General features: G+C 38.5%; 1 protein-coding gene across 8 annotated transcripts; it reads right to left on the bottom strand.

Moving 5' to 3' along the window:
- Positions 1-19,634: 19,634 nt before the first annotated feature.
- LOC149814237 (putative LRR receptor-like serine/threonine-protein kinase At1g07650) lies at positions 19,635-55,738 on the bottom strand. 8 transcript variants are annotated; one of them, XM_089990119.1, is made up of 24 exons: positions 55,495-55,738; positions 51,348-51,519; positions 51,183-51,254; positions 49,955-50,023; positions 43,878-43,949; positions 36,923-36,994; positions 36,216-36,287; positions 36,053-36,124; positions 35,673-35,744; positions 33,686-33,757; positions 33,529-33,600; positions 33,105-33,176; positions 32,919-32,984; positions 32,245-32,304; positions 32,107-32,145; positions 31,907-31,956; positions 31,414-31,784; positions 31,142-31,337; positions 30,636-30,788; positions 30,132-30,250; positions 22,763-22,973; positions 22,369-22,606; positions 21,821-21,971; positions 19,635-20,200 (listed from the first exon to the last, which is right to left on the bottom strand). In XM_089990119.1, the coding sequence occupies exons 1-24, from the start codon at positions 55,622-55,624 to the stop codon at positions 19,913-19,915; spliced, it is 2,961 nt and encodes a 986-aa protein (XP_089846245.1). In that variant the 5' UTR covers positions 55,625-55,738; the 3' UTR covers positions 19,635-19,912. The 8 variants fall into 8 exon arrangements, with proteins under 8 accessions (XP_089846245.1, XP_089846242.1, XP_089846248.1 ...); XM_089990116.1 differs by having other exon boundaries at positions 22,369-22,973; XM_089990122.1 differs by lacking the exon at positions 55,495-55,738 and adding an exon at positions 54,641-55,442 and having other exon boundaries at positions 22,369-22,973; positions 51,348-51,600.
- Between the last annotated feature and the right edge of the window lie 16,351 nt (positions 55,739-72,089).

Raw genomic sequence — 72,089 nt, 5'->3', positions numbered from 1 at the left:
TATACTAAACCTCACTCAATTCCGAGTTCAAAGTGCAAAGTTATGCCTATTTTACCAAAATGAATTTTGGGTACACATAAGGATACTTTGGTCATTTCGATAATTATTCTCAAAATTCAAAAATAAATCACACCCTCAATCAAGATCCATTTCTAATCTGGATCCAAAACTTTCTAACTGGATCTAGACCCATTTCTTATCTAGATCTAGAACTAATTTACCCAACAATGAGTTGGATCTGGACCCAACTTTGATATAGATCCAGAATTGTCGCACTGGATCCATACCAGTTCTGATATGGATTCAGTACTGATCTAAACCAGATCCAGTTCTATTCTGAATCCAAAACACTCAGACAGAATCTACACCCAGATATCTTTGGATCCGATTTTATTTAGATCGGTATAGACTGACTGGATCCAGAATCGGTCTGATCTAGATCAGACTGGATTCGAATTGAAAACTGAGACCCAATCAGACCTGACTCGGTCTGGTTTACACCCAAACCGGTTCGGTCTATTTGAGTTGGTCTGAACTAGTTCGGTTTGGTTAAGATCGGTTCGATTTTGGGCCAGTTCGGACTAAAATAGTTCGACCCAAACTTTTTTTTTCTTTACTGCAACTCGCCGGTATCCATGGTTGTCGACCCTCTTTTTGAATGGAAAAAGAAAGGAGGAAAAGAAGAAGAGACCCCTTACCTGTTGTTGACGACCCCGAAATCCGATAAGTCTCTGAATTTTTTTTCTTCCCTTCCATGCCTTTCTCTCTCCCTCTGTAGCTCACTTGATGCGTGGTAGAGGGGGGCTGCGTGAGGGGGATGAGGATAAACCTCACCCCCTCCCATGGATTGTGGGGGGTGAGGTTTATCCTCATCTCCCCTGGAGGCGGTTCTCTCAATTGGGAATTGTCTTCCCTATTTTTTTTTGTCCTTTCCGGCAATTTTGTTGGGGGGGGGGGTGATTTTATAATTCTACCCCCCTTAAAAAAAAATCATCCTGAATCTTACCTGAAAATAATTGTGAAAATTATGCACGGATTCTAATTCATACTCCCATATGGCCTTATTTTTGTTGTAATGACCCCATCTGACTAATACTAGAGATATCTCTTTATTTTTCAGCTTCTACACTTTCGCATCCAAAATTTCTATGGGTTATCATTCATGCTCAAATCATTTTGTATTTTCAAAACTGACTCAACTACATCCAGTATGTGAGAGGGATCAAACACATATTTCCACAAGATAGAAACATAAAACATGTGAATTCTGGACAAGGAAGGTTGCAAAGCTAACTTGTATGTTGTTTGACCAACCTTCGCAAGTATCTTAAAATGTCCAATATAACTTGGATTTAATTTTTCCTTCTAACCAAAGCGTATTATTCTCTTAAAGGGAGATATCTTTAAAAATACATGATCACCTTGCTCAAATTTCAACTTGTGACGTCTTTAGTTCGTATAACTTTTCTGTCGACTTTAAGCTGTCAGAAGACGCTCTCAAGTAAATCTCACTTGGTTTGTCATACGCTATACCAAATCCGGCCTTAACAATCTTCTTTCTCCGACTTCATTCCAATATAAGGGTATTCGATACTGTCGACTGTACAGTGTCTCAAATGGAGCCATGCACATACTTGCTTGAAAACTATTATTGTAGGCAAATTCTATTAGAGGTAGGATGTCATTCTACAAGTCATTATACTCTAAAGTACATGCCTGTAACATGCCTTCCAGGGTCTGAATGGTTTGGTCTGACTATTTGTCTGACTGTGGTGAAATGTCGTGCTCATATTTAACTGCATCTTCATTTCCTCTTAAAAACTCTGCCAGAATCGTCACATAAACTTGGAGTCTCTATCTGAAACAATCGAATCGGGTACTCTATGAAATCTGACTATCTCTCTGATAAAAAGTTAGACCAACTGGTCACAAGAGTAAGTTGTCTTACTGGTCAAGAAGTGAGCTGACTTAGTTAGCCTGTCTACAATCACACATACTGAATCCATCACATTCTTGGTCTTTAAAAGTCTTGAGATGAAGTCTATAGTGACATCTGCCCATTTTCATTCAGGTATGGGGAGTGATTGTAGTAGTCTACCAGGTCGTTAGTGTTCAATCTTCACTTGCTGGCACATCAGACACTTGCATACAAACTTAGCAATGCCTCTCTTCATTCTGCTCCACCAAAATGTATCTTTTAGATCTCGATATATTTCGGTATTGCCAGGGTGGATAGCATATCTAGAGTGGTGTGCCTCACCCAACAACTGATTTCTGAGCTGGTCATCCTTAGGAATGCACACTCTATGACAAAATATGAGAAGTCCTTTATTATTAACTTTGAAGTCTGACTCCTCACTTTTCGAAATTCTCTCTCACTTGGGCCAACTCTGGATCTAAGGATTGCTTTTTCTTAATTTGCTCCCACAATTTTGACCTTGACGTGGTTTACACAAACAATAACTGACCTAGTAAGCATCGAGATTTTGCTTTTTGATATGCGATCGAAGAAAATAAATCTCAATTTGTGAGTCTGGCCAATACTCCTAATTTTCTGCTAAGAGCGTCAATGAGGACATTCGCCTTTCCAGGATGATATTTCAGCTCAAAACCATAATCTTTTAAAAATTTCAGCCATCTTCTTTATCTCAAGTTCAAGTCTCTTTGTGAAAACAAATATTTAAGGCTTTGATGGTGAGTAAAAACTTTAAAATGTTCGATGTATATGTAGTGTCTTCATATCTTATGGGTGAATACAACCGCTACTAGCTTCAAATCATGCGTTTGATAGTTGACTTCATGTATTTTGAGTTGGCGAGATACATAAGCTATCACCTTACTATGCTGCATCAGAACGCAACCCAATCCCATATGAGAAGCATCACTGTAAATAGTGAAACCTTCGGATCTAAAAAGTATGACCAACACTGGAGCAATGGTCAAATGCTTCTTTATTTCCTGAAAACTCCGCTCACACTTGACATTCCATTTGAACTATATGTCTTTCTTAGTGAGCTTTGTCATTAGAGCCGCCAACATAGAAAATTCTTTCACAAATAATCGGTAGTACCTAGCTAATCCCAAGAAACTATGAATCTCTATAGGATTCTTTGGTCTAGTCCAATTGGTGACTGCTTCAATCTTCGTAGGGTCTACTATAATTTCATCTTTAGATACAATATGACCAAGAAAGGACATATGCTTCAACCAAAATGCACACTTAGAGAATTTGACGTAGAGTTAATGTTCTCTCAGTGTTTGCAGAACTATCCTCAGGCGTTCTTCATGTTGCTCCCTCGTGGTTGAATAAATATGAATGTCATCAACAAATATCACCACGAACATATCCAAATATGGCCTAAAAACCATGTTCATCATATCCATGAAGGTTGTTGCTGCATTAGTCAGACCTAAATGCATGACCGAAAATTCATAATGGTTGTATCTTGATCTTAATGTCGTCTTAGCCACATCTTCTTCCTTAATCTTCAGTTGATGATAACCCAATCTCAGATCCAATTTCGAGAAACATGCAGTGCATTGAAGTTGATCGAACAAATCATCAATTCGCGGCAAAGGATATTTATTCTTGATAATCACTGCATTCAGTTGCCGATAATCTATACACATTCGCAGTGATTTGTCCTTCTTCTTGACAGACAGAATTAGAGAACCCCAAGGAGATACTGACGGTCGGATAAAACCCTTTTCCAATAATTTTTACAGTTGCTCCTTGAGTTCCTTATGTTCTGCAGGTCACATCCGATAAGGAGACTTTTAAATGAGCGTTATTCCCAGAACAAGGTCGATTTGGAATTCAATTTCTCGATAAAGAGAGAGATCTGATAGTTCCTCCAAAAAAACATCAGTATATTCTTGAAATATGTCTACATCTGATATGGTGAGGTTCTCTCTCCCTTCGGTCTTTATATAGGACAGAAATCCAATGCATTCTTTTTTAATGTATTTATTGGGCTTTAGACAAGATATGATTGTTGGCTTTGGTAGTTTTCTAACCCCCTGATATGTGAAAGTTGGAGTCTATGGGGTTTGGAAACAGACACACTTCTTTTTGCAATCAATGGTAGCATAGTGGTCGGACAACCAGTTCATACCAATGACAATGTCTATATCTTTGAAATCGAGTTGTAATAAATTCATAGGCAACTCACGGTTCTCTACTTTTACTATACAGTTGTTATAGACAGTGTCCACTACAGTAGACTCGCCTATAAGTGTTTCTATCAAGTAAGAAGAAACACTCAATCGTAAAGGTGCAACTGGCAACCATTTCTCAAAAGTTGAGGTGGTGAAACTATGTGTAGCTTTAGAGTCAAATAGCACATATGCTAGAATACAAAAAATAGAGAGTCTACCTTGACCCACTTCAGGGCTAGCAATAGCTTCTTAAAGAGCAGTTGCGTAAGTGTGACCTGATACTATGGGCTTTTGCTTCAGAGCTGCACTGTTTCTTCGATTAGGTTGTGGGCAATCATTGGCATAGTGACCCATCTACTGGCAGTTAAAGCACCTTACATTCCTTATGTGGCGCCCCAAACCCCGACCTTGGAAAAATCCTTGAAAATTTTTGAGATTTTTTTTTTTGAAATGGTTTTACGATAAACAATGAAAAGCAAAGAAAAAGGGAGTAACTAAGTAGCAAGGCCGCAAGTCTGAGTGGGTCACAAGTAAGTAAAGCATAACCATCATGTTTCGAAATCCATAAGAGTACAAAATCTAAGTTTTAAGGATTATACAACCCATTAGTTCAAAGATACAAAATGAGACAAAAGTATAACAAATCTGTCAATCTCTCAAAACAGGGAGATCATCCCCTCAAAAACCCAAAACCGTACAGGAGCAGGATCAACAGATAAGTGTGGGTCCCCAAGCCTCCATCGTGTGTCGTTGTACCTATTCATCACCTGCATCCCCATGAAACGGGGTCAACACTCTTGCGAGGTGATGAAGAATCAATAACATTATATCTCATTCTCAAGGAAAAACGGGTAGCATGAACATATAACATGTGAACAATAGATTCATGTGTCTGTGTCAAGTAAGTGCACATGTAACAAGTGCTAACAAGGTAAAGCAGTGAGCAGAAAACTAAGCAATTACAACACAAGTAGCTAAGAAACAGTAAAGAAACGTAAGAGGTATTGAAGCAAGTAAGCAAGTAAGGTAAACTACTACAGTACGTTAGCTGTGATTGGTTAGTCTTTAAGTTCTTCTGATTACTCTTTCGGGTATGCGAAGGAACCTCGCATTTTGTGAGCCATGCACCCGATGTCTGTTATTCAAATTGTAAAGGTGGTAACCGGGAATGCTACAGACCGAGTAAACCTCATGCGATCAACACGCAATTGAGAGAAACTCTTGCATAGGTAAGGATTGCAATCCATACTACTATAGTAGTGAGGTAGCGTAAAAGATCACCTCGACCTCCCTAACTCTGAGTAACTGGAGGTCAAAGGATGCTACAACTCCTGTCAAAACACGTGTCATAGTAACGACTAGTCACTCAGGGTTGTACCATCCACCCTCTCCAAGGTGAACCATTTGTGAATGGGGCACAACAGATTTATCTTGCTTAGGCTCATTCATTTATCATGTCATACCTTCTTTCGAGGTGTTCATGCCTCATGGTCTCCGCGGGGTACGCAAACGAGGACTTAGCCTGCCCATTCACGTGCTCAGCCTCACGCGGCTAACAAGAGCACTTCGCTCGTGAAAGAGATCATAACACCATCTTATTATTTTCATATCTAGGGTATAGACATGCATGAGTTCACTCACGAACAAGGGGCCATCACCCAAAGACTCCAACAGAGTCCAAATCACAACAGTGCTACTCATACCCTATGGTGTTCAAGTTTTTTTGTGTCATTCTTTTTATTACATGTATAATGTGCACTTGATGCACTCATCAATACCTCAAGCACGAGACTCACAATGTACCCTTTTGAGGTACGTACTAAGTAGTACGAGTGTCAAGATGTGCTACGTGCAAGTGCGAACTAAGAACCACATGATCTTAAGTTAATCGCATAATATAAGAAACAGATGCATGATACATATGCATAATTGAGTGACATAACACAATTACATGATAATGTGCATGTGAGTGTACAACTCCATAATTTCCAGAGATATGCACAATCAAGAGTGTAAGGTAAACACATTTGCAAGTACATTAAGCTGAAATAAGTATTGCAAGCTTCTGATTCCACTCTTCAAGTAGTTAGAACTTCAATGTCATAATTTGTCAAATTCTCGCATAGCGATGCCACTTTCTTGAAAAGGTTCATGATTTCGGTACATTCAAGTGTTGAGATTGAAATCTAAGAGATTCCCATACGTATGGGAATCACATTATCGTTTCCACGGTGTGTCACTGCACTTGCAGGAGAAACGATGCAATTACATCGCGAAGGACACTTGTATGCTTATACATTACTAGATTACTTAATTCGATGCACTTACATGTCGAAATTGAAATCTAAAATAACTCCAAACGTATTGGAATTACATTATCATTACCACGGTTTTGGGCACCGCTCCTGCGAAACCCGATAATGATATGACGAGAAATTCTAAGTCTTACATCAGATGGAGGACTTTATGTACGTGTGGTTGGCAATAGTGCTTACCCGATTACTCATACCAAACTATTGAAATGAAGACTAAGGAGGGTACAAAGTTTGCTATGGGTTCATATTCAAATTCGGCTATCCGACTGGACCAACACAAAGTACAAAACACCTATATGGCAAAACTCTAATTTGAGTCTAGGGGTTACAGTGAAAACATTTGGACAAGGCACAAGAGTGCTATGTGTCCGACTAGGTTCCATTAGGCAGCAGACACACATTGTCTAACAAATACACACACACACACACACACACACACACACACACACACACATATATATATATATATATATCCAGTTACTCAATCTCCATCTATTACATTCATGGTGCCCTAATCCACACGAGATCCAAACAATGCACAATAGCAATTATGGGGAAAAAGGAGTTTGAGTCTAGTCCTTCGGACCAGGCCATGGTATTGGTCCAGCCCTGCCCCGAATGCCCCGATTCGGATCAGGTGGCTATGGGTGGTAGCAGTCCTAACAACGATGAAAGGGCACCCGACCAGCAGGGCACCCGGGTGGGATTAGCACCCGACAGCCCACTGCTGCTCCGGGGTTAACCCAATAGGGCTCGGGTGCGGGTCTGGTCCACTGGACCAGACCAAGAGGTCTATCAAGGGTTCTGGTCTGAACCCATGGTTCAGGCCAGACGTCTAGGTTAGGGCAATGGAGGCCCGGATCCGAACCACAAAGGCGGCTAGCACCCGGGATGCACCACAGAGCCAAGGCAGGAAGGAAAGGGGACCCCGAAAGGGGAAAGGTCATGGGTCTGGTACTCTGGACCAGACCATTCCGTCTAACCACCACATGGGTCTGAACCGTAGGTTCTGACCATGCCAACAGAAAAATATCAAGGCTAACTCGAGTGCGCCTAGCACACGGCAGCTACCATGGCGCCAAGGCCAGAAAAAAAAAACGGGTCTGGTCCCCTGGCCCAGACCATGCATGTCCAAGGAGGCTCTGAATTGAGCCCTTGGTTCAGACCAGACATGCAAGACAAAAAGAGGGCAGGGGTGTAACGACCCCAATCCATACCCTTTAAAAATGCAGATTTTTTTTTTTGATGTGAAAATATTTCCAGAGATCTGGGGTCCTCACAGTTCCACTTTCCATTGGATAGCCCATCCACCACAAACGAAGTTGCAATTATCATCCATATCAACCAACTAAAACTCTTTTATTAATGAGTAAGAAAATTTCAAAGACAGGGTTTTCTTCAACTGAAGGTAAAGTAACAATTGCATAAATTAAAAGAACTAAAAGACAAAAGAAAGAGTTATTATGTCCTCTACTGAAGCTGACAAGCTCAAGTATAACTCATCCATCCTCAGATGCATGTCCAACTTCACTGTTCACCAATTCCTGTGAAAAACCAACAAAGTAGGGTGTCAGAACCAAAATTCTGAGCACAACTACTTCTAAAGAAAACATGTGAGAGAAGGAACATGGATAAGATTTCATGCAGTGATTGAGTGAGTGCAGATATAAAATCTTCAACATTCAAATTATCCATAACTACCAATAATTGCATATACTCATCAGCCAAGAACAGTAAAGCAGTGTCATGTATCTATAACTAAAATAATCAAACCTTTCAGCATGATTTCACAAAGTAAAGCATATGCTACCACCAAATGATGTCATGATATCAAGAATGATTCAAACATGTATGATCTAATGCATAACAGAAAAATGCATGATTATGTGCAATGCATGATTTCTTCTGTTATCTTTCATTTAAGTTTCATCTTTCCATGTGCATGCCTATTAAATGCACACATCCTTAAGTTCCTCTTTTTAATTACAGTTGCCCGTGGATACACCAAACGGGTACAAACCCCGAGGTCAAGTAGGTTCCCAGGGTAGCTTAACACACAATTTGTATTTTATTACTGGGTTCCAACTTAGCCCTCGACTGATATCAGGAAACAACATCATCCATCAGAACATTAGACCTCCACATCTAATGTCGGGGATACAAGGGACACCCACGCCCACAAGTGCCACTTCCTTGGTACCATAAACTCACAGCTGTGACTAACACACCACTCCCGAGTAAAGTGGCGGACTCTCCCTAAAACCGTGGCCAGGAGAAGAACCTCACTATCGGGTTCAGGGGCAACAACGCACACAAAGTTTTTGTATCCTCACAGTCTCCCCAAGACCGGATATCTAAGATTCTCATACTCCAGATGAGATATCCCAGAAAGTATATTAGACTGTTCTTATTAATTATATTTTTATTTAAGTTAATTTCTTTAGGTTTGCAACACATATGCAAAAGTAAAGTGAAAACCCGCATCCTCCCTTGCGGGGACCCATTCGGGACTCCAGCCCGTGTAAACACATAGAACAGTGTAGTAAAGTGCCAAACCATCTTATGTGGTTTAAGTGATGCTTTTAAGCACATATATAAAAGAAAACCAAACCCACGGCTCTCCAGGCCGGTGATGGTCCCATAGGCCATCGGTGCATCACATAATAAAACCAAGTAGTGTTTCATTTACAACACTTGTCCAAAATGCCAAAAGCATATATAATCATGCAAATATAAACCCAAACATATGCATGTCATAATTCATTCATATGCAATTACAATATGTGTGTGTTACCTACATTCACATATGGATCTTAACCAATCCATGGTTTCTTTAAGGGTGTGAGTGTACATGTACCATTTCACATATAAATCAAGTGTACATGTTCAAGAAGACTTACTAATAATTGAATCATGCTCACACTCATGCGTACCATAGTCATAACAGTCAAGTGAAAGCATAAATCTCCACGACAAGGGTTTTCATACAATCCAATACACAAGCTTTTAATTAACACATGGATTCCAGCCAAAATATAATGTTCAGCTCGGGACATCCAAACAAGATACATTACATATATAATTTTTCAGCTTTATGTATCCATCCTCCCTAAACAGTGTAACATGAGCACTATTATACACAACTGAAATTTTTTCAGGTTATGTTGCAATGATCCCACGCTACATCTTACAAACTTTGAGCTTAACCCCATTCAAGAACCATTGTAAATTCATATGCACTAATGGGAAAAGCAAATTTAAGTCCATCAGTCATCTTGATAGGCTGGACCCACCCATCCATATATAAAGAGACATTGCATAATAAACCATATCCCTTAACATATCATCATCATATCACTGAGCTAAATCTTTGCTCATGATAAGACAACTTTCTGAAAATCTGCAACTAGATCCAAGTAAGACTTGTACACAACCTTTCCAGAACATGTTGGTAATTACAAGTAGACATTAAACTTATAAGGAACCATGTGCCCTAACATGTATATTCCAAAGCATCACTTCCATATAATGGATGGAAGCTTCTTTCTTCAACAAAACCAATTGCACAGATGTAAACTCTAGCAACTTTGCTTGAATCCTTTTTGGTACAATCCCAAGATGAAAAAGCTCAGGTCTTGCAAAAGGCTTCCAAAACTGGACAGACTGATGACCAGCAACAAAACTTTCAAAATTTTGGATGTGACAGGTGACAAGACCCAAAATCTTTGCGCTGGTGAGGTGGAAAAGGGAAAAGTAACAAAGTCAACTTCCCTACTTTCAAATACAAAGGCGACAAACAAAAACTTTTAAAAGGGATATTCATCACTACTGAAATGACAATGGCAAGAATTCTACTCATTGGGCCTGCTAATCATGTGGATTCCTATGTTTTCTATTTCTAGGAATGCTGACTAAACCTATTCCTACCTAGTAGTTACCAATTAATTTCTCCAGTTAACTCCACTATCCATACACAACATTAGCTTCACCTAAACCACATCACATTCATTGTCTTCCGAAGTCTGTAAGCAATATCTCCTATTGCGTGAATGCAACCTAGTTGAAAGAGGCAGGTCCTCATAATGACTTGAAGACTGAGTCCTAGACCCTTCATCCATCGATGTGCCCCCATGCCGATAGGTGAGTCCACAAAAGAGTAATATACTCAGATGCCTTATTTATATGCCAGATTCTGATCAAGTCAAGGAACTTGGATCATCAGAATCAGGTGATCTCGAGGTAAATCTCTATGAGTTTGATGATTAAATCAAATTCTATCACATATATAAAAATTAAAAATCTTGATTGATCACTAGTTCTAGCCACCTCAGAACAAATTAAAGACACAATCAATAAAACAAATCTAGACAACGTGAAAAGGTAAACAGAAACCAAAATTAACTGCCTTCAGAAAGTTCTTTTTGCTATTTCACAAACACCAACTTGAAAAGAAATCGCCCAAATTAGCAATCTCTGCCCCGGCTATTTATTTTTCCTATGCAATTCACCTCTTTGCGTAATACAAACATATTAAACACCACAAGAAAATCCAAAATGAAGTAAAAACAAGTAAAACAAACAGATCCAAAGACTATATAGCTCCAAAAACAATACCAACATCCAAAAACATCATCTACCGAAACACCCGTTAAAAATCTCTAAGATTTTCATCAAAGGGGATCAATTGCACACACACAGGAAACCTCTTTTTTTTCACATCCCCTGGATGATGAAAATCAGAAAACCCCCAAATCATAGATTTGGGGTTTTAGGTTTAGGGTTGATGTAAACCCCAAATCCTACACTCAAACCCCCACCTGGAATCGAACCTATGTTCGATCCCTCATCCGAAATCTAAGAAGCATCGTACCTGTCTTTCCGATGGGTTTCCCGGCGATCGAAGGCTGGAGGCTGACGCTCCTCAATGCTGCCGTGAAGAAAGGTGTTCGCTAGGGGCTTTGGTGGGTGTGGCTGACCGCAGCTCGCCGACGACCTCCTTTCCTCCGGCATGTGCGCACCGAGCGAGCGAGAGGAACGGGGAGAGATGGGGAAGAGAGAGAGCCTGAGTGAAGAGGGCATAACTCTCTCTTCACTCCCCTTTTATCGGCCCCAGGCCCCCTCCTTCCTTGCCGAGATGGGAGGGGGAGGTCGGTTACGCCCTGCGTAACCCCCCTTCCCCCCTTTCCTTTTTCCTACTAGGGTTTATCGGGCAACCCTTATCGGGTTGCCCCTTTTAAAAAGAATTCGGGTCCGGGTCCGAGCCCGTGACCCGCGATGCTGGGTCCATTTTAATAATGGACCCGGTTCGCCCATGAGTGTCGAATCCTCAGTTGGATTCGTGGATCCAATTGTGGGTCCGACCCTCCATACTAAACTTTATTTATTTTTCTTATTATAAATACTATTAATTATTTATTTAATTAAAAATTACTATTATAAGTATAATTTGACGCCCCCTTGTGGGTTATTTATGGATTCTTTTATGGATCCGATAACGGATCCGAGGCCCAAAATTAGAAACACTTGTTATTTTCAAATAAATAATTATAAAAATTGAGGTTATTACCCGGGTGCGCCTAGCACCCATCGGTCTGTTGTGTGTTAAGGCTAAAAGAACAGGGCTGCATCATGGGGCTGGTCCTCTGGGCCAAGCCTCCCGGTCCAACCAGACAACCTAGTCTGAACCCTCGGTTCAGACTAGGCACTGTTGTGTGATAGTGACCAGAACTGGGCGCTTAGCCCGGCTGGGCCACCAGAGTGTGCCTAACACCTGGTGACTCACGCCAGAAGAGAGGAGGGCAAAGGTGACTGGGTGCACCTAGCTGGGTCTGTCCTAGTAGGGAACAAGCCAAACGAATGTACCCTACAAAAAAAAACAAGAGAACTTAAGTTAGTTTCAAGGGCAGGATGCAAGAAGGGCTGGAGCGTAAACCCAATGAAAGCTGAAAACCGCTCAAAAGTAACATCAATGACTAAATAAAAAGGAAGGCCATACCAACCAGTATGTACATGGACCGAACACAGCAAAAATCAAGAATCATACATGCATTTGATAGAGTTAACACGCAACTAAGTAGGGACGATAGGGGAAAATATAACATAATGAAAAATCGGGGCTTAGAGCAACCTCCCTTTTCATGGACTGAAATGGAGGAGTGCTCAAGCTTCCGAAAGTGCATTCTAATCCATTCAAATGCCATGCATACACGGATGCAATAAGCATTAGATTTCATGCTTCAATTCTACACACGTTTTTCTCTAGAGCAAAGGAATAAAGTGTCGAATATCACCTTGTTTTTTAAAGAGAAGGGGAGGTTTAGTTGCAAGAGCTCAACGCCAAAAATGGCTCACCTACACTACTCGGCCAAGGGGAGGAGAGAATGAGGAGAGAGAGAGAGTCTCTAAAAAAATTGCCCTTCTTGGGCTCCTTTCCTTCCCAAAAGTTTTTATATCTCTGCATGCCAAATGAATGGTCTGGATTGCACCAAAGGATCCAACGGCTGGAATGGATTTCACACCCCTCTAGGCGGTGACAATGATGCAATATCCTTGCATGGCCGCCCAACTCCTCCATTCAGCACTCGAAATTTGAAAGAGGCTCATAATTGCCTTCTTTGGAAAAGCAAAAAGGGATTTCTTAGAAATCCCATGGGGCATAGCCCCATGCTGATTTCTTAGAGAGGCTCCTCATCTTCATGATGGTGTCCCTGGCACCATCATGAACCAAGACCCAAAAAAAAAAATATCGACTTTTATGGGCAAGACCAATCGTGGCCCTCCCTTTTAAAAATCATCCTACTTATTTTACTAAGATGCCATTGCCCCTGCTGGTCAACTTGACCAGTTGGTCTTGTGGCTAAAATCGTCCCCACATGACCCAAAGTGGTCGACCAAGGGCTTGGTCGACCCCTTGACTAACTATCTCAGAAAAATGTTTTTCATCAATTCATTAATTTTTGTTAATTAGGATCAAAATGTATTATGCCATATATATATATATATATATATATATATATATATATATATATATATATATATATATAGTATTTTTTCCCCAATATAATTATCTTTCGAAGGCTCATCTAAGAAAAAATTTCCATCTTCTACCGAAATTGCTCTTGTATAGGCCCTCGTTCTATTGTTAGGCGGTTCCCCATAAATCACATGCACTGACAGGTTTTCTTCATCGTTTGGGTCTTAAACTCGGGGACAACCCAAATTTGAATATTATAAACTTACCTTTAAAATTTCAGAGGTTAATTCATCACGAATTTTCCTCATTTGCCATTTACATTCTACTTACAGGATTTCAGACCTCGCGTAACCAAACAGGTACAAAAATAAAAAATTCACAAATCACACAAGAAATTTCCATTCACTGAAACACTTTGTATACTATTACCTTAAAATTATCGTGGACCTTACACCTTAGGTCATACTTACCCTCGTGTCTCTGAAGACCACAAGTCCTGCATGCGTTGTCTGATTGGGTCGGCTTCTAAATCTTCTGCCTCTTAGCTTGTTGGCCTCCCGCATTCTTGACTTGCCTACCCTGGGTTTGGCCACTTGTTTGACCTCCATAGTGCCTCTTATTCTCTCGCTCGAATCTCTCTTTATATTGAAACTTTATTCGAGAGGACTCTGCCACATCACCACCGTTGTGCTTAGCCTTATCTTCAGTCATGAGCTTTTCTTTCTCTTGAGGCTTATCTTTCGTTCTCAACTCTCAAAATTCGTACATTGAAGCGTAGTTCACAAGCCGACTGTATTTCTTTATCTGTTGTGGCCCTACCAACCTAAAAATTTTGGATCTCAAGCCCCTCTTAAATCGTCTACACTTCTCTTTCCCATCCGCCACCGAGGACTTGGCAAAATGAGAAAGATAGTCAAATCGGGTTGTGTACTGAGCTACAATCATATCACCCTGCTTTAGCTTCTTGAAATATTCTTCCTTCTCCACCCTTTGACACTTCAGAAATAATTGCCTGTAGAAATTCCTCATAAAGGTAGACCAAGGCAAATAGGTGTCCTGCTCCAAGGTGTCGCGAATAGTCTTCCACCAGTGTTCTGCATCGCTAGTCAAATTTGACACTGTTATCCATACCTTCTGATCTTTTGGACAGTGAATGACATATAAGGTCTTTTCCACTTGCATAAGCCAATTCTCTGTTGTGACGCCAACATGAGTGTCATCAAAAAGTGAAGGTTGCATGTTCTTGAACCTTTCACCCCAAGAGGTGATGTCAGAAATAATCGTTTAGGGCTGACCTTGTTGAGCTTGGGTCTTCTGCAAGAGCTTGTATAGAATGTGGTTCGTGGTATACTCAGTAGGTATCCTTGTGCTTTCTCTTGCTGAGCTTCTCATTGATGATCCTTGTGAGATCTCCATACTCTCTTCTCCCCAACCGCGAGGAGCATGCCTCATAGGGGTACAAAAAGATGAAGGCGCACTCCGAACTGGTACACATTTTGAGGTGAGGGATGATGAAGGCATCCTTCGGGATGGTGCGCTAAGGTGCTTCCCATCCCCAGTCGTTGCGTCGAGCTGCCCCATCTGTCATCTGGCGGCTACAGTATCCTTAGATAGATAGGATGTTCCCCTACAAGTTATCATATATGTTGCATTGAAATTATCACGTAATAAGCTTATTATTATTTGAATCATTTATATCTGCACAAAATTCCATCACATGCCAATAACTACGACACTCATTTGTTCAAAAATATTTTATTTTATTTTATTAATCATCCGAGTACACATAAATAAAATATTACTAATCAAGAAAGAAGAAAACAAAGCAAAACAAGGAATAATTGAACTAGACTAAATAAAGGTAAGTATTCATAAATGCATCGTCATATCACTCTTCAATCCATCTAAAGTTTGGTTCTCTTCTTAAACCCATTCATGTCTATTGCGGGTGAGTCCTAGGAAAAGCATTTAAGTCGTATTGGGGCGAAGCAAGAGTGTAGGTAAGTGAAGCAGGATCAACAGTAGGATCCTTAGGCACATGAAGAGTACCCATATTGTATGGGGGCGAAGCGTGAGTTCAGGTAGGTGAAGCGAGATCACTAGTGGGATCTTCATCCTCGCCTCCTTTCCACAAACTTCTTGATGTTACTCGTCCTTGCTCTAGTCCTGAGCTGCTTTTATTCGCTTCTACAATGTCACTCTCTTGGTTTTTTCATAAAGAAACTCCCCGACCAGATACGAAACTTCTCGATTGACTTCACTCATGGCAGTCGCATAGCTGGCTCGAAACATATGTCGTCCCCATGCACTGGTTATAAGAGACTCTCCTCAAGATGCAAAGTTTGTGCTAGGGGATGCTCTCCTTGCGACTTCTCCTCGAGTCGTCATTCAATCTCTCATCATTTACCTATGTACTGACTGAGCTCTCTGACAGTGAAATTGGTGAGTCTCTCGTCCGTAGGACTGTGACTGTAGTGTCATGATAGTATTGTCGGTACATATCTCTTTCTTCGGCTATGATATAAATTGACAGGGGTCGTGGTATCAACTCTCTAACTATTTGAGCCATGCTCGCCATGACTCCAGTAACTATCATAATTGCAGCGACAAACTCTTCTCTTTATACGATCTATAGCTCAAAAGGGTCTTGCACCCTAAGATCTCTGTGATTATTATGCTCGTTAGTCATTCTTAATCACAAAGCCACTTAATCACTAATGTGTTCTTATCGAGCAAAGACTTATATCATATTCTATGTCATTGAACTTGCTATAAATGATGTACATTTTTGTGTGAACCTGCTTTGATACAATTTTGTAACACTTCGATCTGGGACCTCGAGAGTTCAAGTTCGGTTGATATTACTTCCCAGAGAGAAAGCATACAAAGTTCACACAGCGAAAACATGACTAATTTTGTTTTCATTCTTTTGCCAATAATGCATTTTCTTTCACAATGTTTATCATTCATAACATGGGAAAATAACAAGTAAATAAATGTTCAATGACAAGAAAAATAAAAACTACTAAGTGCTCTGCCGAAGAAGAAGTAGCTGATCACGTTCTACTTGTGCTAGACTGGAACTTACAGTTGTAATTATACAGGGAGGTGAGTCTACAACCCAATAAAAAATAATTATAAACAAATAAATACTTTAACTTACAACTGTAGTGGACTTTAAGCCCCTAGTCTGAGTTTAGTTTTTAACACACCATACGAGTTTGTATATTTTAATTATCCTCCCATTAACTCTCTTAAACACTTTGTCACACAAAACTAACCCTAGGTCGGCTATATCGGTCATAGTTGTATATGGGTGTAGGAACCCACGTAGAACACTCCAATTCTACATATTGGTTAGACTATGAACCATGCACTCCCAGTGATCTCCGGACTACCAGGCGCTACAATGAAACAAAAATGAGACCCCGTTGGTAGCTAGCCGAGAGGTTAGGCTCAATCTCAATTTCGGTATGGTTCATTCTACATCCTAACTATGATGTTTTTCAACCATCCATGGTCGTCTAGAGTGTGAGTATAAACTTAAGTCATAAATTAAGTTTATCGCATTGAACCACATTTTCAAGCTCGTATTTCACTCGTTCTCTCACGAGTGATATCGTAAAATGATCACGATGGATCTCACTCTTTAATCTCAGGACGACATTAGGGTTCACACTTATCTCATACTAAGCATGCAACGATGTAGAGTGTCTACATCGTTAAATCACCGGCGGCCTACTCTCAATGGCAGCTGCACTTTGATCGCGAACCGGGTAGCCCTTACTACAAGTCGTTACTTCCAGAATTTAAGAAGTTATGCATGCTAATCTCAATATAACCATTCACATGACATGAATAGAATAAAAGGACTCAAGTCTAATTACAATCTCATCATGATGCATGTTATTTGCAATTTATCACACATATATGCTATCACAAAATAATCTCTTTCTAATATGCATGACTAACATGTGTATGTAATCATCTCATAATTTCATGCATGATCATTTTATGCACATCATGTTTACACTCAAAAGCTATATTCCTAATCATGCTAATTCATAATATTACAATAACATGCAATGAAAAAAAAATTATTTACAACTAAAATTACTTATAATATCTCTTACCTCGAATACGAATACTGTGTTGTAGTCGCAATCGAGTCTCAAGATGCTTTAACGGTAGGATCTGGTCATTACATAAGCATATTCGTATTAATATACATAACTTCTTATATTTTAACAAAATTACCAAAATACCCCTCTAAATTGACTCATGAAACCTTGATTTTTGTGCCCATGATTTGACCAAAACCAAATGACACAGAGATTCCCCTTTACGATAAGAGTCCAATGTACCAAACCTCACTTAATTCCGAGTTTGAAGTGCAAAGTTATGCCCTTTTTACCAAAACAAATCTTGGGTACACACAAGGGTACTTTGGTCATTTTGATAATTATTCTCAAAATTCAAAAATAAATCACACCCTCGATCTTGATCCGTTTATGATCTAGATCCAGAACTGTCTGACTGGATCTAGACCCATTTTTTATCTGGATCCAGAACTAGTCCATCCAGCAATGAGTTGGATCTGAATCCAGCTCTAATCTGGATCAATGACTATCGCATTGGATCCAGACCCAGTACTGATCTGAATCAGATCCAGTTCTATTCTACATCCAACACAGTCAGACAGAATCCAAACCCATATATCATTGGATCTAGTTCTATTTGGATTGGTCCAGACTGACTGGATCCGAACTGAAAAGTGAGACCCAGTCAGACCTGACTCGATCTGGTTCATACCCAAACCGGTTCGATCTGTCTGAGATGATCCAAACCGGTTCGATCTTGACCGGTTTCCATATGAACCGGTTTGGTTCTGTTTTGGTTCGACCTGAACCGGTTTGACAAAGATTTTTTTTCTTCATTACAACTCGCTGGCTGCCATGGCCACTGACCCTTTTTTATCAGAAAAAGAGAGGAGGAAAAGAAGAAGAGACCCCTTACCTGCTATCGCCGACCCCAAAAATTTGATAAATCTCTGATTTTTTTTTTCTTTCCTTCCACGCCTTTCTCTCTCCCTCTTTGCTCACTTGATGCGTGGTGGAGGGGGGCTGGGTGAAGGGGATGAGGATAAACTTCACCCTCTCTTCACCCCCACAGGCGGTTCCCCTAAATGGGGAACCGTCTTCCCTGGTTTTTTTTTTTTTACTTTTATCCCTTCTGACGATTTTGTCGGGGTGGGGGGTTGATTTTATACATGTACAAAGATTTTGTGTTTTTTGTCAGCCAAGTACTTTGCAATGTACTTGAGCCCGATCACTGGATATGCTCTGAGATATTCAAATGTCTGATCGGTGAGAATATTTGATAACCAATATAGTGCAAGGGTACAAATGCCAAAACACTCTCCGTACACATCATTGCGAGCTTGTTTGGATTCTTAGCATTGAAGGGAAATGAATTCTCAAAAAAATTCTGTCCTTATTTAGGTTTCAGGCTTTTGCATGTTTACAAAGTTGAGAATCAGATTTCCCCGTTTTATCTGCAAAATTCTACAGACAAGCCAAACACATGAAATCATGAAGATTCATAGATTCCAAGAACCGCCATCAGGCATGAAGACAAAAGTTGGATGAAGATGTGATTAAAACACTTTCATGAACTTTGCACCTTTCACAGGACAAAGTAAGCATACTGTATATTTCAGTTATGCTTATTTGAATTGTATACATTTTTTGGAATTCATATGTTCTTCAGTGATCTTTTACTTGGCTGATCATCTTCGCAGATTTATATGAACTAGAGGATAAATTTTCAGCATACAACAGGAAGTGAGTCTGAATGCTAGTATTAACATACCTCACTTTTCAAAGGAAGCACTGTAACCATCATGATTTTGGCTGTGGCCCTTTATTTCTTATATTTCTAGCAATTACTAATTGGTTACCATGCCCATGCTGGTGATTCTGCTAGATGAATACTGTATTGGTTGACAGCCGCAAGTTCCAAGGTGGTAAAAAATTTACAAACAGTAAAGGAATTATGTCATTATTCAATAGCCTTACCCCCCAAAAAAAATCTGATTTAGCTACATTTGGTTATCAAAAAAATCTTTAAAGTTATATAATTTTCAAGCAATTTTAGCTCAACTAACTGGTGCGATGTAAAAAACTATCTTCTAGCATGAGCAAAATTTGATAGCTGAGTCAGTAATTGTCACACTGTTCAGATGAGGGGTCTTAAGTCAGAATGACACCAAAGAAGACTCCAACTTTTCCCTACCAAAAATAAAAGAAAAGAAAAGAAAAGAAAAAGCCATATCTTGTGTATATGTTAAGTTCAATCATACTTCATGATCTGAGACTAACTCATGGTCTCTTCCTCTCTAATAGGAATTGAATCTGATGAGTGTACCCAAGGTCCATATCCACTACTGTGTGGTCCAGAGGATGACTCAGGATGACTCACTGTGAGTTATGCTGTGTTGGGAGACGTGATAGGAACTTTGAGCACTGATGAAAGCTCTGCTCATCGTGCTTCCCATAGTTGGAGCTTGGGGAACTTCTGTCCGTCCTTCGAGCATATCCACAATTGAAGACATTGTAGGCCTAAGCGTGGGAGATGGGATGGTGCAAAGAAGAGCAATTTTAAGCATTCTTAATGCCTCTTCCTCTGAGAAGTCTGACCCTAAGCTTGGGTCTACCAGTTCCATGAGACGCCCCTTCTCTTGTAGAACATAAGCCTGGAGCAGTATACCACAGCTGTTAGTGCATCATTTCTTAGTCATGCCTACAGATTCAAATTATGACAAACTTATGCAGTCATCAGCATTCTAAATGCAACACTTTCATTGGAATATTTGAAGATGATCTTTTCAAGTTGGGGTTCAAGAAGAAACTGTAAAATCAGGACATAACATAAATTACAAGTTTTCACGTAGAAAGAAATTACCAATCTTGTTAACCTACATAATAAATTGAGAAGTTGCTTGTCCTGGTAGGGTATTTTGGAAAGTTCCACAGAAGAAAACATAGCTTCACTGGTTTCACAAATAAAAGCTTATTCAACTTGGGCTTTCGATATTGTAATGCTATCCAGAATATATCCACAATTATGCCAGCTCCTTTAAGCCTATCTGGAATAACAAATTCTGTTCTTCACAGTTAACCAACATGGCAACTACTGATACCATGATATCTATGGAGGAGAGTCTAAGCAAGCTAATGCCTTTCTAGGTCTTCTATGACAATTTGGTTTGACAACTAATGCACAATGAGCTATAAAGAATGCAATTTTACTTAACATGGTTTAAATCCACTACGGACATGGAACCTCATCGGAGTAAAGGAAGAAACAAATAGAGGACACAGGTCATCTTCTTCTGGTTGAAGGTACTGGGCATTGTTGATGAGTTTCCTTTGGGAATGCAAGTTAGGTGCAGCATTAGAGGATCAGGTGGTCCTCCAAGCCAAAACAAGGTTATGCAGGTATGGATCTAAATGTGAGATGGAATAGCAAAAAACCACTATCTTGACTGAATAGTCCAGGACACAATTTACGGTGGGGATCTGAGTGCAACTAAATGTGTCCTAAATTATTCCATTCAACAAAATGGTGTTTCCACCATGTAATCCCCATTTCATAACTTAAAATAAATATACAAACAAGGAAAACATTGGTTGTATATATGCTCAGATGAGTCTAGCATGACCATATGGCTTAGTGCTGCAAGATGCAGCTGTGTCCAAAGGCTACTGAACGATGCTAAATAACAGGTACTTCGTTGTCCAGTGATATCCACAAAGCACTGATATTTGTGACTATGATTTCTTCCCAACCTCACCTGCAAATTGCTATACCCTCGTCAGTCGTGGAATTTGCTAGCAGATTTTCATATTCATTCGACCATTGTGTCTGTAACCTAGCGGTTGCAAAACGGGTTGGATCAGGCTCGACCTGGCACTGGATCAGTTTTGGCTCTGGTTCTAGATCTAGATGAGATCAAATCTATGAAAAACATCTCGAGCCTGCCCTGGCCTACCCGTGTCTTGAGTCTCCTTGCACGCTATTTTTTAATGGAAACTACAGAAAAAATGGCGTGTCCTTTCAACTGTCTTTTGACATGGTCTAAGCCTCTAGTTTGCCTAGAAATGTCTGTGGTTACCAACGGGGCTCTGCTTGTTTGGTAGGAGCTGTTAGTGCATGTTACGATGTGTTGGGACGTTCCAAGTTCAAATCCCAAATGGTATGATGTAACAATCATGCTCTGGGGCACAAGCAATCACTTCAGTAAAGATATTTATATTACTTATTATCATGATAAGAATATCTTCATAGCTATGAAACAGTTAGAAGAACATACCCAGTCCAAAAGGAATGCGAAATCCTCCTTTGGCATGGAATGTGCATTGTTTTTACCACTCACAATCTCTAAGGCCACAACTCCAAAGCTGTAAACATCTGCTTTGTCTGTTAAGTATCCCCGTGTAGCATATTCAGGAGCCATATATCCTCTGTCATTGATCATTTTAACTTCAGATTGTCAATTGGAAAGACCAAAATTGCTTCTCTATCTCTCTCACAAATGATACATAATTGTAGTATCATTTGATCTTTATTTTCGCTCCAAAAGAGAAGAGTTCTACTAGAAAAATAAAATGACCTTGCAAACAAACAAGCCTGTTACGGTACAATAAACAATTACTAGCATTCTTAGCTTCATTTTTTCAACATCAAAAGCATAGATAAACCAGGAAACAGTAAATAAACTAAATCACTATTAGATATTCAAAAAGCACTGAAGACAGAAAAATGCATAAAAACATTTGTCAAGCTGTACTTGCATTGCATGCACAAAGGCACAGGGGGGGGTGTAGAGAGAGAGAGAGGGCACTTAAAATATTGACTCACATGGTTCCAGCTATTCGTGTGCTGATATGTGTATTATCCCCTTCATTAAGCTTTGCTAAACCAAAGTCTGATATTTTAGCATTAAGGTCCTCATCAAGAAGAACATTTGTAGCTTTGATGTCTCTGTGAACAATCTTAAGTCTAGACCCTTCATGAAGATAGGTTAGACCTTTTGCAATTCCTATGCAGATCTTGCATCTTGTTGGCCAATCCAGTTTCAACAGGTGCTCAGTTGGCCCTATAATCACCAAATGGTTCTGTGTTAGCCTTGGTTTAGTGAACCACGACACACCAGAAAAAATCCACGATGAAGATGAACATAGATCCTGTATGAATGGTAGAGTGATGTGTCCAGATTTATGAATTACCGTCGTGTAGGGTATGAAAATCTTACCAAATAGAGCATGTGCAAGCGAATTATTTTCCATGTATTCATATACTACCATCAATTGTTTGCCTTCTACACAACAACCAAATAGCTTCACAAGATTTGGGTGCTGCAAAGCTGATATCATGCCTATCTCATTCAAGAACTCCCGATTGCCTTGTTTTGATTTTGACGAAAGCTGTTTTACTGCAATTATGGTACCATCTGGCAAAGTTCCCTGCTTTCAAAGCAGCGTACAACATAAGGAAGAAAACAAACAGTATATTCCAAAAAGTAAATTGTAAACAATATTTGAGAAGTTGGGTTTCCTTCGCTGACCTCTCCAAACATTGCACAAACAACGCAGCACTACGGTAGATATTTTGTTTTGATTATATCAGCCCAGAAAATTATATAAATACTAAAAACTCTGTAGATTATCATGCAGAAAAAGTGTGTAACACTGCAGTATTCAAATTCCGCACCTGTTGAAGAAAAGGTGAGCGACATACCCGTTATGGTAACAATAGCTTGCCGATTATTTTTGCAAATATATTATATACATACATTAACACGAGATTAATCGAGCCCAGCAGAGTTTAGCAGCTTGACCAGGCTCGACTCATTTATGCACATCGAGCCTGGACTTGTGTTCAAGCTCGGCTCATTTATATTCACGGCCGAGCTTGAGCTGAGCTAGCTCAACTCGTTGTGCATCCCTAATATAAAAGAATGACCTATAATTTTTTGTCAATTCTTTACCTGTTGCCCTATAATTTGCTGCATTATCAGTGATAAATTGAACTATATTTTCAGGCTTTACCTCTTCCACAACCTCATCAAACACCTTGAGCAATACACTTGTTGTCTTGGGTGTATCAGACAGATCTATAGATTTAAAAAACATAGTTCCTTTGGGGCAATAGACAAGAAACTAGTTATGATATTTGCCATGACCTAAAAATCAAAACAATTTGCCACATTAAAAGGAGTACAGGCATTATAGAACCATATCTCAATTGCAACATTCGCCTCCTCGACTAGATGTTGAGGAGTTATAGTAGTACGAATATCGGGTTTCACTCCACGGACAGTCTTAGGAGGAAAATACTTTTCCTCTTTCTCGTTTTCTTTTTCTTTTTGTGTCTGCGACACTACTACTAGCACCAGTTACACAATTTCCCTTCGTTGCAGAACTTTCTACTTCTGATCCTATGCTAGGGACTCTAGCATCAGAAGTAGGGAGCTCATCTTCGTCATACACATCATCTCAGGGCTGCCCATACCCCATTTCTGCTTCATTCATCTCTCTTGTCTTTTTTCTTTCAGACCATAAAGTAATTGTTGGCATTGTCATTTTACGACATCTGACAATTTCTTTGACCTGCATGTAGAAACATTGAGATGTGTCCCGGCTAAATGATGTTTCAACCGAGAGATACCACCTGAAAAAGTATTTCTACAGTAGTTGCACTCGATTTTTAATCGATTTTTACTCACTACACGATTGCACCATTGCCATGCTGGATTATCTGATGTCATCTTTTCCAAAAAAAACTCAAAAAAAAGCAAAGAATAGGGATTTTTTTACCTTAACCCACTTTCATGAGTGAAAAAAGGGGTAGAAATGCACTCTTACTTGAGCAAACCGCAAAACCCTCTCCCTTGTAAAGGATCGGCCCCCAAATCGCTCTCACGGCTCCTAGGGCGCGTGAGTTCCCCTCTAATGGACTCTAGAGAAATGGAGAAGTTGACCCTCAAGAGACCTTTAAAACCCAAAACTTAAAAAAGTGACTTTTGGTCCTTTTAAAGTGCACCTCTGCTGTATCGTACAATATGCCTTGTATCGTATGATACAATACAATACAATACAGGGGGTGTATCGTACTGGACACCCGATATAGGTACGATACACACTCATATGATCATACCGCGATAGAGTGTGTTGTTAAAATATGTTGATCCTTAAATGTACATATATATATATAAAGATACGTATACATATATATATATATATATATATATATATATGTATACATATCTCTATTTATATATATAATATATATATTTTATCTTCCTAAAATACTCTCAAGGGTATTCTTGTAAATTAGCATTTTACGCATATTCCAATTGGAATATGCATTGTAATTTTTTACTTTATTTTTATTTTTTGTTTTTTATATTTTTGGATTTCGTACCACCTTGGGGGCCTCCCAAAAGTGACGTTGGGAGCCCCCAACAGTCACAAATGTGACCGTTGGGGGCTCTCCAACGTCCCCTTTGGGAGCTCCCAAGGTGGTCCCTTTTCATGCTTATAAATAGGGGATTTCCCCTTTGTATTTAGCATTCTTGAGGGAGCTTATGCTCCATTGTAATGGGGTTTTTATCCCTTCTCCATTATTCTTCAATGATATGCAACTTATGACTTTATGTCATATTTTTCCCTCTTTATGGGTTTTATGTGTTAGCACATTATGTGCTTATGTTGTTTCCCTTGAATGGGTATATTTGCACTCCACGTGCATAAGTATGGGTTCATTATTGAACCCAATGTATTCCAAGTCACTTTCTAACATGGTATCAGAGCAAGGTCACGATGGGGTTGTCCTTTGGTGCAACGGAAAGCGTGTCGCTCAAGAAATGGTGAAGTATTCATTGCTCTTCCTTTTTTGCTTTGAAGTTATTCGGTATGTATCCCTTTTATTAAAATATTATGCATTTGAAAATATGTTTCTTGCATATAGTTTGTTCGTTTAATGGTTATGATATTTGAATTATGTCTTTTCACATTTCGTGTGCTCGTATTTTTTAAAATTATCTCCCTCAAATTTGGTGAACTCGTTTGTTGTTCAAATATATAATTTGTGTTTATCGAACTACTCATCGCCTATGTCACAGGGATTCGGCTAGCAGGGTGCCGCACCCGCGTCGACGCGACTCGACGCGGGTGCGGGTGCGGGTGCAGTACCGGGTGCTGTCAAATGATCCTGGGTGCGTTGACCGCACCCAGGATCATTTAAGTCCATTTTTTTTTGGATTTTTTTTTTAAAAAAAAATTGCCCTATCACCTATGCTGCGATTTTTTTTTTAAAAAAAAAACTGTTGACAGCAGCTGTCTGTCAGCTGTGACAGCAGCTGTGACAGCAGCTGTCAGCTGCTATTCTTTTTTTTAAAAAGCAGCTCTGTCAGCTGGATTCTTTTTTTTAAAAAGCAGCTGCTGTCAGGTGGCTGACAGCTGCTCTATTTTTTTTTAAAAAAAGCAGCAGACAGCTGCTTTTTAAAAAAAAAATGGATTTGTAAGGGAGGGGAACCCCGATCCTATATATATATATATATTGACATTTTTGCCCCTGCCGCACCCCCGCACCCGAGTTTTTTGGAAGTGCCGAATCCCCGCACCCGCACTCGCGCCCGCACCCGCACCCATGTGACATAGCTCATCGCATATAATAGCAATTTATATATAATTTATGCTAAAGTAATGATCTTTGCTTAAAATTTCTTAACTCTCATATGAACCCTAATTTGATTTGAGTTACCCTTTTGATTATGAATTTTAGTGCATTTTTTGAAAAATTTGATATAATCCTTATATGAAACTCTCACATCTAAAAATCTTTGTTGAATCCTAAAGTAGTTCTTGTTAATGATAACTTATAAGAACTCCTAAAAGTTTTTCAATGTTTCTTTTTTGAAAATTTGTTTATGATAAACCATTAGGAAAGATTTTTTAAAAGGAATTTCTCACACTACATAGAGTGCATAGTTCATCTTTTGCATCCTTTTGGTATAAATGATTTCTTTTTCATCTTTATAAACTTGTTGGTTTGTATTTTTCATAAGGTTTCGAAACCTCTTAATAATATTTTTTAAAAAAATGCCTACATTGACCATAATATGGTTTTCTTTGTCCTCAATTGCAATTGTTAAAGTTTGAGAATTTCAAGCATTGCTCTTTTTATAAAGTGCATACTTGCTCGCTTTTGTGTATTTTTGTGTTTTGTGCACATTTGTTTCTCAAATATTTGCGCTTGTATGCATTCCCTCTTTTTTATGAAATACATGCCTTAGTGCATGTTTGTTTACACCTTGGTGTGTATTTGTTCAAGTATTGTATGAGTGCCTTCGTGCACATCTTTTATAAAGCCTTTTGTGCTCACATGTGTATTGTCTCTTCGTAGACATTTTTGCATCATGGAGCCTTTATGCACATTTATTTTTGTGAAAAATATAATGAATTTAGATATTGAGTCCTTTTTTTAAATCATTGTAAGTGCTTTTAGCACTTTGAATGTTTCCACATATCTCATCACAATCAAAGGTTTTTTTAAAAATTGTTGTATGGGATTTAATCCCAAATTTATAAATTTTCAAGTGTTTTAAATATTCATTCCTTGAGTATTGTGTTAAAGCCTTCTTTGTGAACCATTATGGTTCTTATGATTTCTTTGATTAAAAGCTTGATTGTCTTGATGAATTCTTTATGTTGTTGTGTTTATTGCTTAATAAGTCCTTTTTGGTATAAATGACTTGTTTGAAGATTAAGCATAATTTGTGTTTATGCAAAATTGTTGTTATAAAGCACATTATTGATTATTGGACCTTTGATTCAATTTCTTAATCGGTCCTCTTTTCTTTGAAAAATGATTCTTTAAGTGTTTATTGCCTTTTTGTGGCATTTATATTTGTCCATCACATGTTCTTTAATGCATCTTTTATTTGGCCTTATTATCGTTGTATTAGAGATGTTTGTTGAGGTGAGTTATGGGCACCTTGGGACTCTAAAATGATTTGTTGTATGATCTCTAATTATGAGTGTCACTCATTTTTTCTCTTGTGGCCATTGATATTATGGATGCTTCTATGTAAATGTGATAGACATATGGTGTTTTAAAACCTTAAATGTTTTAAGGTATATTAAAAATCAAGGGTTTTGGGATTATTGCCCAACCTTTTCTTGTTTATGAATCTTATGAGTGCATTTGCACATTTATGATTTTATGTTCTTGTGATTTTGCACAAGTATTCTAAGTGTTCTTGGTGTGTGTATGTTCACACATTTGTTCTCAAGAATTTTATTTTATCGATTATAGTATCTTGTTGAAGATATTTTTTACATGCATGTTATTGTTATGAGAATTCATTTTAAAAGGAGTATTGTTTTATTCGAGGTTTATTTTCATTACAAGTTTATTGCCTCAAAAGTCTTTTCCTTTTATGCCCATTATCTAAGTGTCATCATATGTAGACAAGAATTTTATTACACCTTCGTGTGTTTTTAGCCCTTTGTTGGCTTTTGCTCTCTTGGTCTAGTAGCTGAACACACTTGTCTTGAGTGTTTTTATATGTAGACAAGGCAAGTTGATTCACACCATGATGTGTGATTTTTAGCCTATGTTGGCGTTTGTGTACTTGTTCTAGTCGCTTAAGATGTTTGCCCATGGTTGACTTATTTCACTCATTTCAAGTGCTATCACATGTAGACAAGAGATGTATTATGTTTTAGCCCATGGTTGGATTATTACTCTTGTTCTAGTAGCTGAACATACTTGGTTTTAAGTGTATTTTTTACGTAGACAAGAGATACTTTTTAGTCCATGTTGGCATGTATTCTCTTGTTCTTGTCGTAGATGCACTTATTTCAAGTACTATTATATGTAGACAAGAGGTTCTTTTACACACCTTTGTGTGTGTCTTTGGCCTTTAATGGCTTTATATTCTTGATCTAGTAGCTTATACACTTGATTTATGGGATTTGGAGGACTAATGAGGAAGATGTTTGTAATGGATAAACTATTGTTGAAATTTGCAAAATTTCATTCATGACTTGTGTTTTTCAAGCAAATCATATTTTTGATATGCATATCAAGTTGATTTCTTAGCATTTAATCTATATATTAAGTGCTTATGGTTTTTGCCACCCTTATATGCAAAAATGTGTATTAAGTATGTCTTTCATAAATGATTTTAAAACCTTGTGAACTATTGGGTTTATTTTGCCTAAAGTATGCTTGGAGACTTTGTTTCTCTTGTTTGGCACTTCATTACATGTTTGAAGCATGTTCAATGATGAGTTCTTTGAGTATTAATTCATTTCATGATAAGTATATGCATATATGGCCTTTTTGGGCCCTCATTCAATAATGTTTATGTATATCATGCCTCTTCGTAAGCTTATTGTGGTGTTCCTTAGTGGACCATTTTGTTATTCCCCATTATGGGGTTATATTTGTCCAACGTTGGACCTTATGAATGCATTATGCATTCTTGCAATTTATTTCTGCATAATTTGCTTCCGCTCATTTTGTTTTAAACATGATATATGATTTTGAAACTTTGGTGTCATTTTTGCATAATTTGCATCTCTTCTAACCTGTGCTAGTTAGAAATGTTCCATTTGAATAAAAGTACAAAGATTTGTTTTACTTGTTTCTTTGTTGTTATTTCACAGGATCTTGGAGATAGGACAAAGAGAAGTACCCTGTATAGTTCGGGAAATTTGAAGACAATAGGAGGAAGGCCTTTTCAAGTTCCATTGCATCCTTGTCGGAGCCTCTTGGAGTCTTGCCCTTTGTTCAATCTTTTCGTTTCCCCGCAAAGATTGAGGGGGGGGTGTTAAAATATGTTGATCCTTAAATGTACATATATATATATATATATATATATTTATATATATATATATATATATATATAAAGATACGTATACATATATATATATATGTATACATATCTCTATTTATATATATATATAATATATTTTATCTTCCTAAAATACCCTCAAGGGTATTCTTGTAAATTAACATTTTATGCATATTCCAATTGGAATATGTATTGTAATTTTTTACTTTATTTTTATTTTTTGTTTTTTATATTTTTGGATTTCGTACCACATTGGGGGCCTCCCAAAAGTGACGTTGGGAGCCCCCCAACGGTCACAAATGTGACCGTTGGGGGCTCTCCAACGTCCCCTTTGGGAGCTCCCAAGGTGGTCCCTTTTCATGCTTATAAATAGGGGATTTCCCCTTTGTATTTAGCATTCTTGAGGGAGCTTATGCTCCATTGTAATGGGGTTTTTACCCCTTCTCCATTATTCATCAATGATATGCAACTTATGACTTTATGTCATATTTTTCCCTTTTTATGGGTTTTATGTGTTAGCACATTATGTGCTTATGTTGTTTCCCTTTAATGGGTATATTTGCACTCCGCGTGCATAAGTATGGGTTCATTATTGAACCCAATGTATTCCAAGTCACTTTCTAACATGTGTATCGTATTGTTTTACCTGAAAGTAACGATGCGTATTGCACCGTATCGTACGATACGACACCATAGAGACAACACTGATCCAAACTATTCAAAACTCAAATTGATATTTGATGCTTTAGAAATATACCTTGTAAACAGGTCCGAAACCACCTTCACCAATCTTGTTTGTAGAATCAAAGTTCCTTGTGGCCGCTTTTATTTTTTTAAGGCTAAAATACCCTGTTTGCAGCTCTAGGCCTTCAAGTTCTACAATGAAAAAGAAAGAGTCAACAAACTTGTAGCATATAGAACCTCTAGTACGGACTTTGGGCAAACTTGTTTAGTTTGACAAATGATTTTAGTCGATTGAGAGTCAGAGGCTCCCAAGCAACAATGCAATAGCTACTTCATTCATAAAGAGCTGGTAAAATCTTCCAAATCACTGTTAACTTGCCTCAAGGGTGATTTGATCATCAGCACAGTAAAATTTTCAAAACATAGATCCTGTTTCTGACTAAATAGAAAGCTTCATGCCTGGAATCAAACCAAAACTTCCTGCTGCTAGCTGTTATTCCCTGAATATTATTTATTGATTGCTCTTGGAAGATCTTATCTCAGTGATGTATAACCATTGGAGTCTATGTTTTTGTACCTTTATCCAGAGCTTCTGCACCTCCAAGACAGCCCTTCATCCTAAGGATTGCTAAAATTAAGAAGATGATAAGACAAGCAGAAATGACTACAGCAACAATGATCAAAGTTGGTGCCTTGTGTTCAGATTCATCGAAGTTGATAGGTACAAAATCTGCAAGATGGAAACAAGATCAAACATCAGAGGAGAATATACATATGCTGGTGGTTCGGACCACTGAGATGGTTTTTTAACCATATGGACAAGGCAATGGAACTATTTTAGTGCTGCATTGCCAGAGGATACACAAGCAAGAAACATTGAATTCAATTCTACTAACTATGAGTTTCATGGGACTTGTTTATGATGGACCAGGGTTCCAGTTATCCAAAATATAGCATGAGGATTAATGTGTAGGAAATAGAATGGTATTTTTGAATTTTACTCATTGTGTTACTAATAAACATTATCCTAGATAGCACCGTCAACACTACAATGCAGGAACAGCTTAAGATAAAATGACTTACTAGGTGTCACTGAAATAGCTGAAATGAGAGGCCCATAAACATCTCTGGTTGGAAGGGCGACTGTCCCTTTCCCCGCCCAATAAAAACTGATCTCCAGAGTGTTTGTTGTCACACTTGCATTGAAGTTCTTAATGACTTCCTTGCCTGGGCCACCAGCTTCTTTTTCAATGTTGAAATTCTCCAATACTCGTTGATGCTGCATGGAACCACATAGAAAAGATCAATACTCAGCATGAGATAGTAGTTCTTGATATTACAGACTGATCATTCACCTGGATGTATACATCAAATACTCGCTCTCCAAGACTACTAAAAGTTTGGTAATCAGTGAATATTATTTCAGCAAAGTGCAGTTGGACGCTATAGTTTCCTTTCTGTAGGCATAGGCCGTAATATGTCAAGGTGATCGGTGAGATACGTGCCATCATGTATAGTCTTGGATCACTCATTAATAGTGTACTTTTGTTGGTTACTAAGTAAGTTTCACTTTCAATATCCATGAAGTACCCAGTACTGGTAAAAGCCCAATTTCTTCCTTGGCTAAGGTAGTACATAGATTTCCCCCTCCGTTCCATGTCTGCTTCATATTTAGTTCCATTGATAGTATATTCCCCACCTCCGCAGTTTATGAACAAGGAAGAGTCTGATAGTAACACATCAGCAGTGAGTTAAGTTGCTAACATGCACAAAGAATTTCATCATCAATTTAGCCATTAGTCTAAAGCTTCGAACAATTTGTTTAGACTGACCATTTACAGTACTTACATTTTGCTAAACCAGAGCATGGGAAATCCTCTCTAAGGCATGTCATGACTCTATTTGCAAAAAGAAAAAAGCCACATGATGAGCATTTTATCAAGATTGGTACAATCAAATGGAAAATACAAATGTGGCGAGTTGCTTAGTTAATCTCATCATTAGCATCTGAATAGTCTGCATTAGAAGATGGGAAGTAGATAGCTTACAAGTTGTCATCTGTAGAAGAAAGGCTGGATACTAGGTTCCTGAAGCAACAAGAAACAGAATAATCGTCACATGGCATAAGCAAAACCAGATGATGCTTAAAGATGAGGAATTCAACATGGAGAAAAGAATTTTCTTACACATTTCCCTGTGGACAATATGATGAAGTTGATCCGCTGAAAGTGTTTTCTGATAAATCCCTACAGAGCATTAAGTTCTTTGTAGTCATGCTTTCCCATAAACCAAACTATCAACAGAAGTATGGCTTCAAATCACAGTATGTTGTGAAATAGTTGGTATGTGTCTCCAAATGATTCAGGAGAGCAGTCCAAGCATGAGATAGAAACGAAATTGGATATAGTCCAAATTGCTTGAATTGCTCTTCTTAGTGCAATTGAGAAAATCACTGTCAAAATGTACTAAGGTTCTCCCTAGCAAATTTTGCAAACAACCTGAGAGGTTATTATTGGTGCAACTCATAGCATTTCCAGCACATTATGATGAACTATTTTGTGAAACAAAGGAGACTTCATGTAAACCATCTTGCATTTTATGACAAAAGTAAAATAATTACATCACGAGTTTCAATAAGTAGCTTAAAATCCCAGGACACTCAAGCATGGAGTGAATGCTCTTGAAGAAAAGAGTTCAAGCAAATATGAAAGACATCATGAGAGTGAATTGTAAAGAAATGTGGAGAGAATATTGCAACACAATTTACTCAAAGTGCACATTTTAAGATATGGCTCATGAAAGCCCAGCCTGAAAGTTATTGATAAGGGAAAGTTAATTAAGAGGAATTAAGGATCAGTACAAGTTCTTATTGCTACTATAGATCCAGTCAGATATTGGTCCAGTGAGCTTGTTGTTGCGAAGAAACCTGCATCAGAAACAGTATATTATCGCCATAATACAATGAGATAAATAATGATGGTGCCAAAATTAAAAGAAAGGCATGAAACTAACTCTTGTCATGTACAACATGAGTGAATCAACTTACATTATTTGTAGGGATGTAACACTAGACAAAGATGCAGGGACTTGTCCTGTTAAGTTGTTGAACGAAAGGTCCCTGCAAATTGCAGAATGAATGTGACAACTAAAAACTGTAAACTTTAACTAGAATGCAGCAAGGTCATGCTTCATATGGGCTCGTCACATAGTCAACGTCAATAGAATGATGGAAAAAAACAAGTGACCATTTTTACCATTTTATCTATGATTCTTATCTGATGCTATACTTGTTACATTATCATTAGAAATTCAAGTAAGCCATCATGAAAGTTTCTGTTTCTTATTGTGGGTAAGTCACGCTTAATTTAGTAGCTCATCCTATCAAAGAAGCTGAAGATTAAATCTCAAGTTTACTAGAAAAACAGAAGACATGATCAGCAATTGGATTTATCCAACAAATCAGAACTCACAGAAATCTTAGTTTTCTCATGCTCCCGATATATAATGGAATTTCCGCTGAAATTGAGCAATTTCTCAGTATCCTGCAGCATCACATCCATTTACATGATGGTGAGAGTTATAAACTAGATTGGTCATGCAACAGGCAGAAGCGTTCAGCATACTCACAATTCTACCAAATTCGTCATGTTTTGCAGAGGGGGAAAACTAGAGCCAGGTCCACTTAGGTCGGTAATTCTCCTGGAAATTGCATAAGAATGGACAGATTAGCATGCATTTCTTGGCTATAGATGAAATATTTAGATGTCAAAATTGGGAAGTAGACCAGACTGGTAACACCCATAGTCCAGTCTACGCAAGAATGATTGCCGTCTGTCACATGGGTGCGGGTGCGGGGATTCGGCACTTCCAAAAAACCCGGGTGCGGGGGTGCGGGAGGGGCAAAAATGTAAAAAAATAATATATATATATATATATAAAAGGGGGTGGACACCCATTTTGCGTCCACAGGATGCACTGAAAGGGCTTCGGCGCATCCGGCGTTTGTGTGGACGCCTCCAAGGATTTTTTTCAGGACTTGGGAAAAAACCATCTCTACGCCAGGTTGACTAGGCCCAGTAGTGTTCAGTCTAGGTCTGATACCAGTCAAGCTGAGCCCCAAATCCATCAAATCATATATGCACTCTGTCTTCGAGCCACGCCCAGCTGAAAAGGATAAAAAAGAAACATGTGCCCTCTACGTCATTGCACCGTACCGAACTTAAACGTTGTTGGACAATTTGTTAGGCCCATGTTATTAAGCTAGTTCAATCCCAAGTCTGCATAGGGATGGCAGTGGACCGGGGGAAAGCGGGGCCCCGCCCCGCCTCGCCCCGTTTGGACCGGGGATGAAGGGTATGAAACGGGGATGGAGGCGGGGGTGGAGGATAAAATCCATCCCCGCCGCGGAGGCGGGGCGGGGGTGGACGTGCACTTTTCCCCGCCCCGCCCCGTCCCCGCCACGATCCCCGCCTAATCCCCGCCTAATCCCCGCCCCAACCCCGCCCCGACCACTTTTCCCCGCAATATCCCCGCCCCGCCCCGCCTCATCCCCGTTTGGACCGGGGATGAAGGGTATGAAACGGGGATGGAGGCGGGGGTGGAGGATAAAATCCATCCCCGCCGCGGAGGCGGGGCGGGGGTGGAGGATAAAATTTTGAGGCGGGGCGGGGGTGGAAACCTTGTCCCCCGCCCCGCCCCGCCCCACTGCCATCCCTAAGTCTGCATATCATTGGTGGTTAGGGGTGTCAATCCGTCGGAATTGGTTTGGACACAAATATTTGTGCACGAAGTACTTGATCATCCTCTATCTTAAGGACAGAGCCTGTCAGTTGTGGGGCCCAAGGCAATCAGTGCTTAATGCTCAGGTCGTTTCAAGAGATTTTGCGCATTGGTTGGGCTGCTAAAAGATAGCCATCATCAATTACACTTTAAAATAAATCTGGGTTGTCAGTCTTTTTAAGTCTTTTTTACACCAACAAGAGAATGCCACGTTGCCTCTACGAATAAGTAAAGAATCAAATCAATGATGACTGCTTGGTGTGGTCTTTGTCTAAGGCAGAGTCCCGTTCCATCTTAACGTTGGTTTTGAAGATGGGTGGCCAAGATGGTGGTCTCATCTAAGACGCATGAGCTGAGGCTTTTGTAGTCCAACTTTGTTGAGTAAGACAAGGGTGGTAGATTTTAGTTTGAACGCCTGGTATGAATTTTTACCCAAAGAAGTAGAGTCTTGTAAATCGTGATGTTTCCTATTCCAACAGTATTTTCTCGCCCTAGAAAAATAGAAAGAGAGAAAAAGACCAACAGTATTTTCCAACGGTATTTCATAGGGCAATTTAAAAAAAAAAAAATGGACCGAAATGACCCTACGCGGTCAACGCACCCAGGGTCAGGTTGACCGCACCCGGTGCCGCACCCGGTGTCGCACCCGCACCAAGTCGCGTCGACGCGGGTGCAGCACCCTGCTAGCCGAATCCCTGTTACATTTTGCAGTCGTCTGCTTCAATCCTTTACTGAGTCTACATGAATCCATACTACTTGTTTTCATGAAACAGATCGGTCAGAATGATCCAGTTATGGTGCAAGTAGTAGAATATACAAGGGAAATTGCACTTACAAATTGGTCAAATTCTCCAATGCAGATATGCTAGAAGGTATGGGGCCTTGCATACCCGTGCCAATTATCATCCTGAGTTAAGTTCAACAAGGCAAGTCAGATTATTATATTTGTTCCAGAGATGCAATAATGCATTTATAATCTCCACAAAGAGGGGAGGAAAACAGGGGAAAAAAGGAAAAATAAAATAACTCCAAGCAATGAAGCAGCACAACATCAAGCCTCCTACATTCTGTTCAGAAGGACAACTTGGCAAGAACCATCATTCAACACGGTCCAAGCCTAAAAACCATTGGAGGGGGCACACAAATTTCACTGTTTGTTGTATCCAAGTCTCAATTTCAATCAATCCGCATTGTCTTAGAAAATTGTGTACTTACAAGAGCTTAAGCTGAGTCCAGTCCTTAATGAAATCAGGTATCTGCCCAGTGAAGTTGCTCCCACTGATCCAGCTACGTGTACAAAGAATAATTAGTAGTATACAATTTGCAGATTTGCAGATAACCGATAGAACAAGCTTTCGTAAATCTCCTGTAAACTTACAACTCTGTCATTGTTGTCAATTTAGCTAATGTCGAGGGCAACTCTCCTGTGAACTTATTTGAATTAAGAAACCTGCATCAATAACCAAGAATTGGTAAACTAAACCTGGCTAGAAAACAAGATTTAGCAAGTGCAAATCTTACTGAAGCTAACCTTTTCCCTTTCAATGCTCTTGTCCTCAAATCAAGTCAATGGTTTCATTCTCTAGTCACAAATGTCGCAGATGTTTTGAAGATATCACGAGTTTAATGTTATATTTTCAGTTGATCTTTACTTTTCTGTTAAAAGCACAACATTTACAAGAAACTACCTATTTTCAAAATATCCCACTAAAACCCCTTTTTTGCATTTGTATTGTTTATAAGTTTAGTACTTATATATGTTTTATATTCTTTTATACCAATATTTTTGAGAGATTTTCTCGAAAAATCCAGATTTTTTTAAAATATCGCGAGAATTTCTCTCACCAATATTATCTTGGGAATGAGATTTGTGAGTCTGTGACTATGTTTCATTCTTGCAGCCCAAAAAAAGGAAAATAGTTTTCATTCTTTAATCCATCGGTTATCACCAAGATGAATTATAGGTTGAAAACGGGAATCCACCTTGTATCCTCATGATGGGCGGTACTTGACAAGCCCCATGTTGGAAACTCCTATGTATGACAAAAGATAATAGAATTCAGATAGCAAGGAATAACGACGTACAGTCTCTGTATGTTGGCAAGGTTGCCCAGCTCTGGAGGAAGCGTTCCCTGAAGTTTGTTTGCTTCAAGAACCCTGTATTTAAAATAGATGAACATAATAAAGCAGGGTCATGTGTTAGTTGGTACAAAGAGCGTGCATTCACTGGAAATCAATGTCCCAACATTATTTTACGTGAAAAAAAGAAGAGAAAGAAAAAAATATCCTTGGCTGTCACAAAGACACGAGGATCTGTGATACGGATTCGACGTGCAAGTTTGTTTGTTTTTGAAAAAACAGGACACGAGGACACTGAATTTTTAAAATTTGTAATCAATAAAAACTAATTTTGATATTAAAAAACAGTTTTTTATTGAAATAGTAATTAAAATTATTAAAACATTAACCGTGGGTGTCAGTGTCCATGTATACTCGTGGCATGAGACACTCCATCAAAATGGCGCGTCCCCGTGAGACTCTGGTTTCATATAAGTGTTGTTCACAGTCTTTAGAAGCACTATTACATCATTTTTGTCTAATATGAGTAAAGTAGTGGCAATCATTAGAAGGCATTTTTTTGAATAAAATTAACAATTATTAGAAACTCTATCACCCGGGGGAGAGGGTGGTGTTGTTCTCCTCCAAAGACGCACTGAATGCCACAATGCGTGTTTGGGGTCCGAATGAGCGCCACGTATGTAAGTACATAGGGCTCGTATTCCCGTGTGTGTCGGCATCACTTAGCATCAGAGTCCGGTGCAGTTGCAAAGACTTAAGTACCCTTTCTTGCTATTCTTGCCATGAAACGACGGCTCGAGAAAATGATAAAAATGTTCTTCATTCAAAAAAAGGGAAACAACGGTTAAAAAAAGGGACAAAAATGTCCTTCATCTAAAAAGTCGAGGATGATGTTGACTCTTCAAAGTCTAAACAGCGAAACAAACCTGAAGCACTCTCTCTTTCTTTTCTATGAACTTTTCGTCATCATTTTTTTTTTTTTCTTTCTCCGTGAAACACTGTAAAACCCTCTCTCTCTCTCTCTCTCTCTCTCTCTCTCTCTAGAGAAGAAATTAAGTGAGGCAAAGAGTCGGCGATCCGATGGTGATCATCATTGTCTTTCTGCTAGCAATGGCCAGAATGTTTCCCTCATCCAGCAGGCAACTGACTGCGGCGGTCCTTCCTCTGCCTTTGAGGGACACCTACAACGGAATATTCCTCCAGTACACCTACATCAGTCTTTCAAAGTACAATCCGTCTACTCTCTACATCGACAATACTTTCGATCAGGGCTATGCCTTCCAAGCCACTGTGACGTTGCTCATGGGCATCAGGAATGGCACGTTCCTCTCTGGCTTCCCCATCATGAACCTCAAGACTGCCATAGGCATGAAGATCGTGCTCAAGGGGGCGGTGTTCTGCATCATGATTTACAAAAATCGTATAACGTAAAAAAAATGCAAATCGCAAAATCGAGTAGCAATTTATGAAAATCACGTAGCAAAAAAAATGGCAAATCGCTAAATCGAGTAGCGTTTTACTAAAATCACGTAGAGAAAAAAAATAAAAAATCGCTAAATCGAGTAGCGATTTATAAAAATCGTGTAGCGAAAAAAAAATAGAAAATCGCAAAAAAAGGTGTTACAAAAACCTCGAGCAAGAAACAACCGAAAGAAATATATGAGTGCCACGATCAAACAAAACACTTTATTGATTTTTTTTAACAATTACAAGAGGAAAAGAAAAGAAAGAATTTATACAAGGCCCCAAAAAAAAATTAACCATGCTACAGTCAGTTGTTCGTAAATCGCTATATCGAGTAGCAATTTACGAAAATCGTGTAGCAAAAAAATGACAAATCGCTAAATCGAGTAGCGATTTACGAAAACCACGTAGCGAAAAAAATGATAAATCGTTAAATCGAGTAGTGTTTTACGAAAATCATGTAGAGAAAAAAAATAAAAAATCACTAAATCGAGTAGCGATTTACGAAAATCGTGTAGCGAAAAAAAATAAAAAATCCCAGAAAAGGGTGTTACAAAAACCTCGAGCAAGAAACAATCGAAGAAAATATATGAGCACCACGATCATACAAAACACTTTATTGATCTTTTTTTATAATTACAAGAGGAAAAGAAAAGAAAGAATTTATACAAGGCCGCCCCAAAAAAAAAATTAACCACGCTACAGTCAGTTGTTCGTAAATCGCTATATCGAGTAGCGATTTGCGAAAATCGCATAGCGAAAAAAATGACAAATCGCTAAATCGAGTAGCGATTTACGAAAATCACGTAGCGAAAAAAATGATAAATCGTTAAATCGAGTAGTGTTTTACGAAAATCATATAGAGAAAAAAAAATAGAAAACCACTAAATCGAGTAGCGATTTACGAAAATCGTGTAGCGAAAAAAAAAATTAGAAAATCGAGGAAAGGGTGTTACAAAAACCTCGAGCAAGAAACAACCGAAGGAAATATATAAGCGCCACGATCAAACAAAACACTTTATTGATCTTTTTCGACAGTTACAAGAGGTAAAGAAAAGAAAGAATTTATACAAGCCCCCCCCAAAATATTTGAACCATGCTACAGTCAGTTGAACCATGCTACAATTAGTGCTCCGGACCCCCCTCCTGTAAGGGCAAAAACTCTGAATCAGGCTTCACAACTCATCAAGTTGAACCATGCTACAGTCAGTGCGCAGGTCAGTCGATGCTTGATGGAGCAGTGTAAGATCGTCTGATGTATGTGCTTAGAGGCAGAAAGAGGAGAGAGAGAGAGAGGGCTGCTGTTCATAGCCTTCTTTAGGGGGGGATTCCTTTCTCGAATAATCCAGCAGTGCAGGTACTGAGTCTTAAATAACCATTTTCGGGGTACTTAAGTCTTTGCAACCGCTCCTTTTCTAGAATCGTCATTTTTATGGCACCCATGGAGGAAAATGTACTTAAGTCTTTGCAACTGCATCGGTCTCCAATGCTAACTGACCCTGACAAACATGAGGATACGAGCCACACGTGCGTACATATATGGCACTCATTGGGGCCCCTGAACACAAGATGTAGCTAACGATCGTCTTAGGGGGGGGGGGCATATAACCTGCTTCACACCCGAGGAGAAAGTTCTGACCCCTTTGTCACAAGTTAGTCCTGTGTGGGTCGCTTTAACTGGTGGGCTCCAGAAGAGCTTGGTTGTCGGTGACCCGCCCCAGGTTTACCTCGTACGAGGGCAGGCCCATTAAGTAACCCAATTTTTAGCTACGGTTCCTCATCATCAAAATCAGTCCAGTGGTAGCGATCATTAGACTGCATTTTTTTAATAAAAGAAACTGTGAAGTTCCGATTTTGATGCAAATCCTAACGGGACACTAATTGGGTCCGTACTCTAGGATTCATTATGATGTTAAGACTTTTTTTTATAACAAAGTTCCCTGCCAAAGCAGGTAATCTCTGGGTGCGAAGCATGTTATATGCCTCTCCCCCCCCGGGCAGTTAGCTACATGTCATGTTCGGGGGGTCCCAAAGAGCACCACGTATGTAAGCATGTGTGTCTCGTATCCCCATGTTTGTCAACATTAATTAGCGTTGGAGTTTAATGCGATTGCAAAGACTTAAGTACCCTCTCCTCCATTGGTGCCAGAAAAAATGACGATTCTAGAAAAGGAGTGGTTGTAAAGACTTAAGTGCCCTAAAGATGATTATTTAAGACCCAGTCTCTGCACTGCAGGATTAGCCGAGAAAGAAATCTCCCCTGGAGGAGGCCATGAACATCAACCCTCTCACTCTTTCTCTCCCTTCTCTTTCTGCTTCTGTGAACATCCAAGCAGAAGATCCTACATTGCTCCATCAAACACCGACTGACCTGCACATTGACTGTTGTGGATTCTGATTTAGAGCTTTTACCCTTACAGGATGAGGGTTTGGGGGCTCCTGCCAACGTAGGTAGCATCATTCAACTAAATGAGTTGTGGATCCTGCTTCAGAGTTTTTACCCTTACAGGAGAGAGGTCTGGGGGCTCCTCCCAGCGTGGGTAGCATCATTCAACTTGAAGAGTCGTGGAGCCTGATTCAGAGTTTTTACCCTTACAGAAGGGGGGTCTGAGGGCTCCTCTCAGTGTGGGCAGCATCATTTAACTTGAAGAGTTGTGGAGCTTGATTCAGAGTTTTTTCCCTTACAGGAGGAGGGTTTGGGGGCTCCTCCCAGCGTGAAGTTTTTAGTCAACTTGATGAGTTGTGGAGCCTTATTTCATAGTTTTTGCCCTTACAGGAGGGGGGTTTGGGGGCTCCACCCAGCATGGGTTCATTCAACTTGATGAGTTGTGGAGCCTGATTTAGAGTTTTTGCCCTTATAGGAGTGGGGTTCGAAGGCTCTCCCCCGCGAAGAAAACAACGATTTGTAGTATTGTCGAGCTTTCCTACAGTGATTTGTAGTATTTTCGGGTCTCCAATAAGCCCCACAACGATTTATAGTGTTATCCGGTCTTCCAACAACGATTTATAGTATTGTCGGGCTTTCCTACAGCGATTTGTAGTGTTTTTGGGTCTCCAACGAGCCCAACAGTGATTTATAGTGTTGTTTGGTCTTTTAACAGCGATTTGTAGTATTATCGGGTCTTTCTACAGTGACTTGTAGTGTTTTTGGGTCTTCAACGAGCCTCACAACAATTTATAATGTTATTTGATCTTCCAACAACGATTTGTAGTGTCTTCCGCAAATCACTATAGCGATTTATAGTATTTTTGGGTCTCCATCGAGCCCCACAACGATTTATAGTGTTGTTGGATCTCACTATAGTGATTTGTAGTGTCTTCCGCAAATCACTATAGTGATTTGTAGTGTTATTCAGTAAGCAAATCACTATAAATCGCTACCCGAAAACACTACACTGTAAAAAAGCCCAACAATACTATAAATCGCTGTTGAAAGACCGGACAACACTATAAATCGCTGTGGAGCTCGTTGGAGACCCAAAAACACTACAAATCGTTGTAGAAAGGCCCACCAATAATACAAATCGCTGTTGGAAGATCGGACAACACTATAAATCGCTGTGGGGCTCGTTGGAGACCCGATAACACTAAAAATAGTTGTAGGGGAGTCATTGAAAAAATCGTGGGAAAGAAACAGAAAAAGAAAAATAGAAAAATCGGGGGAAGGGGTGTTACGAAAACCTCGAGCAAGAAACAATCGAAAGAAACATGAGCCTCATGATTAAACAAAACACTTTATTGCTCTTTTTCGATAGTTAAAAGAAGGAAAGAAAATAAAAAAATTATACAAGGCCCCAAAAAAATTTGGTCCGGGGGGCGCTCCGGGGGAGAACCCCCAGACCCTCCTCCTATAAGGGCAAAAACTCTAAATCAGGCTCCACAACTCATCAAGTTGAATGATGCTACCCACGCTGGGAGGAGCTCCCAAACCCCCCTCTCGTAAGGGCAAAAACTATGATTCAGGTTCCACAACTCATCAAGTTGAACGATGTTACAGTCAGTGTGCAGGTCAGTCGGTGTTTGATGGAGCAATGTAGGATCGTCTGCTGGATGTGCACAGAAGTAGAAAGAGAAGGGAGAGAGAGTGAGAGGGTTGATGTTCATGGTCTTCTCCAGGGGGAACTCTTTGTCTCCCTTGATTTCTTCTCTAGAGAGAGAGAGAGAGAGAGAGAGGGTTTTACAGTGTTTTACAGAGAAGGACGAAGAAGAAGATGGCGATAAAAAGTTTAAACAGACATTTTTGATGGCTCAGGTTCATTTCGCCAGATGACCATCGGATCGCCGGCTCCCCATCGGATCATCGGCTCACCGTCGTTTCGCCGGATCACCATCGGCGAAACGATTAAGGTTCGTTTTGTTATGTAGACTTTAAAGAGTCAACATCATCCTCGACTTTCTGGATGGAGGACATGTTTGTCCTTTTTTTGAACCGTTTGTTTTTTCTTTTTTGAATGAAGGGCAATTTTATCATTTTCTCAAACCATCGTTTTATGAGAAGAATAGCAAGAAAGGGTACTTAAGTCTTTGCAATCACACCAGACTTCAATGCTAAGTGATGTCAGCATACACGGGAATATGAGCCCCATGTGCTTGTATACGTGGTGCTCATTCAGACCCCCGAACAGAGACGTGAGATTCAGTGAATCACCGGGGGAGAACATCCACCACCCTCTCCTCTGGGTGGGGGAATCGACACCCAAGCCAACCAATGGAAGGCACCTGCACACCCGGTGGGAGTCAACCTGGGACCAAAGGGTTAGCACCTTCTCCCCAAACCCAGGCTTGTGTTATGATGTTTAGACTTTCTGTATTTTAGATTGTTTTTGGATATTGAACCCATATTGCTTCATATTCAATTAAAGAGATCATTAGAATTTGGAAACTTAATTAAATTTAGAATCTCATCTTAATTAGAAGCTTACTAAATTACCAAGTTAAGTCCATGTCAGGCACTCGCTTTCCCATTCATGCGTTCCTAGTATGTGCATGGCTGGACCCAATGGGAGTCAAACCATAACGTCAAATATTGCCATATTTATGAAGATTTCGTTAAAAAAAACATGAATTTGTCAGCTGTTTAAAATGCCCAGAATATCATGACATTTGGAAAATATTGTTACATTGTCATTTAAAATAGAAATAGGATGATTTTGTCATAATGTTTACAATCTGATTGACTTAATATCAAAGGGATATCGATCTGTTTTATTTTTCACATATTTTTTATATTTTATCCTTTCTTTTTATATTTTTACATTTTAATTAGTTTCAAATTTTTGTGTCGTTCATAACAAAAACGAGTGAAACAGAAAGATTTTCAGCATTCTTACAAGAAATTCACGACCACTAAATTGCCATTTTAAAGCTTTCATCAATCATCACAATGAGTAAAAAACCTTCTCCTTGCAAGCAATTATATTTTTTCCAAAGATACCTCGCAAGCAATTCTAATGATGTCCTTAGGCAGCAACCAATCAGCCAAAACTTTGATACTTACAGACATTGAAGGGTGGAGATATTTCCAAGCTCTTTTGGGATCGGTCCGGATATACTGTTCCCCATAAGCGCCCTAAAAATAGATGAATATGTGAGTTTAGCAATGCAAGTTACGAAAACATTATCAAGTGTCATGTACGTCAACATGGTGCTTGATCCCTGACGACTATTTATCTAATGGATTGAGAAGGCAGCTTGATAATTGACTGCATATTGGTGATGCAGTGAACACGAGGATCGCTTCCGAACTCCGCAGACCTAGCTCAAAACTAATTGTTTACATAAACAGAAAATCAATACAGAAATACAGAAAAATAACTAAAATTCATCAATAATTCATCCATCAACCTATTTTTCTCCTCTCTACAAAGAATATTTATAATGACAAAAAGAAACCCTAGTCCTACCATGGATCTGCTTTGAATCCGATACTAACAAATATCTAAAACATTATCCCAAAACTAATATCAAACTAAATAATTATAAAAAATGCAAATAATAAAGATAGATCCGAATGGACCAGCTGGTAGTGTCTCACTCTCGCTCATACATCAGTTGAGCTGGTAAATGATTCGAGCTGTTCATGGCTTGCTCGGTTTGGATCATGTGAAAGTCATTTGGGCTCATCAAATGGCCTTGGAGAGCTAAGCCACAAGCAGCTGGTGAAGTAAAAGCGAGCTGAGAATGAACAATGAGTTTTCGACCTGGCTTGACTCAAACAGGCACATCAAGCTCTGCATGCATATTACACATTTAGCATTTATGCCAAGACTAACATGTTAGATAAACCGGTTCAGACAGTTAAGGTCTCCATACTTGGAACATGTATAAACTTTATTTATTTATTTTTATAATTTTCAAACGACCAGCTTGAGCTTGGCTTATCCGGGCCTAAGCAGTTTTTGAGCATAAATGAGCCCAGCTTGAACAGCCCAAGATCGACTCATTCAGCTCATTTACCAGCCTCAGCTGTGTGGCAACAACTAACAATTACCTTCAAATGTAGGTGAAGTTGCAGTTATATCACTTGTGAACTTCAAACTAATGCATAGGTAAACGTTTACATAGATAAATGATCAAAAGAAAACACTGTCAGGAAAAAAAGAAATGATACGTGACGCATAAAATGATAACTAGAACTTACAGTTTAACCAATGGCAGGGAGCCCCAACTAGCTGGAATAGAGCCTGCAGGGGTCTGCCCCATGGCAGGCCCTGCTCCTTGCTGCAGTCTGTGCCCCTAGCGATTCCCCCGCTATGGGAGTTCGGTTGCCGCAACTGGCCGGTTGGTAGTCCGACTCGACGCATGGGTCGTGTTGGTTTCCATGCCCAAGGCAGCTGTGGGTCTCAACCACTTTTTCCGTTGCCTCATCGCATGTGTTGTTGCAACAAATGTGTGACTACGACCTCCTGGCAGCATGTTGGTGCATACTTTGTTTCTTGTTAGCAACCACCAATTATGGTTGTTTTGTTTGGTTAGCCTTCGTGGAGCGAATGCACTAGTTGGCGGCCACATTCATCGTTTTCCCTATCGAATATGCTAGCATGGGTATAAATGCGTGCAAAAGACAATCGTTAGGTGAGGCCCTCAACATCAATGGCCATGTTGCAATTTCGCCAAATACGTTGCCAAATAACATGCAAGTTAGTTTTCCCATGCCAAGCTAAACAAATTCCCACTTGCCTTATGCACTTAGCACATCACAACACACATTGAAATGGCTTTGCAAAGAGTGCATGTATCGCCTAGTATGCTTGTCGAGAGGTGTAAGCGCGATAAGAGTAGGGTATGCTCATAAATTGTCATAGTTACACTCTTACACATGTTGCACCCATGTCAAAGTACACCACGTGCATAACTATGCCTCTCATGTGTATCATTAATGATTGTGGAATCGTTTTGCTAAAAACACCACATGCACATTATCACTTGTGGCTCAAGGAACACCATGCTAGGGTAGCGACACACTTCCAAATCCTCGATGAGGGCTCCCAAGAGTCTTTTTTTTGGACTATGTGGATTGCTCGTGAGTGAGCTCACGAGGAGTTGTATGGTACCCCCTACAAATTAACAAACATGGTGTTATGGTCGTCTTCATCGACGACGTGCTCCTCTTTAGCCATGTGAGGCTTGAGCACTGAATGGACGGGCAAAGACCACGTTCGTGTCACCCTACGAAGGACACAAGGCAAGAATGCCTATACACTCCCAAGGAAGTTATGGTTCATTAAACGAGCCAAAATAAGATAAGCCGCCCGATTACCCATTCACAACATGTCCCACCTTAGAGAGGGTCATGCATTAAAGCATAAGTGTGTGTGAGCATCTATGTAAGACGTGCTACAAGTGCTAGAACTACAAGAACTGTCAAAGTAAAGCATCCACGATACATATAGCAAGGAAAACCACGAGTAAGAAGTGCGCATGTTACCATTCCCAAGTAACGAAGTAAGAGAACCTAATAAGCAAGGTCAACATGTGATTGGCCAGTATTTAAGTTTTTCTTGTTTACTCCTTTGGGTACACGAAGAAAAAACTCGTATTCTGTGAGACGAGCGTTCGGTGTCTGTTATTCAATTCTAATGTGATAACTGGTGTCGCTACAGACCGAGTAATCTCATGCAGGCAGCTTTTGCATGAGAGAAGACCCTGTACGGGTATAGATTGCAATCCACACTACTGCAGTAGTGGAGATACCTCAATAGGTAACCTCGACCTCCCAAACTTCGAGTGACTGGAGGCCAAAAAGGATGCCTTCACTCCTTAATGTGTCGTAGTAACAACCTGTCACTCGAGGTTTGTACCAAGTTAAATGTAGTTGCTATTTACCTTAATTTATGTCATAATTGCTATCTTGTCGCATGTTTTCTTGAAATGTCTTTTGTGAATGGATCAACTCACCACCTCACAAGAGCACTGACCTCATTTTATAGGGGTGCAGGTGTTGACTGCTAGTTGTGCGGTGATGACCGGCGTATCGCGAAGACTTGGGACCCACACTTGGATGAACGCGGTCATGGTTTTGGTTTTGAGGAAAAGCCCCTAGTTGTTGTGAGACATTTTATATTAGAACATGACGTATGTCTTTTTGGTCTCAAAATTTTGTAAACCAATAACATACTTTATATTAAGTGATTTGGTTCTTAAGTTTGATTTATTCTTGTAACTCACCCAAAGTTTCAACTAAGTTTTTCATTCCTTTTCCCATTTGCACAATGTTTTCAAAAAAAAAAAGGAGTTTTCTCTGAAAATCTTAGAATTTCCAAGGTTGGGATTTTGGGGTGTTACACTTTACAATATTATAGTTATCATATTTAAAAATTTAGTTCTGATATTTAGTTCTGATATTCTAGTGACTCATCAATATATATATATATATATATATATATATATATATATATATATATATATATATATATTGATGCATTTTCTTAACTTCAAATAATTTTATGGGCATTTTTTAGAATTTTAAAAAATTATATTGTTATTTGTAAATGACGCTGATTAAAGATTCTCTTTTTGAATATAGTGGGTCATCGTATGTGAATATAGATAAATCATGGATACACATTCACGACATAAGTTCTAAACCTTATACATCTAAAATTGATTGATTCATTAAAGTGTCACATGCTCATGTCGATTCTGCTGGTAAAATGTGATGCCCATGTAAGGACTGCAAGAATAAAAAATATAAAGTTGTACCACTAATCATACTACACTTAATTGAATGTGGTTGTACCATGAAATATATTCAGTCCCATGTGAGTGTGACCCAAACCCATGTAGATGCGATGCATGTACATCATGCTGAGAACAAGGATATGACAGAGGTTTATGATTAGGTCAAAGAAATGTTGAACGACGTTATTATGAGGACAACATTGGTTCCAACTGCAGATGATGGTGAACACATGTTCCTTCAAGACTTAATGGGTGATGCTCGAAGTGATCTATATTTAGGTTGTACAAAGTTAACAAAACTAGCTTTCATTCTTAAGTTGTTACATATCAAATCAATGAACAATTGGAGCAACAAATCGTTCGACCTGCTGATTGATTTATTAAAGGAGGCATTGCCCGAGTGAAAAAGATTGACAAACTCTTACTACAAAGCAAATAAATTGGTTACGTGAAGATAGATGCATGCATGAATAACTGCATACTTTTCTGGGAGGAGCGTAAGAAAAAATTTTTTTGCCCAAAGCGCAATGCTTTAAGATGATAACCATATAAAGGCAAATGAATGAAAGTTTCTCAAAAGGTGTTACGATATTTTCCTATAAAGCCAAGGTTGAAGCGTTTGTTCGTGACAACAAAAATAACATCAAATATGAGGTGGTACAAGACACAACGTACAAGTGATGAAAACATACTAATTCATCTATCATTTTTTGCCGTGTGGAAGGAGTTTAGCAGAGAACATATATCGTTCACAGTAGAACATCACAATCATCTCGGCTTGGCAAGCGACAATTTCAATCTATTAAAAAATATGAGTCTGTCATACAACATGTGACCCATAGTATTATTGTTGTATAATCTGCCTACATGGATGTGTATGAAAGCCGAATATTTTATATGTGTCAAGTTATGCAAGTATTTTATATTAGAGATGATTTGACAATAGGCATATATGTAAGGACAAATATTTTACATGTGTCAATATATCTCACCCATCGTACCAGAAGAATTATTTTATTTTAGCCTCTTAAGTTATGTAAGTATTATATATTAAAGATCTCACAAAGAGAAAATTGTATATAACGCAAAAGATAATACCAAGAAATATGTACGAGATTCTACCATCTTCATCTAAATGAAATGAAGAACAAGATAACAATGTGTATCAGGAGAATAATTGTAGAGAGGTTGATTCATTATCCTCACACCATTGACAAAAATCTCATGTCGTTAAACATAGATGATTTAGATGATGAATGATAAATATTATGATGTATAATTTTGTGAAAGATAAAGGTTGCAACTGAATCCAAATATCATCACCACAACCAGACCAACTTTCGTGCATTAGAAGCAAATCAAGCAATGAAAGGCTTCAGTAACTATCAAGCTTAGTACGTCTTCATACCTCTAGAGCTATCATACAAAGGTAAGTTTCTTATTTTGTAAGTTTATTTTTTTCATATAATACAATGCTAAATATATTTGATATAATAAATTATTAATTTATTATTTGCTGACTAAAATAGATGGATAAGAACCAACGCCGAGTGTGTTATATAAAATAATGAATCATCTTCATACCTATAGAAGTATCACACGAGGGTAAGTTTTTTATTTTCTAAGTTTATTTTTTTTTATAAGAGATGCTTGAAGTGTATGTTTATATTTGAATTGATGTATGTCTGAAGTATATATTTGAATGGATGTATGTTTGAGTATGTTTGACCTAAATTAATTTTTACCATAATGAAACTGGTATATATATATATATATATATATATATATATATATATATATATATATATATATTGAATTGAAGTTGATATTATCTTAAATATGACAAAATGTTTTGATAAAGTTATCTTTATGCTTTTCTATGTTCTCATGAAAGTGCAGAAAAATGTGAAATCATTATCGAGCCTTCAATCGCAAATTAATTCTTTCTGTTAAAGGCTATAATAACAACGACACAAAAATATCTCTGTTATAGATAAGTCGTTGTTATAGGATAGGTCATAACTAGTGGTGTTCCCAATTTCGACAAGATTTGTCACCGGTGTTGGGTCACACATTAATGGCGACCTACAAATGTTGCCATTATTACTCAACTAAGGCAAAAAATTGATGACCATTATTTGTCATCGTTATAGACCTATAGCAGCGATAAATAAGCCAATAGAGGTGAGAAACGTAGCCACTATTGACCCTCTTCCTTGTAGTGAACAACTAACAATTACCTTAAAATGTAGGTGAAGTTGCAGTTATATTACTTGTGAACTTCAAACTAATGCATGTATAGGTATACGTTTACATAGATAAATGATCAAAAGAAAACACTGTCAGGAAAAAAAGAAATGATACATGAGGCATAAAATGATAACTAGAACTTACAGTTTAACCAATGGCAGGGAGCCCCAACTAGATGGAATGGTACCACTGATGTAGTTACGTGACACATCACTGTTAGACGAAGCAAACCACTGTTGTTATCAGAACCATGCAAGAAGAGATCATGAATGATCACAAATTCACCTGTTTTGGTTATTGCACAACTATATGCAATGGATCTCTATATGGATATGGATAAAAAACTTACACATTATGTGGTTTTTAATTGATAATATTTGAAAGCCTCAATGAAATAAAAATTATTTTAACACTGATTAAAAATATATTAGAAACGAGTTTCTATTAGAAATGTTGTATGCGTCCTTTCCAATGATGAGCTACTTAAATATTTGGCACGATGTGTTCATGCCAGTATCTAATACCGATATACAATTCATCTACTCTGCAGCAAAGTGTACACAAAGGTGTACCAAGTAGCATGCAACAATGGCCAAAGCTCTTAGATCATCCCTTCTAGAACAGTCAGTGGGTCGGATCCAGCCTGACCTCGACCCACTTAATTTCCCTAGATAAAGATTGAACAAATAGAATCTTCTTCGCCAAAGAATTGGATCTAGATATGGATATGAATGGTACACACATATTTGACTTGGATTCTGAGTTGGCCTAATCTATTTTACTGGGATATTGTCAGCAAAAATGGGATCTGTAATTGGATTTGGCATGGATATTTAATTTGGATTTTACTGATACCAACGGATTGTGGTCATGTTTGTCCCATGAACATAATCTATGTCACAGGGACACACCATTTTAGTGGTGTGTCCCTAGTGACACAAGAGGACGTGGTAATGTTTGTCCCATGAACATAATCTATGTCACAGGGACACTAAAATGGTGTGTCCCTAGTGACACAAGAGGACATGGACACCAACACGTACAGTGAATATTTTAAAATTATGTAATTTTTTACTTTTATTTTGATCAAAATGTATTTTTCAATATTAAAATACAAAAAATAGTTTTTTATTGATTAAAAAATTTAAAAATTCCGTGTCCTCATGTCCTATGTTTCAATTTGAGTTGAATCATTGCTTGATGGGCCCACCCCTTCCTGTGAGGTAAACCCCGGCTGGGGTCACCGACACCCAAGCCCTTACAGAGCCCACACCTATCCAGATTCAGATCCACAAGTGCATGTTAAACAGTAAAAAAATGCTATCCTGGTAATGGAACCAACAAAGAACATCAAAGCCCTAGAATTACTTACAATGTTGTTAGTTTGGTCAGGTTGCTCAGCTCCTCAGGGAGCACCCCGCTCAGATTTTGGGCCTTTAGAATGCTGAACAATACAAGAACATCTAACAGGTAATTAACACCACGCAGGGATTAAGAAGCATAACTTAGAAAAAAATAAAGAAATTCGAAGACTTACATGCTTACTACGTGGCAAACTGTTCCATTATCAAAAGTGCAATTGCAGGTAACGTTGTTGCTAAATGGGTTCGAGCCGGGTGTGACCCACCCTCCACCCCCTGAGCAGGGGTCCACGATAAAGTTCCAATCCTTCTTCACTAACTTGCTTGCAATCGCTTTGAGAGCATTAACTATTCAAAGCATGAAGTAATGATACTGGTCACTAGAGTAGAGATGCGTTACCCAAAAGACCAACGGTTCATAAGCCAAAACTGCATACTAAAATTCCATTTAAGGCCAACCTTATGGACTTAATTACAAATATGAGCACAAGTTCTTAAAATTCCAAATATAAGCCTCTGTTTTCCTGAAAACTGTCAATTAAGGGTCTGAATTTATTTCTGTCCTTTAACTCCAGGTTAAATCGCAAGCCAAATTACAACAGTAACCTTTATTATAAAGAGTTCCAACCCTTTACTTTTTTTTATGAGGATGAGTGAATACTTTTTAATTTTCAAGCGACAACCCAAAAACAAACAAAAAAAAATCACATTTTTCCAAGATGATAGATATTGACCTGGTTCCTATTTGACTGTTTTCAGGAAAAGTTTGGTCCATAATTTCAGAAACATGAGGTCAACATTTGGAATTAAGGGCAAAAGCTTGGCCCCCCTAAATGAAAATTTCCCTATTTAAAACTAGTGCATCTTCTAAATCAACTCCTGAGTCCTGACATGGATTTGTGTATAGTGAGAAAAGAAATGAAAAGGGATGGATATGGGTCAGTTGTGGACACGGTTTGAAGTTGATACATGTCCAAATCCATTTAATTTGAGCCTGATAAGGATCAGGTGAGTTGCGCGGAAACATATAAAGTCTACGTCTAACTACATCGAGCCGTATAAACCATCAACTTATATTTGGTATCGTTGTATAATAGATGGAACAGTATGAATAGGATAGAAACGGATCTGGAGTTGACTAGATCTATGCGATCCATATCTAGGTGCAACATGGCACATCCGTGTCTGATAGTTGAGAAAATTCTAAAAAGATTTCATGAATTATCACATGGTTTACGAAAAGCTCTCAACTTTTTGGTTATTTTATTTAACGTTTTTTAAATCTCAATTCATTTTAAAGATATCCTGAAAGAACTTATTTGACTTTAGTCACAAAAAATGATCGATATGTTTTAAATATTTATTCTTCAAAAAATAACCGTACTCTACAACAAATTTGACCTGTTTTTCGAAATGCTTCACCGTTTACCAAATTCATCAAATAGATAATTCAGCGGGTTCTTTATTTTTTCTGAACACTTTTACCCTTGCAATTTTGAAATTTCAATTTTGGCAGGTCACGGTGCTAAAAGTTATGGACTTACAAAACTTGTCAACAAAATAGTAACTGATATTGTGATATTTAAAAATTTATTGTGAAAATCCTTTACCTTGCAAAATTTTCAAGAAGTATCACATGAAGTATTGCAAAATTATTAAAACCTTGTAAAAGTTTTATATTTTGAAATTCTCGAGAAGTATCATAATGATATTTGCTAAATTATTCTCTTATATAAATGACTCTTCATTTCTCAAACCTTTATTTGCATGCAGATATTCTATTTTTGCAACCTAGAGTTCTTTTTATCTAACGGATGATCATCTGAAATAGTTACAAATATATTTTCTGACCAAAGTTCAGGTGAGAGATACGGCAGTTGAATCCAGATAGGGAGTGTTGTGTTGACCTCCAAACGCATCTCCCGGCTTCCATCTATTGGTGACTAACATTTTTCCAGCAACCTGTCACGCACCTTTTCGGGTAACTATTCTAAACCATCCTTCAGGAAAGACAGAGAGAGCCCCGAACCCATGGTGAATCCGTGGTCATTGCGCTGTTAAAGACTTGAATACGAAAGGCAGCGGTCTTTCAAATTTATACCTAGAAAGCGGGCAATGGTGGTCCATCTAAGCGGGGTCAAGAGGGCGTTTCCCTGGGATGGTGATTTTCGGAACACCATTCAGGGAGCTCACCCTGAATGCTTTAATCGGGCTCACCTCCTTCTGGATGCCCCCTCTACAATACTCGCCCATTATTTACGGTTGGGTTTTAACTTGCAGACGGTAGGCGGGCATATTCACCGCCCGACTTCTCTATTGACATTAAGTCGATTCCAGTACTGGCAGTCTCCCCCTCACAGCGGGTCCAACCGCTGAGAAAGGCATCCTTGCTAGGCAATGGTGGTCCATCTGTGAGACAAAGGTGGGCTCTCACTGCTCCTCATAGATGCTTATGTGAGGCACGTCCTCCGGTAGGACGCTTCCGGTCTTCTCTTCGTCTAGTGCTTCCATACCGACCTTTAACAAGCTAAAAAACAAATCCCAATACGACGACAACTTGACTGATAAAACTAATGCTATGTAACATCTTCTTCTGACTGTTGAGATAACCAGTAACTCCCAAGAGTTACCCCAACGGTTAATGAGTGATCGTTATCCACCATAATATTGCCGATCATTAAGTCCTCAAAAATGGGCAAATGGAGGCTGCTATTATCGGGGAAATGTAGACCTGCTACTATCGGGGTACTGCTACGATTAGCCAAATGTTTGTTAGTATCTTATCAGTGATTTTCATGTAACTTTTTTCTTTGTTAGCAACAAATTTGATGGGTTGAAAAGAGGATCGATCTATCGGCAAAACCTAAGAGGTCTTGACTTATCATTATTGACTCTTGATTCAGTTTAACCGCATTTCACTGAGTTACGATGTAGTGGGTATCATTGAGATGAATAAATTGGATGAATTGAACATCAATGACTTGCTCGTTGATGAAGAGAGCTCTCATACCATGAAAGAGAAGATAGGGTTTAAGAAATTACACTCATATGAATGAAATGTGAGTAAAATTTTTATTAAATAGTTTACATAATAACATCCTGTTACATTTGTGGCCAGAGTATATCTTAGCAGTTAACTGATATGAAAAAAGTTACATGATCACATGATAAGATACTAACAAACATTTGGCTAATAGTAGCACTAGCCGAATGTACGATTTTAGAGGATTGGGTAGCGGTCTACATTTGCCAGATAATAGCAGCCTTCATTTTGCCAAATTTTGACGACATGAATGATTGGCAATGTCATGATAACTCGTTAACCGTTGACGGCAACTCTTAGAGTTAATGGTTATCTCAACTCTGACCACTAATTGCATCCGCCCATAAGGACGATAACGGGTTCTAAGTTTACCTCGTACATCCATTTCTATGGTCAAAGCCCTACAGTAAGCCGCCGGATTCTTACCCACTTTTACTCCAGTCGGCTGGCTCCACCAAACTTGTCAGCAGTCGGCAAGCGTAATAAATTCCGGAAAGAGGAATATATCCCAAAAAGAGAACAACTGCTGGTCACCCATCTTTTTGAGAATGACAAAAATATCTTTCCGAAGATTACTCCGGAGATAAAAACAGCCCTCAATAATCAGCCCAAAAGGTTTGGCGTAGTGGGATTGGGGCCTTGCCGATAGACAGGCGGTACAGCTTCAAATCCCAAGGGTGTCATTCCTTGGGTGACTCCTGAGGGGCAAGAGTAAACTCACGTTTTAGGCTGCGACGCGGCAGAGCCAGAGCGATCATGTGGGAGGTTTCTCCGTGTAAATATCAACAAAAATCAAAACAAAACCAACAGCTCGTCTGGTAGCTAGTGCACGTCACCTTGTTTTCGGACGTTGCAATTTGGAATATCAATGGTATCGTTGTATAACTGGTAGGGGTCTGCTTAACCCGAGCTGGGCTTTAAAATATATATATATATATATATAAACGGATAATCAGATCCCTTCGGACATCTAATTAAAATGACAAAAATGACCTTTACAAACTAAAAAACTAGACCGACGAGCTTCTCAAAAAGTTTTCCTGGAAGAACTGAGCTCTAATCTCAGTTAACCGTGTTCACAAAACCAGATTAAGAAGATCGAAGGCCCGCCTGAGGTTCTAACGAAGTTGAGAATAATATTTCGTTGAAAAAAATCGTTAAAAAGAGGGAAAATAGAGAGAAGAAGAAGAAAATATACGGATCTAGACGACAGCTAATTCACCTCAAAATTAGAAGAAAAATAAGAAAAAACAGAAAAAGAAAGGGAGCAAAACGCTTACCCTCATCGTCCGGAAGTTTCGCGGCCTCTGACCCGAAATTTTCCGGCGAATTCGCAGCGAAGAAGAAGAGGAGGAGGAGGAAGGAAGCAAAGAAGAGACTGGAGAATGAGCGATCGTCGATTCCCTCCATTTCCTTCACCGATTCCCGGCCTTCTTCATGCGAATCGAGCAACGGAGAGAAGGAAAAAACTTTCTTCCTTTTTTTTCTTGCTTAAGAGAGCAAACTCGGTAGGGGCGAAGAGTCTAGAGAATGATAGGAAATCTTGTTATAAAGAATAGAGACAAGCGTTTCGTCTTTTTATAAAATTTTCAATCAGAGAAAGCAAGCAGGACGTAACCATGGTCCATGAGTTATGGAGATGGAGACGTTGGGGTCCACAGGAAAGATATTTTTCAATCCAGTTTAAGCGGGTCTGGTTTTTAATGGATCCAAGGTCCAACCAAATCTAAGTTAATCGGGTCCATGTCCAGGTCCAAGTTCAGGCACAAATGGGGTATATACATGACGGAAAATATTGGCTATCCTTTTTTTAATTTTTGGGGTTTGAACCTGCAACGTCCCACCACAAGTTGACGTGCACTGACCCCTTTGGTGCTTTCCAAAGCCCTTAATTGAAACTTGTTCTCCACCAAAAAAAAATCGGAGATGTTCAAAGAGATGGTGCTTTTTACTTAGATATTATATACAGTTATTTGAACAAACTATTTACCTACTTTTTTTCCCAGCTAAAAGTAAGTAATTGGGTTGCACCTAAGCTAGAAGCGGGTCACGGTTAGAAAGCCCAAACCAAATCGCTTCTGGTGGACTGACACATAACTAGGGTGCCAATGAGTTGGACTTGAGCAGGATCTTGTGGATCTGGGCTTACATTCCACATTGATGTGCAGGTACGGAGACCAAGAGCAGTGGATTCAACATCTCATAAGATTTTTCCTTGCTGATATTTTCCTGCGAACGACACTTTTGACTTTTAGATTGCATTGAACAAATAATTGAGTTAAAATAATTGGGCAGCTGGGCTCTTTTTTTTTTTTTCCATGAGAAACGGCAAAACCACCACTGAGATTGGAGACCTAATCGCGCCTGCTGTACTTACGGTCGCCTTTCTGGCGGTGTAAACCCTTGTCCCAAAGGAGTCGCCTTGCTTTGGCACGAGGACATAATGCCCTTGCCCCTTCTTATATGCAAAGGGATGATGCCCATGAGAATAGAACCTTGACAACCCGTCTTGTGGCCAAGGCCTCCTCTCACTACACCAAACCCCTAGGGGCTAGCTGGGCCCTTTTTTTTTGTGATTCACTTGTTAAGTTTTCATCTTAAAAGAAAAGGCCAAAAGGGTGAGGCTTAGGCTTCTTTCTGCTTTTGAAAAGTAGTTCATCATCAATCTTGGTGTCATGCATGATTGAAGCTTCATCTTTTTAACAAAGCAATTAAAGATTCTCGGCAAAATATGGATTTGCATCAATGTGCTTGAGAGCTATCCATCCAAACACAAGATCTGAGGTTTATTGTTAGCCGTCCATTTTGTAGGTTTTAGATTCTCTTTGTCTAGAACATCAATGGCTCAAAATATATGTCAACCAATCTAAAAAACAAAGAACACAGTTGTAATTAGGGGTGTGAACTGACCCCCAATAAAATGGGCATGTTTTTATAATTTTTTCAATAGTAAATAAACATTGAAAAACATCCTCAGAAGGCATTCTTGTGTGTAAGTTCATTGCCCACGTGGTTAGGGGATGAGTGTGAAAGTTGGAGACATCCGTGATTCTCGTGTTCAAAACCAACCACGGATGTATCCTGTGCGTAAGTCAAAGCAGTAGGCTCCTCCCCACATCTCATCTTCGAAACCCACCAAAGGTATCTCCTTTGCATAAGCCAACTAGCAAGCTCCCTGGGGGCAAGGGGCGGCCATGGGGTGGACGTTAGTTTGGTAGGACATTCGGTGAAGCAGGTCTCCAAACCAGGTGCCAGTTCCTTCATATTATGAGAGAGAGAGAGAGAGAGAGAGAGAGAGAGAGAGAGAGAGGTGCAGAAAGGACAAGGACCAAAGTTCAGTCCAACCGTCATAATCTAGCATATTCTTGACTTTGTCATCACCGTCAGTTTGCCTTCTCCCCTTGCTTAAACTGAACCTCTCTTTATCAATTCTCATTTTTATTTGCTACAGTTTATTGTACATATAATCTAGTTGTTAAATCATTGGTGCAAACAACATCCATTCAATCTGACCTCATGGATGCCTATTCAATAGGGTTTGTTTGCTAGGGACCTTGGAGTCGAGCTAGATGCAGGTTCATAAAGATTCATTTGGATCCAGTTTAGTTAGGGTTTATTTGAGATATTTTGACGTAATGAATCCATCTCGGATCCAAAGTAGACTTAGGGTTTATTGTGTTTCCCTATAAATACTCATTATAAGGGTTTTTGAGTTGAGGTTAATGAATTAGATTATTAAATTATTGTTATTTTTCTTAAATTTATGCATTAATTTTATTTATTTATTTATTATTGTTTATGCTTTTGTAGCTTAATTTTTCATAGCAGTTTTTTTTTTTGCATCCTCGATATCGAAGTTGCATCATAGTGGTATGAGAGTAAAATCTCGATCTTATGACAATGTCAGAAGGCGATCAAAGGAAAATTATTCAAAAAATAATGGTTGTGGCTAAAGATTTGGTGATGGATCATTTTGCAGAAGTGACCAATATAAAGGTTGATATGCAAAGCTTGAGAACGATGGTAATGGATACAAACAGGAGACTTGCGATGTTTGATCAATAGTTCTTTAAGATGAAACATATGCTCCAGGTGTTCCTGGGACGATCGGATGAAGAAATGGGGCAGATGCATGGCACGAGAGTCCCATGAAAAGATGCCCATCTATGAGGGTGAGAAGATAGTGTTGGATTTTGGAAACGCCCAACCGCTGCTACCTATCAGTGAAACCGGGTTCGCTAATCATCCTCTACCATCAGAACAGATGGAGCATCAATCGTCACAAGGTACTTTTTCATCAACGAGTGAAGCAGGCATCTTCCTCTTGAAGAGGATCGATGGGAGGAGACCAGCCACCACCTGTCGAGATGGAGAAGGGAGGGGCCAACCTACAACGATTTCGGCCACCAACGGATAACCCATTGGAAGGGACTGCCAGCCTCCCCTTCTTTCCCCTCTTACCCTAGACTGACGGGGGTAACAACTAGACGGGAAGGGGCACCACCAACCGCCAATAGGTGCCCCTCCGTCAGTGATGAGTAGGGGCCAGCGAGTTCCCCACGTGGGTGGGGAATTCCACCCATCATTCCCCAACGTGGGTGGAGTCCCACCCGATGTTGCATTTAATTGGGGGAACTAGTTTGACCCTAGAACCAGGCCCAGGACCCAATTTTTTGTGTTTCAGCCTATAAGAGTCTTGTTTAGTATCTAGATCCACCAGGTCAGGTCTCCAAATCTTTATTTGGCCTAGTTGTGATCTAAACCTGTTCATAGTTAACCCGTTTGAACCCAAATGTTGACCTAAAACACACCCATTTACACTTGTCCCCTATGTAAACAATCGATGAAGTACCTGTTTGATGGAACCATTTTGAATCTGATAAGGATCCAAAAGCCTTTACAGTTGGACCTTTCTACTTTGACTCAAACATTGTAAGTGGATTCATTTAGTATATGCTACAGCAACCACTAGGGTGCAACAAGGTCCATATGCTTGCTCTACTTGGATCTTGGGCAACATGAATCTTGTCGTTGTCGGTTTCTATGGATCAGTACATTAATCTATACCTGTTAAGGATGATGACACCTTTGTGGTTCTTAGAAATCGAGTGAAATTGAAAGAAATGAAAGTGGACCAAACTTGAGGCCAACTCATTTTTTCAAGCCGGAGAGAATGATGCAAGAGCATAGCGGTATGCAAGTCAAGTTCATAAGAGATCCATTTAGATGCAATTTTGTTAGGGTTTATTTGAGTTTTATTTAGTTTTGGGTATTTTGATGTAATAAATCCATCTGAGGTCCAAAGTAAACCTAGGATCTATCATGTTTTCCTATAAATACTCATTATAAGGGGTTTTAAGTTGGAGGATGAATTGGATTATTGAACTACTGTTATTTTTATTGAATTTATGCATTGATTTCTTTTATTTTTTATTGCTTGCTTTCGTAGTGTAATTCGTGTATGAGTAGTTGATAGTGGTAGTTTTTTGTGTCCTCGAGATCGAGGGTGCATCAAGATCCTACCTTTGAACATACTTTTTTGATGTAAAGATCTGGTTTTTGAGACGAGTTTTTTTTTTTGATTGACAAGCTGAGGTTACATAGAATCCGACCAGTTAAGATGCTTCAAATTGCTAGGCTTTAAAAGATTTTCAGTCAGGAGTTTTATCCTTTCAGACACAATCCTCTTGAAAGACTAGGGATGGCAGTGGACCAAGGCGGAGGCGGGGGACAAGGTCTGCACCCCTGACCCATCATAAAATTCTGCTCTCCATCCTCTTACGGGTTTTGATTTTAACCTCCATCCCTATTCCAAATGGAGCGATGCGGGGAGAGGCCTCGTTTCTCCCTTGTCCACTGCCATCCCTAAAGGTATTTTAGTTATTCTATTAACAGGGATCAGGGACAGGGCGGGGCAGGGAAAGCGTAAGTCCATTCCCACCTCCATCCCCATTTCATGTCCTCCATCTCCGGTCCAAATGAGGCAAGGCGGGGCGGGGCGGGGCCCCATTTTCCTCCTGTCCACTGCCATCCTAATAAAAGATCTCCAGCCTCGCAAGACACCAAGGAGCATAATTATGTTTCTCATGAGGAATGCACAAAAAAAATTCTGAAAAAATATGGACAATATCCCACGTGTAGTTTGATTGCGTCCAAGTAGCCGAGTAGTGGCTACTACCAAATCCCCATTTGAAGATTCTATATAGATGAGTCACAAAAAAATTGACAAAAGAAAGTCAAAACAATATTATTTTCTACTAGATTGCATGTAGCAAATATACCTCCTATATAAAAACCATGTCATCCACGATTATCAATATTCATCCTGCAAATAAGATCTGTGCTTTCTTTGAGAACTTCAAGGCAAGAATCTTATTCTTTAGCGTTGTTAGTGTGATAAGAGGATATACTATAAAAATTTTAAAAGGTTAACAGCCGATACTAGTATTTTTATAAGGTTAACAGCAGATACTAGTGTGTTTCCAAACATTTAAATCCCCAAATTTTTTTTCTCTCGCTTAGATATGAGGCTACACAATTTTTGAAGGAATTTAGGAGGGAAACAAAAATGAATCATTATTATGTTCTTTTCCAACATAGAATAAGAGACTATTTTGAAACTACCAACACCTCTCTCGTAACTCGTTTGTCTTTCATTTTTTGATGTTTTTTTCTCCATAATGACCATAACAGAGTTGGGGGCATTAGGGCCCCCTCCCTTTTACAAACAACCTTTAAGGCCAACCCATACAGGCCAGAGGCCTGCTCATATTACCAGGCAGTTATTCAACTGCTGATATACCAGTGAGGTACGAACTTGCAACGTCCCATCATATGGTGATTTACACACTGCTCCTACCAGATGGTGGGAGCTCCCGTTGGTTTCATTTTTCTCATGTTTGTTTAGAGGTGCCAATGAGATTCATTCTCTCATTTACATGAGTTTATGTTTCATAAGACGTTACCAAACATGCATGAGGAAGGGCCTTGGCAAATTTGCCTGTTTGGATTAGACATCTTTATTTCGTGGGCTTGAAAAATTCAATTTTTTCCTTTTGAGTTTCAGAATAATGGTAAACAGATGAAATCTGGAACAATTCTTTCTACTGTTAACAAATACATCACATGAACATGGATGCACTGTCTTTTTTTTTTGAAAGAAATATAATACATTAATATATAGAAAGAATTTAGCATAAAAGTGCTACAACAAGTGATGAGATACACTTGCCGCAACAAAAGACAAAAAAATACAGTTAAAGTTGATTCCAACCAAACAGCTTCCATTAGACCGCAGAACATCCATCTGATTGAAAGTTCTTTGTCATGATCATAAATGCACACACGAGACACAGTGATGATGGTGAGATTTATCTTTTTATGGCAACACCATCTCTTTAGGAACTCGACACCTTTCGCTGAAGACCAATTATCCCCAAGTTTAATGAGAGAGGAAGAGAAAAGGGGGCCTTTTTCTTTTGGTTTTTCAGAGAGACATTTTTCGTCAGAGGGACATAGCATAAAGGACACTAGATACACTATTTTTGAGTATTTTTTCGTAAGGAAAACCCAGTGGATCCCCACTGTAAAACCTGTAAATTTTAAGAACTATAAATAAATAAAGTAAACATTTTTATAATTAAGTTAAAATTTTGTTTCTGATTTTTAAATTCTATTTATTGATGTATTACATATTCAGTTACTCATTTCTAGCCAATAAGGGTATAATTGGTATTTAGAAAATTAATTCAGGTAATTAATTAATAAATATATTTAAATTATAATTAAAAACATGTGTTTGATTATGTCTATGACTTATCAAAGTGTTTTCACAATGTTTTGAGCTTAACTAGATGTATTTAATTTGCTTGTAAATGAATGTTTATCAAAAGGGCATTTTGGTCAAAAAAATAATTTAAGCAAGTATTTTATTTCAAAATAGTGATTAATCAAAGACTTGCAAAAATAACAATTTATTAGAATTAGAATAATTTGTTTAAACTTAGCAAAGTTTGGGATTTTGTTTCCGTACAAATGGATTGTAGCATGGATTTGGAATCCATATGGGTTTGGACCCAATGAGTCGACCCAAATTAGGGTTTCTAACGAATTCTAAATAGTTAAAGAATTTATATTTATTTTATTTACTATGAATTTAAAATGTAATATATATATATATATAGTATTTGTATTCTATTGGATTTTCATTTTTTTTTTCAAAACTTAGATTTTTGGGTTTGAGAGCGAATTGGACTCAAACCGGATCCAATTGGGATGGGCATACAAGGGATTAATAGAAAGGATGGGTTGGGCCCACTAGGGCATCCGACCCCCTCTATTTTCTTTTCCTTCTTAATCCCAAAGCCGACACCCCCATACCCTCCCTTCACTCGTTTTCCTTTTTGTTTTTTGAGAGAAACCTTTTCTGTCTTCTTTTTTACCCTAACCGACCCTTCCTTCCTTGGAATTGGGATTCATGCCAGTAATGTTTGGGGATTTGAGCCACCCACAACAGCCTTTTCCTAGGGATTCATCCCCGTAGGTGAGTTCTTCAACTTCTTTTTCATTTTTCCTCTTTATTTTATTTATTTCTTCCTCTTCTTAAGGATTTTCACATAACCTATTTCTCCCTCTTCTCTTATTTTGTCTTAGGTTTTGTACACACATCCCATCTTTGGGAATCATGCAAGCATATTGGGATTCATACATCCATCACCATCTTCATCATCTCAATCATTTTCCTCTAGTTGGTCTTCCTTAGCCAATTTCCCCAAGGAGATCGACTTCCTCTTGGGAATTGGGTTCCTTGAGAACCGTGTATTGGGGAATTCATGTGGCTTAGTGGTGGTGCCTGAAAATGTATGCAGCAAGTGTGGAGGACACCCAGCCATAGCCATCCAGCCCTAGTTCCTTAGTGTTAGCCGAAGTGGTATTTCGCACGAATTTGGAAAAAATTGCCCCATCATTGGTTGCTGATTGTGTAGAGTGTGTTCATGCAGCCTTGTAGCGTCTCCGTCAACATGAATAAACGCTCCAGCTGAACCTCATTATGTTGTATGCTTGGTGTTGCCCGCACACACTAAGTGTTCAATCAATTGTCAAACTAGCGATTTGTTGCGGTTTTTGCAAACCCCCTTGGTCTTTTGGGTTTCACAACATTAATTATTTGATATACAAGGATAGGAACCCTTAACTGTATTTCTAAGATACTTATCTAGTTTATTTTGTCGCAATTACGTGCGATTTGTCACTAAATTAGTTATGCATGTAGCGTAGTCTAATTTTAGCATAATTAGATTTTGTATATGCCTAATTCTTAGAAATAACTAATGTTAGATAAATTAGTGATTGAAGCATGTAATTAGAATTGTTTAATTAACATAATAAATTCTGTTTTTCATGTTGTAAATTCTGAAATTTTAGTTTTGCCTTACACGCTAAGTGTTTGGTAAAATGCTTAAGAGAAAATTTTTCAGATTTAAATGTGGCTTTAAACATGTTTCAAAACCAGTTTTTAAATATTGATTATGCATGTTTAAAACTCACTTTTGAAGTGGTTTTAATGCACATTTATGTCATGGTTTTGATTATGCCTAATGTGAGTCATAAATGCATACGAGCAAGTGCATATGTGCATAGTTAACTAGGTTAACATGCATATCATATTTTCAGTTTTGTGCTATTACTCATGTATTGTTGATGTTCACATTTGAATGTGCATAAATATACATGTTAATTCAATTTTAAATTTGTATCAAATGCTTAAACATTTACACCATATGTCTATATGAACTATTATGCTGATACCGCAAAAATATGATACTTAATGCTAAGTATCTTAAATAGGTTATAAGCCAAGTGTATTAAAAAAATACAATCACCTATAAAATCGAGTAAACTATCCATGGTAAGTGTGTATTATGCAATACATCGTGCAAATATTAAAAAAAGTTTGGAGATCATGCAAAACATGACTTGAATGTATGAGAATTGAAGTAAATTTCTTGTTGTGGTACAAAGATCATGCTTGGCATGATTTGAGAATAACAGAATATGACGTATTTTTGCAGGTGCATGTTGTGAATGTATGATTGAAATAAATGTATGCATGAATTGAATGCATTATTAAAATGAATGCATGTGCTAAATGAATGTACGTGAAGCATGTTGTGCATGTTATGAATATATCATGCATATGAATGTGTATGAATGAATCATGCATGAGAGCATGAATTAAATATGACATGTATCATGCATGAGGACATGAATATAATGATGACACGAGTCATGCATAACGACATGAAAGGGTTATCGTATAAGATAATGACTCTAAGAGCATGACTTATGACTTTAATAAAAGATAACTCTGAGACCATGGGTCCTTATGAGGCATTGGTGAAATCAGGCACTCCGAGATGACTGCATCCGTTCCAATCTCAACAAGATGGATGAGTCCATCTCGTTCTCTTGTTTTTCTTAAAGAGAAAAAGACAGTACAAGCCTCATGGGACATAAAAATATTATAGAGGGCTAGAGGCATCTCTCATTTACGTCCCACGGAGGTTATGAGATAGCTCAACCAGTGAGTCCTAATTGATAGTATCACAACTCTGTAGAATTAAGGATGCATGCCCGTTGTTAGCCCGATAATAGTATCCAACATAGGTTGATACAAAGACCATGGGTCCTTCTCCCAACCGCTGCACGACAGAGTTGATCATTCAAAATAAACCTAGTTAAGCCCTCAGAAAAGTAATAAGACACATATGTTGGTTGTTTGTGATTGACTATACCCTCTATTATACCTGATGAATTTAAAATAATCAAGAAAAATAATGCATTAGATTCTTAAAATCACTTCTATCATGTGTATAAACATATTGGTGTAGACATATAGAATTGCCAATGTTTATAAATGTCATTGCATATGAGTATATATGTAAATGAAAAAGACATGTATTAGGTCATGAGATTGACCAGATAATTCAAGTCAAGGACTTGAAAAAAGTGTATATGAAATGCATGTATGTGTGATACATACAGAAAGGACCATGAGAATGAACATGTTCCTATGTTATAAAAATGCAAGAGTGCATGTTATGGTCATGAAAATTGACTTGTTGCATACATAAATGTAAGAATGCACATTACAATCATGAGATGAACTGGTTTATGCTTGTATGAGAGAATGTATGTGTATACTTTAAATTGCTAGACTTATAAGTCTTGTTTACTTGTAAAGCATGTGTGTATAATATATGCTGGAATGGTCAAATAAGGTTTTGACTTGTTTATCATATGCAATTTATGAATGCATATGTTATGAATGTAAAATACTAGTATATCCTAGCTTGTTTAAAAAGCATGTGTGTATGTTTTATGCTGAACATAATCAATGGGACTTGACCTATTTGCTTTATGCAATTATATGTGATTTGTTTGGTTGCTTATGTATTTGAATGAATGAATGCAATGTGAATGAATGTTTTGAATACGAATTCTCTTGACCCTCATTTTATAATGATGAAAATTACGTTATGGTTGTACCAATACAAACTTGATTTGTATTCTTCAAATTTGGTTTTGGGCCCTACAACATTACATATATCATTTTAGAGGATTGAGGCGAGTGAGAAATTGTTGAGCATTCGAGAGACACTCTTACTTATTATGATTCATTGGGGGATCCAGACTTTGATTTTTTGTTAGAAACTTGTAAAATCATTAAACTTTTGTCTTGAATTTTATGGCCAAAGACTTGTAAATGTTTTGGAATAAGATGAACTTTTAGATATTAATTCCTTTCTCGTAAGCGAGTTAGAATTTTATTTTAAATCTTAATTACGTAACTCATCAAGTGTCTTGACCCTTAAATAAATTTTGTCTTTCGCACTTATTATATAAATTCTGATAAAATAATAAACTCAATCGAGTTATGTCTACGAATAGTTCTCTACTATATCTGATACTAAGAAGCTAATATACTATCGTGCTTGCACTCGAGCAGATCGTCCAGTATTTAAAACAGTTGAAACATGGTCCTAAATGAACTTGTTGACACGTTACCTTTAGAAGTCATGTATAATTTTACTCAAATGATTTTTCTTTAAATTTTTCTCAAAAATTTGGGTTTTTAGAAAAGCTTTTAAAAAGGTTGAATTTTTAGGGATGTTACACCCACGACCACCTTGCTTTATGTGGAGTAATTTTTCATTAAGAACAATATATAAGAAGATGCGATGACACAAGAGTAAATTGGAGTATCCCTATCACATAGGCCTGTTTTAATGACCTATTTCTTTTTTTCTTCTCCTGCATTGTTGGCATCCCTTTAAATAGTAAATCTTTGGTCAGAGCCTAGTCAGTAAAGACATACTCATTGGGTAACTCACAAAGCAAGCACTCGGTCCTGATCAATGGATCTCCTCTTGGTTAACCATGGGGATAATCCTAATGGGAATCGTGATACTCGGATTGACTTAACGTAGGACATATTGACTTAACACAAGACTAGGGATGTCAGTGAATCATATTTTATCTTATATGACCAAATTTGATTCCATTTATTTGCATTAATTTGGTAAGCCAAAACCATATTTGATTACAACTAGATGCGGCTATAATTTTGATTTTTTGTGAAGTGACAAATATCCAAATTTGATGCATATTCCAATATGTTTACATGCAAAAAAGTGGATCAAATATGAGCTTTTCATCATCCGAATCTGAATTAGAATCTATTTAGCCAACATTCGATTAGTCAAATATGGTATTGGCTACATCCTAATCCAATCCGTTTATATCCCTACATACTAATTTAACCAAAATCTTCCTAAGTGAAATCAAGTTTCTAGGAAGACGAGGTTGGCAAATAGTTAATGCATGCATCATCCAAACATAATTGGAATTAGATTCTATGGAATCCAAATTATTTGTTCGGCTTATAGCATCAAGGACCACAACTTTAGTTAATGACTAGTGTGTTTTCCTCATTTTGTCTGGAATGTGGAATCTATATTTGGGCTTTGTTTGGACATTTAATTTAAAAATTATGAATTTTTCTTCTAAAATTCAATGCTTGAGAAAACATAATTGAAAAAAAATGAAAAAAATAGGTGTTAGCATGAGATTTTAAGGTTTTTATTCTCTCGCTCTTTCATCAATAAATACACCTAGATTTGAAAATTTGAAGTACGAATGTAAAGTTTTATTGTGAGCAATCAATGATGCATTTAAAGGTGATAGGCTAAAGCTATCATGGTCGAGGAAGACATTTGACAACAGCAAAATGAGACTAAAGGGGAAAATACCCAGTGTGAGAGAGGTCAGTAATAGGATAGAGATAGAGTTGAGGACATTCTTGCTCCATTTCTTGAGTAATTATGTGCTCATCAACACTGGTGGGAAGACGATTCATGCATCCTAAATGCAATTCGTACATGACCTGGAACATGTCGATGAATTTGCATGGACAACAACTTCACACGCACACCTATATGCAAGTCTTAGTCAAGTGAAGAATGAAAGAAAGAAAATTGTCAGCATGTTGGTTTTGTTGAAGGTACAAAAATTGATTCATTAATTTGCTTTGATTTATATAAAAACATGAATTTGTAATCCTTGATGTACTAATCTATGTATTGATACTTGCAGGTTTGGATATGAAAGCACATATTCATTGAAAAGCTCCTTAGACGTGACTCAATGCATAGGTTACTACGTATGGATAAGTGGAGCAGGTCATATAAGGCACATAAGGAAGATGAAGAGGATAAAAAAGGGAAGGGCTTTCTTTTAAGAAGGGCTCTTTGAAGTGCAAAATTGGGCAGGCTAATTGAAGTACATGTAAGCATACACGAAGCAAGTGATTCTAGATTTTATAAATAATACAATATACTTATTTATTAATAAATAAAACTTCATTAAGTAGATAACATGGTGCTACTAAAGAGAAGATCAAGATGATGACATGGATGTGATTATTCATGCCATAAAACTCATGAAAAAGAATATTTGGTTGTACAATATGAATGAAGTTGAATGCACCTAGACCCATAAAATCATAGAACTCAGACCTGGAAAAATAATATGTCGACAGCAGACCAGAATCAGTAATAATTCCATGACGAAAGGAAACCAAAATAAATAATGCCCTTTTCCAGTTCTAGATAATCTTTTTAAATTTTGGAAGCTCAGACTCAATGAAAAGTGATGCTGAATATATTTCAGGGATGCCTTCACCTGGTTTGTACTCTGCATGGTGCTCAAGAGTAACTCTTAGATATGCATATGGTTCAATACCTTCTATAAAGCCAGTCACTTTAATCCGGAGAGTTTGGGACTAGGAAGAATAACCAGCAAGAAGAGGAAAACTTTTCAAGAAGGTTCCTGCAAGTTTGTTTGCTCAACTTTTAAAACAAAGCATGCATGCGATGCCTTGAATTGGCAAGAAATTCACCATTGGCAAACAAGAAATCCACCATAACCTATGTCACACGGACTCGGCTCCAAGGTCGCCGCACCCGCGTCGACACGCACCGACACGGGTGCAGACACGGGTGCGGCTCGGACTCGGTCAACCCGACCCTGGGTGTGGTCAACGCACCCAGGGTCATTTTGGTCCATTTTTTGGATTTTTTTTTTTGAATTTTTTTTTTTAATTTTCTGGGCTACAACTGTAAGGAAAAAAACCCATCACAACTAAAAAACCTGTACACTTTCAAGTTTTAAGTACAGAATGGGCACAACTCAAGTTTTTGTGGTTTTTTCCTGTATGAAGAAAGTGAATTATTACAGTGTATGAAGAAAGTGCTGTATGAAGAAAGTGTACAGAATGCCTTCACAACTCATCACCTGTCCCCTAATGGGCACAACTTTGACCGAGTCTTATATATATATATATATATATATATATATATATATATATATATATATATATATATATATATATATATATATTTAATATATATATATAGCCGAGTCCCCGTGTCCAAAATTTTTGAAATTGCGCCGCACCCGTGTCGCACCCGCACCCGCACCCATGTGACATAGACCATAACCTTACACCAGCAAAACAATGAAACCAGCCACCATCATGCTAATTTGGACAGTGATAGCATGAAATCATGAAAGCAAAAAACTTCTTAACTATCACCAAAATTACATTTTAGTTATATTTGGAGTTTATGTTAATAGCATAAACTATATGAATATTTCAAATATATAAATGTAAAATAACTATATTCTCCTAGTCATAAACATGATGAAAGGTACCATACATGGATAGGGAATTGCCACATACAGAATTTGACTGCCAGGGATAATTTTTTAGTTGCAGCACATGTTGATTACTTTACCATCCACGTTGTTATTAAGCCAAACAGATAGACTTGCTTTGAAGCATTAAAAAGCGTGAATCCAGAAAGGAGTTGGGGTTCTGAAAAATACATTTTAACTGTAAAGCTATAACATCTACAAGTATACAAAACAACAACCAGTTGGACCTTTTGAAAAGACATTCCTTGGAAGATCATAAACAAAACAATATTCTAGAGCGTTGGGCAGAACTCAGATAGAACCCCGAAGTACAATGTGAGCTTTCCACCATGCTTGTTTGAACAAGCTTAAGCGATTAATTGCAATTGTTCCTAAACATAAACAGTTAAGTGTTGCTCATAAGAACTGAATCAACCAACAGCTGTACATAAATGTAATTAATATTGAAAAATCAGTAACTATTATAAACACCCACTAACCAATTAACAACATTACAGTTTTGACATTGAAACGAGTCGACATCCTATTATTTGAAACACTCAATTTAATTCTTAAATACAATCAAAGAGCAAATATTCCAACTATTTCTTCTACCATTGCAGAAAATAAGGCATGAAAGAAAGCCATAAAAGCAATAAGATAACTTTTTACCTAAGTAAAAAATATAATTCAAATATGCCATTGAAAAGGACAGACTAACACACCTGGAAGACTCCAAGTTTGCTATTGTATTAAGACTCTGGCAACTTCAGACGGTGACTTTGGCTTGTGATAATGCGGCACAGAAAGACGACCGTCATTCTTTACAGCTTTAGTTTTTCTTTTGCAATTCTAAGAATAAATTGCATCTTTACAGGAGTTGATAGGCACAACAACTACTGGATTATTTACGGTATAATCGAAATTCAGTTCCTTTGTCATTTTGATTGATTCTTCTAAGAGGCTCCGCATTAAGCTACCACTCAAGATGAATGACAATATGAATAAGCTAAAAATCACAAATCCAATATAGCAGGACCATAAACATCCCCAACGAAAAATCTTTATCAATTTTCCTATTGATGGCCAACTCGCAGAAACCCCAATAGTCCTTTCTAATACGAAGTTATTCACTTTTCTGAGAACCACGAAACCATTCTTTAATTTGGTTAATAGTTGTAAAAGGGTCAGTCAAGAGCTTGTGTAGATAACCTAGCAACCTAATCTGAAAGCCAAGAAAAATCACAAACAAATTTATATGAAAACCAATCGCTGTAATGATAAAGCCTGCTAAGGAAAACAAGAAATTTGAAAATGGCGAATCCTCAACAACACCAAAAGAATAATTGAGCAACTTTGCAGCATAATTTTCCACCAATTCAAGCCGATTCAGACAATAACCATTGATATCAAATTCAGAGACGAGTTCTTCCATCATCCCAGTCAATGCTGGTGCATCCTTATCTCCACTCTCTTCCATCAATTCTTTAACGAAAGAAGAAAGCCAGGAAATGTTATGATCACTAGCCTTTTCACTACAATCCGGCTCCTTCGACATCTCCGAGTTCTCGATCTTAAAAGATGAAACTCTGGACATTTCATCACCATTGTGATCACTAGACTTTTCACTGCAATCAGACTCATTCGACATCATCGAGTTATCAATCTTAAAGGATGAAACTCAAGCTATTTCATCACCCTTGTGATCGTTAGCGTTTTCACTGCGGTCAGACTCCTTCGACATCTCCGAGTTCTCAATCCTAAAAGACAAATCCCTGGACATCTCATCACCGTTACCGCTACTCTCATTTACCCTATCCTCATCAAACGACTAAACCCTAGAGCATTCACGATCTAATACGCGCTTATCACAATCAGACCCCTTCATCCTGCCCAAATTACCATCATTCAATGCCGAAACCCTTGAAGCTTCACCATCCAAGCCACTAAAACCCTCGGAAACCCCGACTAACACCGAAGAATCCGTTCTATATGAAGGGAATTCGGCGCCTTTGAGGTTCCGAAGGACCTTACCTCCATCGCCGCCGATCCCTCCGGCCTCTTCGATCCCCGAGGCATCCGATCTGTTCACGAGAGATAACTTGCTGAGTTCTCCCCGTATGACAGGAGATCTCCGCCGGACATTTCCAGAAGACAGGCGAGGCGACAGCGCCGGCCGAGAACCGAAGAATTAAACCGTCGGATTGGCGCGATCAACGGCCCCTTCGTTCCGATCGGAGGGAAGGGGCCCTTCCAGGGCATCGAAGAAGAGATCGGGAGGGGTTTCCTCCTCTGCAATTGACGGTACGGACGAGGAGCGAGCATTTTTTGAAGAGGAACCGACGCAAAGATCCCGCGCGAACAGAACGGATCAACGAGGGAAAGGGAGCCAAGTTGCCTTATACAGGGACATTAATATCGAAATTGCCCTCAAATGTGAATCGGATTCTGTTTAATTGGATCCTTATCCGAATACTGATTCATATTTCAGAATAGGGTGGAGCGGACGTAGGGGTGTCAACAGGTAGGGTATGAGCTGATCCCGACCCGTACTGGATCTGATAGGGTCAGTGTTTGGTAAGAAAGGAAGGGGTCCCATTAACCAATAAGATCCAATTAT

This window comes from Nuphar pumila, chromosome 15 (genome assembly GCF_984573655.1).
Source record: "Nuphar pumila chromosome 15, dmNupPumi1.hap1.1, whole genome shotgun sequence".
Taxonomy (NCBI): domain Eukaryota; kingdom Viridiplantae; phylum Streptophyta; class Magnoliopsida; order Nymphaeales; family Nymphaeaceae; genus Nuphar; species Nuphar pumila.
The sequence above is the reverse complement of the archived record's forward strand: the minus strand, read 5'-3'. Positions and strand labels throughout refer to the sequence as shown.

What these genes read in the sequence shown, in the direction of transcription:
- LOC149814237 (XM_089990116.1), bottom strand. Translation starts at nt 55,624, where the DNA reads ATGGAGGGAATCGACGATCGCTCATTCTCCAGTCTCTTCTTTGCTTCC. An exon ending in ATCTCCACCCTTCAATGTCT is followed by an intron (nt 36,995 to 43,877) that starts GTAAGTATCAAA and finishes TTTTAAATACAG; the next exon opens with GGTTCTTGAAGCAAACAAAC. An exon ending in ACACGAATAGCTGGAACCAT is followed by an intron (nt 21,972 to 22,368) that starts GTGAGTCAATAT and finishes GATCAATGACAG; the next exon opens with AGGATATATGGCTCCTGAAT.